At 45.4% G+C, this 62877-nt stretch overlaps 2 protein-coding genes across 3 annotated transcripts; one reads left to right on the top strand and one right to left on the bottom strand.

The window, feature by feature from the left end:
* The first annotated feature begins 4057 nt into the window (after positions 1–4057).
* Smad9 (SMAD family member 9) lies at positions 4058–45690 on the top strand. Its single transcript, XM_041659178.1, has 6 exons — positions 4058–4337; positions 29524–30141; positions 33277–33534; positions 35642–35863; positions 38649–38905; positions 41838–45690. The coding sequence occupies exons 2-6, from the start codon at positions 29730–29732 to the stop codon at positions 41979–41981; spliced, it is 1293 nt and encodes a 430-aa protein (XP_041515112.1). The 5' UTR covers positions 4058–4337; positions 29524–29729; the 3' UTR covers positions 41982–45690.
* Positions 45691–47344: 1654 nt separating this feature from the next.
* Positions 47345–52128, bottom strand: LOC121452674 (regulatory factor X associated protein). 2 transcript variants are annotated; one of them, XM_041658862.1, is made up of 3 exons: positions 51495–52128; positions 49544–49651; positions 47345–48776 (listed from the first exon to the last, which is right to left on the bottom strand). In XM_041658862.1, exons 1-3 carry the CDS (start codon positions 51972–51974, stop codon positions 48666–48668), a joined length of 699 nt encoding a protein of 232 aa, XP_041514796.1. In that variant the 5' UTR covers positions 51975–52128; the 3' UTR covers positions 47345–48665. The 2 variants fall into 2 exon arrangements, with proteins under 2 accessions (XP_041514796.1, XP_041514795.1); XM_041658861.1 differs by having other exon boundaries at positions 51465–52120.
* Between the last annotated feature and the right edge of the window lie 10749 nt (positions 52129–62877).

The raw sequence follows: 62877 nt of genomic DNA, 5'->3' as shown, positions 1-62877 counted from the left end.
TGTGTGTGTGTGTGTGTGTGTGTGTGTGTGTGTGTGTGTAGCTCCATATTTACCTCTATAAATACAGAAACATCGAAGCTAAAAATTAGAATATAATCAGAGACATTATGAGAAAAGGGCAAGTTGATACCCAGAACCTGCTAACCTAACGGGCTGGAATAACCCTGTCTCAACCAAGGTGGAAAGGTGAGGGCACCTGAGATTGTCCGTGTGAGCCTACCCTACCCTACAAAGATGAAGAACAAGAAGTTTTAGTCTGTACATAGCTTTCTCTGGCATTTCCCTGGAAGGGGTGTGTCTGACTGGTCACAGCCGCAGTTGGGTTCACACTTGGCACCCTCAGACTTCTCTCTGGCTGTTGGGTCTGGGGCTCGTTGTATATGATGTGGAGGCTTTGAGAGCTCACATCCAGCACATCCAATGGTCAGAGAAAAACTCTCCAGTGGGTTCAATGGATGAAACTCGGGCATTAATTCTGTACAGCAAGGACTTTTCCTGGCTGAGCCATCTTTCAAAAAGTTCTTAAGCCGGGCGGGCGGTGGTGGCACACGCCTTTAATCCCAGCACTCGGGAGGCAGAGGCAGGCGGATCTCTGTGAGTTCAAGACCAGCCTGGTCTACAAGAGCTAGTTCCAGGACAGGTTCCAAAATCACAGAAAAACCCTGTCTCGAAAAACCAAAAAAAAAAAAAAAAAAAAAAAGTTCTAGATGTTATCTTTTGTAAACATACCCCAGTTCTCACAGGACAGCAGCCTGAGGCTGTTCCGCTTCCTGTAGAAGGGACGCGAGTGTACACTCCCCTCACGTCGCACGTGAGCAAGTGAGGACACATGTGCCTCCCTTGCCTGATAGGGGAACATCTGGTGTCATGTTCTGTCCACACACTACAGTTCCCCGTGAACACCAGAAGGACCATGAGAGGCAGAGGCGTGTGCCTTGGCTCTCTACTCAGGCTGATGGGAGTTTGAATTGCGTGTCAGTCACTTTGTGTCCCCGGATCTTCAGCTGTAAGACAGAAATGATAATCTCACTGTGTGAGATATGAGGGGGGACATAGAGGTGCCTGCGCAGCACTCACCGAGTCCTGTGTCAGGGAACTGTCACAGTGAGCCCTCATCTACCCTTATTGCTGAATCAAGACCATCTGCCCTTTCTTCGGCTCAGTCCCTTCCTGTTTATCAGCAGTGACCTCCCATGCCGCATTCTTTTTCTTACGAATGCAGCCAGTTTAACAGTTAGGGTTTCTATGCTCAAAACCCCAGTAGGTTCTGCACACAGGAGGCATCCTGGGCTGTCTTTGTGACCTCTGTCACCACATCTGGAAGGTGACATTTGCCACCAGACCAGCCCCTATGGGGCAGCACCCAAAGAGGGTGGAGACAGTAGTCTGAGATGTAGGCGTTCATGCCCACTTCTCAAGGTGGCTGGAGTTTCCATCTCTGTCACAGGTGCCTCCCCAGGTCCTGGCCCGACTGTGACACCTATGCTTGTGTGCTGATGTTGAATGATAGGCACTTCTATCAGATGGTGCCCTCTGTGTCCACATAGTCTCGGTACCAGGTGCTCAGGGAAGTAAGGAGTAAGCCAGTAAGCAGAGCTCCCCCTGGCCCCTGCTTCAGTTCCTGCTTCCAGGTTCCTCCCCTGAGTGCCTTTCGTGATAACCTGTAACCTGTGAGATCAAATAAACCCTTTCGTCTCCAGTTTGGTTTGGGTCTGTGCTTTATCTTCACAGCAGACAAGTGCCTAGCACAGGAGACTTTGAAACTTTTGGGAAATGGGATATAGCTGTCAGATGGACCATAGAGGGCTGGGCATTCCAAACCATTCGTCTTCCTGCCAAGGCAGTGAAACCAGTCGCCTCCGGCTTCAGCCTCAACACCCCAAGCTGCTTCCAGAACAGTGCTTTTCTGCCACCACAGACTGTCTCTTCTCAGACCAGGAGGGGAAAGAAATCTTTCCTCCCTGACGGCACTGCTCTTAAGTTTTCGGTCACCATGCATAAAAGTCATGCAGAGAGGTGGGAGGGGTGGGCAGGGCGCAGTTACAGCTGTGAGCAGAACCACTCCAAAGCCGGGCCAGATGCAAGGTGTGAAGATATACAGAGCCGAGACTGGGCTGATGACCTTGCTGACTGTAAGCCAGCTTTCCGTCCCTGTGACAACTGGAGCAGCGCTAAGCCTTACTTGGGCTGGTGGTTTCTGAGGGGTTGGCCCTGCTTGTTTGGTTCTGTGGTCAGAGCATGTGACAAAAGAGGGCTGCCCACTTCACGACTGTCTGAAAAGGAGTCGGGGCACCTATATCCTCTTTGGTTTTACGTTGCCAATAACCCCTGTAACTCTGCCACTCTGCTTCCCAACAGTGCCACATGCTGGAGGCCCGGCCTTTCATATATAAACTGGGGGCTGTTTCACGTCCCAGCTAGAGCACCGCGCACGTGACAGATGCGGGCAGAGGAGCAGACAACCCAGGGAGCTCAGTCTGCCTAATAGGAATACTCTTCCAGAAAAGGGAGATTTTAGCTGTGGTTTTTAGATCCCTAACCAAAATCATAAGGGAATTGCCACCAAATCTCAACTGCTGACATTCTGGTCTCATGTATGTTTCCATACCAGAATGCTTTGGTGGAAAAGAAATATGTTTCTATTAAAATGATCCAAAAATGACAGAGGAAGACAGATCAGAGATGAGAGTTCTCATAACCAGGCAGTTAAAAGAATCAGCCAGCATGAGTGTTCTTTCCCAGGGCTGGTATTCGCTCTTTCTTGAACCTCACCGGGTTTTTCTGTTTTGTTTCCCTAGCTTTTTAGAGAGTAATGTCCAGGGGGCTGGAGAGATTAAGAGCACTGCCTGTTCTTCCAAAGGTCCTGAGTTCAATTCCCTGCAACCATCTGTAATCAGATCTGGTGCCCTCTTCTGGCCTGCAGACATACATTCAGACAGAATACTGTACACATAATAAATAAAACCTTTAAAAAAAAAAAGAGTAATGTCCAGAAAAGGCAGAGTACATATATTCAGAGGTCTGGCCCACTCCTACCACCTGAGAATTCTGTGAATTCACAGCTTCCATGGCAGAAGCATGAGCCAGCCCATCAACACTCTGTGTTCCCGTGGAAGGGGGAAACTGATTGGATCAGTTCTTTCTTTAATATCATTTCTGGGTTAGGTGGTGCTGGGCCACAAATTATCAATTCAGAGAATCAAAGTACTTGCCTCAAAGTGCGCACAAAACACGTCCCTCATCCAGCCCATGACTTTCATTGGTCCCCACCACTGGTCAGTATTACTTCTGAGGTTTCTTCTTTCCCAGAGCAATCTCAAACCTAACACCTACAACAGGGCATATGGGCCAGCTTTCAGTCTGAAGTCACAGCATTATTGAAACTTCCGCGATATATTTTAAGCAAAGCCCTCTTCGGCAACCCTTGGATGGTGTTTCAAAAGCAGCATGTTCCAGAAAGTGGTGGTTTTAGGATTAGGAAAAGAAGTTCAACTGAGAACTTTCCCTTACATTTCCAAGGTGCCTTGGCCTCTTGAAGGATGTGTGCAGGGGGTCTGACCGAGGTGGCCCTATGCCATGCTCTGTCTCTTTGAAAACCTTTACGGTTTGGTGGAGGAACCAAAAGCCTTCAGCACACCGGTACTGCTTCCCAAGTGACATTTTAGAAGCAGTCGATCTAGGGGACAGCCAGGCCACTGGACAGGAAGGCTCCTTGTGCCCATGATGTATATATCTCGAGAAGATTTGATAGTATGTATTATACACTAGGTAAGAAATCACAGCCCACACCATTACAGGACTGGTTTAAAACTCCACTCGCCACTCAGCTCAGTCAGATTTTCTTGGGCCGGTGCCAGGCAAGTCATGCCTCGGATACAGAGATAAGGAACAGCCAGCCAGTAAATGTGGCCTCTAGGGACTAGGACTCAGCGCGGCTGGCAAGCACGGTTGGTGGTCCTGTCTGCCTCTCAGAGGGACGGCCCCCTCCCTCCGCTGCCTGGCTTCCAGGTGGGGAGGACACTTCCGGGGATGACCTGGGGACCCCGCTAGCCCTGAAAGCCCTCTGCAACCGCGATGCGCTGGGCGGGCGGGTGCGCAGCTCGGCGGGGCGGGGAGCGCGGCGTGGCCAGGGCGCACGGCCCCTCCTGGCTGGGGCTGCGCGCACGGCCGCCTGGCGCCCTTCCAGCGCGGCGCACTCACGCGGGCGGCCGAGGAGGAGGCTCCAGCCTGACTGACGCCTCTGGAGCCGCTGTCTCGGTCCCGCCGCCGCCCGGCCGGGCCCTGCAGCTACCGCGTAGCCCGGGTGCGCGGGGGCACGCGTGGCACCGCACGGACAGGTAAGCGCTGCCATGCAGCGAGCGTGGGCACTCGGGAGGTCCCTAAGGTCCTCGGGCGTGGGGCTTGGCTCTCCGTGGAGCACGGGTGGCGTGTGTAGTGTGCGAGGGCTCCACGGCAGTCTGGGCACCTAGGACTCATCCCGGGGGACGCATGGCCCGGGGCGTGGGCAGGGATACGGGGTGCGCGTGGGCCGAGTGCAGAAGGATGCACACTGTCCTGCACCCAGGGACAGGAGTCCTGGAACCCAGCTCGGGAAAGTAGCCCTTTGCTGGGGGGTGGGGACAGTAGAGGGGCGAGTGTGAGTGTATGTAAGGTAGTCTGGGGGAGGTTTTAAAACTCCAGGGCGCCCTTGGTCACGAAGGCTTATTTCATACTCCTGTAATTTTTTTTTTTTTTCTTCTCTGCTTACCTTTGAGGCACACACAGTGAGAGAGAGAGAAAAAAAAGTTAGGAATGTTAAGTGTCTGTAGCTAGCGTTTGGGTTGTGTTTGTCTTCTCCCGGGCCTACCATTGGGTGCCAGCGCTGCGCAGACGGGAGGGGGCGAGGTGGGGACAGATGCAGGCGACTGACTGACGCCGGCCTTGTGATGGGGAGGAGGAGCGTGGGGAGCCTTCTTATGGGTGGCTAATCGCCACACGTCTTCTTACTCCTTCTCTTCCCTCTCTCCCTCCGACCGTGGCAATTGAAAATGATAGTTTTGAGGTCCTCCGTTGGGGTATTTCTTGGCTAGAACTGGTAATCTTGAGAAATAACCTACAAATGATGTGGCTCTCGTTTTGGAAGCAAATTGTATGTAATTCGGTTGAATGCACGGCACGGAACACTAGGAATTACTTTTAGTGGACCCAGTTTACAATGACGGTGTGGTGGCTTGCTGGTTTCCTGTAAAAATTTAGCTAGCAGGGAAAGAAGAGGATAGCGGTAAGGTCTTTGGCCCTTTAATGATGCCCCTTCCTAGGCAGTTCCTCGGGAATATTTGTGGTCGTGACATGTCCTAGCATGCCTGTCAATGAGAGGGAATGCCCTAGGAAGTTTGCATTTAGAAACTGTTCATCTATATTTAAAAGGGAAATAAAAATACAGCCCAAACACTCTACAGCAACTGACCAGGATCCAATGCTCTGCTTGTAGGAAGTCTGGGGCACACGATGTTGGCTCACTTTCAAGTCTGTGGTTGGTAATCCAAGGACATCACAGATAAGAAACCGGTGTGGTAGTTTATAAACAAGGAACATTTAAAATACGATAAGACTACCGAAGCGTCAAATATTATTTCTGCAAATAGTTTCTAGTGGTAAGGCTCCTTCATGGAAAGGCAGCTTCCTGCAAGCCGGCCTTTGCTGGATCTGCCCTGACACTGCCAGTCCCCACTTTTAAGCTTGAGCAGCTGGCTTTGTCAGGGTGCCCCCCCCCCCCCAGGTTTGAGCTGTGCTTAGGAGAATGCCTGCAAAGTCTAGACCCAGCTAGCTCACTGACCATTAGTGGGTTCTAAAAAATCAATGACAAATTAAGGTTAACCCCTTAAGCACTTGCCAGGCCTTTTAAGCAGGAGACACTTGGTGTTTTCTTTATCAAATATTTTCCTCCTATTTTACATATTTCATAGTTAATGAGCAAATCACCAGTATTAGCTACTGTGTCTCTGATAACCTAAGATGTAGGAAGAAAAGCGTTTCCATTCTGTCTTATAAAAAACTTTATAAATATCGAAGCCCTGAATGAGGGGTAAATTTGTGTATCCTTTCTGATCGTGTGGTCGAATTGGAGGGAGAGGAGCAAAACAAACAAACAAGAAAACCCCAAGAAATTATTTTTTCACATAAATAAAACAATTTGATATCAGTTTCATAGATAAATTGAATTCTGGTGAATGAAAGCACACTGTACTTTGCCCAGTTGGAGAGAGACGGCCACCGCATCATTAAGGCAGCTGATGGTATCTGACCTTCCCTCTACTACAAGAAAACAGTTTCATCATGGTCTGCTTTAATACGCTCTAAATCATACTTATCCAGGGGTATGCCCCGGCGGTGGGAAGGTCAGGGTTATAAGTGTTCTTGGTTTTTATTTTTCAAAACATATGACGTTAAGCCCTAACATTTTCAACAAAAGCTTAGAGCAGACTCCTGTTTATTTCTTGAGCACTTTTAGGGACTCAGGAGCAGGGGCATAGGCAGAGTAAACCAATGAGCTGGTTGTAGGTTGAAAGCATGAATCTCCTCAAATTGTTGTAATTCTGCACAGGTGGGTTTGTATTCCCTTTGTGACCGTTGCTAGTGAATTAGAACGCCGTCCTAAATCCAGGGTGGCACACTCATACATCCCTCATTTTGGCGGTGTGAGCAGGCAGTGTGTGCTATGTGAACCTGGCGAATGTCTGTGTAAGAATAGGGACAGAGTTAAAATGAACAAATACACTCTGGCAACGAACTAGCCCTTAAAGGCAAATGTTCCTCTAAAGCAGGTCTGTGCCAGCTGAGATCGTTAGGATGTAAAGATAATTGCCAGCATTAGATGTCATCGGGGCTGTGAAAACCGTGTTCATCTTGATGCCTCTTCGCCCTGGTAGCACCTGAGCCCCGGGACCCCTTGTCTGACTCACAGGGGGTGTCCTCTTCCAGAATTCCTGTCTCACTGCAGATTCAAGAGTGAGTTACGGCTCTGCGTGCATCCCTAGGCTTCCCTCTCATCTGCCAGTGTCTTGAGCTTCGGCTCAGGCCCGGGATGCCTTCCCTTCTGTGGACTCTGGTCTTGTGCTACCTCCAGGGGCTTTTTCTGGGCTCTCCTCTCCGCGGTGGTGGGCCTGTCTTTCTAGGAGCCCTTTGCATCTCCTGCTTTGCTTACTGTTATTTCTCCTCCTCAGGTGATCCTTACAGGAGGGGACCCTGTCTCCTGTACCCTTCTTGTTTCTCTACTGCTGACGGCAGTGCTCTGCTCAGCCTTCAGTCAATAAGTAGTAATTAAATGAAAAACTCTCTTGATTGAACCTGTGGTCCCTTCTGAAATAAAATCTATAAAAGCACTTCACCCATAAACTAGGTCGATCTTTCGAGAAGCCGGTGTTGAAGTGGTGAGCGTCAGCCCAGACGGGGAAGCATTCTGAGCTCAACCCACCCCTGATGCCCCCTCCATGTGCTTCCCCCCCCCAAGAATGCCGCCGCTGAGTGTTATAGTCAGGAAAACTCCATAATAACTTACTGCATTAACAATTTTCCGTATCATATTCAATAATTTTAAAAAAAATCCAGGTTTTAATACAATACAACCACTAATATAAAACTCTAATATGATTTTAACGAAAAATTGCCAACACAATCCACTGTTGGCCCCTCCCTCTTTGCAAAGCCACATCAAAATTGCCAGTGTCTTAGTGTGTATTTGATTGGAGCTTTGGCCTTGTTAGAACTGGATGCTAAAGGGCCTTTAATATCCACCAAGTTCTGATCAGCAAACCCAAACTGCACGGCGGTAGGAGAACTAGAATCTGCTTAAATGTCGGAACTAAAAGACACATTTAATTGTACGTTTTTAATTGGAAAGCCCCAATTAACTCCCAGTCAATTTCACAAGAATCCAAGAGAGTGTGCTTTTTTTTTTTTTTATTTTTGGTTTTTCGAGACAGGGTTTCTCTGTGGTTTTGGAGCCTGTCCTGGAACTAGCTCTTGTAAACCAGGCTGGCCTCGAACTCACAGAGATCCGCCTGCCTCTGCCTCCCAAGTGCTGGGATTAAAGGCGTGCGCCACCACCGCCCGGCTTGAGAGTGTGCATTTTAAAATTTAAATCCAGTTTGCTGTAAATCAGAGGTCCTGGATATTGAGAGAGGGATTGTGAATGTGCCCAGGACGAGAGCTGCAGCCCTTCAGAGGTCGCGACAGGGAAAGCCGTGTGCTTCTCTGCCCTTGTTCTGAAGCCCATATTTAGTTTAAAGAGAAGGAGTGTAACCCATGAGATAAATGCCAAGGTGATTTACATAGCTCTGTTGTTTTTCTAATCAGTTTGAGTTGCTAATAAAAATGTTAAATATGAAATTTTCTCTCTTTCTTCTCTCTCTCTCTCTCCTCTCTGTTTGCCTCTCCTCCCCTCTCCATCAAATTCACTGTGTTTTTTTTTCTTTTCGTCTGTTTCCCTCTCTGCCTCACTCTCTCTGCCTTGCTTTCTTCTCTTCTCTGTCTCTCATCTGTTTTTGTCTCTCTTCCCCCTCTGCCTCCTCCCTCTCCCATATCCCCCTCTCTCAGTTATTTGAGAATCTCATACATGTGATTCGATCATATTCATCCCTCCCCAGCCCTGCTCAGAACCCCCCTCCTCTCTACCCACCCAACTTTGTGTCCTCTTTATCTTTTTAGCCCATCATCTCCAGTTTGTGCTGGACGCGTGGCCTCCACTAGAGTGGATGGACCTATGGAGGGCCACACCTTTAAAGAAAACTCACTGGTCCTCTCCTGAATCTGTGTATCAGCTGCCAATCAAGATCTCCTCAGCTAGGGATGGGACTTCACGCCCCCTTCTCCTTTCCATACAGGGATTTTTTTTTAAATAGTGTTTTGCCATGTGTCCCAGGCTGGCCTCACATTTACAGCGATCCTCCTGCCTCAGCCTTTCAAGTGTGTGCCACCAGATAAGGCTGAAGTGTAGTTAGCATCCTGATCACTTACAAGACCGTAAGTTCCGGTGACTGTTCACAGGGGGTTTGGAGATGGTGGTCTTAGGAACACTAACGGAACAAGGGCTTAAATACTGATTCAGAAAGGGCTTTCTAGACAGAGGGGGTCTTTTGCCTCCAGACCCAGCCTTCATCCGTAGACTATCTCCCTTTACACCGCCTAGTGCTTTTGCCTTGAATCCCCCCGAAGCCTGTTCTGGGCTGAGTTGCATATGTGTTTCGTGTGCTGTGGAGAGCGCAGAGCAGATGTGCAGAACTTTCTTACGGCATGCTTATGTGTGACGCATGTTCCACTGAAGCCTTGTTTCTTACACTGCGGGAGCTAATGTTGTCTGCCTGCTGCAGCACCATCCTTCAGAAAACAGTGACGACCCAGGCGAGGATTCGGAGTCTACCTATTTTCTGCTTTGTGCTAGGATATTTGGCCTCTCTCATTCATACTTCATTATAAATTAATGAGTTCATCTTTTTGTTTGCTGAGACTTAGTGAGGAATGAGTTGGCATTTAGGGGGAGCAGGGAAAGGGCAGGTAATTTTAAAGCTAGGACGCTCATACAGTCGGGGCAGTGTGAGGCTTAAAAGGGTAGGGAGGCGAGCCTCTAGAAGTAGATTGTTAGGTGTTTGGCTTGGCATTAGCAGAGTACAAGGTCCCTGGGTCACAGCAGGGTCTTAGACTGGCCGAGGAAATAACCTCAATAACTATCTGGCCTGTTGGATGTCACAGAACGTATTTGTAAGGGGGATCACCAGGAGTGATGAGTGGCAATGGCCGGGAAGGCAGTGCGGAGCCCAAACCAGCAGCCGTGAAAAAGGACCACGAGAGAATGTGCCACGTACGCAAGATTTTTTGGTCTCACGAGCCTGTCTCTTGACTTGTTTTTGTCACCCTTCTCTGTTGTCTAGTGGCAGCTGAGCTTCATTCTCAGGAGTGTGAATTGGCTCAGGCGTTGCCATATGGATACAAAGCTCTGAGGACGTGAATGCTTCCCTATGGCCTATTGACTAATCGTGTGTTTGCTCAAACTGGCCACCAGGTGCTGGCTGTGTTTGTGAACAGCTGGCGCCTGAGTGTTCAAGAGATGTGGCCGCCTCATTGCTTTTTATTGTGATTATATCTAAGCCACTGGTAAAATATTCTGTATAAAGGGTCTGGTTTTTGAAAAAAAAAACAGATTTTTTTTGTGTTGATTTTTAAATGTGAGGATTTTGTAAATGCAGCTTCCGCATGCCTGCCTGTGGGGTGGGGAGGTAGTGTGCTTCTGCATGCCAGTGTGTGGGGTGGGGAGTAGTGTTGATACTTTTCAACTTCATTTACCCTATAACTACTGAATCCAAATTGCTTATGAGACACCGCCCCGCCCCCAACCAGGCAGGGGATGGGGACATTCCACAAAATAAGAAACAACATAATAAATAAAATGCTGGACTCTACAGACAAGTTCACAAGGAGTGAAGGAGAGCAGAAAGGCAGATGCCAGGATGGTACTCCAGGGACCCAGAGTGGAGACCAGGCCTGAGCTAGGACCTGGTCAGAGAGGCCTTATTTCTGTCAATCAGTCAATCAATCAATCAATCAATCAATCATCTGTCTGTCTGTCTGTCTATCAGTCAAATCATCTATCTATCTATCTACCAATTATCTATGTATCTATGTATCTATCTATCTATCTATCTACGCAGTGGGCAGCAGTCAATGTCAAGATGTAGGAATTATCAAAGTGCTGAGAATAAGGGACTGAGGGCTCAGCTTTGAGCAGTACATCCATATTTAACCCCCTACCTTACCGCACCAAGACTCAGGGACCATCATGGAGAGAATCTAAGATCATAGGATGGGGCAGAGTGCTGTAAAAATCTGGTTTTCTAGAAATGGTGTGACTGTTGGACTCAGGAGCTCACGGTGTCTGCGGTGCACAAGAAGGTCAATCCCACTGAAATCCCAGCAAGGATAGAGTAGATGATCTCAGAGCCCCAGCTCTTACTAAAGAGCTACAGGCAGTGGATAGTTCCTAAGGGAAAGAGAATCTTTCATTTTAGGGAATGTGGCCACTCCTGGGATTCCAATGCTCCAGTGAATGACCCCATACTCATGAACTTGTGGGCAGCACTAGCAGCGTTTAGTGGGTTATGTTAAAAAGATCCAGAGTTGAAAAGCAGATATGTTATAAAGCATGTTGGATTACAAGAATAAAGAAAAATGTTAAGGATAGTAACAGGGCTGAAGAGAAGGCTCAGTGGTTAAGAGCTCTGGCTGCTCTTAACCAAGGACCTGGCTTCAATTCCCAGCGTCCACTTGGCAGCTCAAAACTCATCAGTAACTCCAGTTTCAGGGGATCTGATGCCCTCTTCTGGATTCTGTGGGCACTGCAGGCATGTGGTGCACAGATACACAAGCAGGCCAACATTTGTACATGTAAGTAGAAATAAACGAAAATTGTTATAATCCTAGACAGTGAGATTCATTAATGCCCTGTCCAGTTGCGGTCTGTTTGGATTTCTTTCTATTGTTCTCGGGTAGAACTTCATCGCTGTGTATATGAGTTCTCAGTTCCTCCAGGTTCGAGAATATAAATACGAGTAAACTAGAAGGTCTGAAAAAAAGAGAGATTTTTGTAGAAACCCCTGTGAGAATGTCATGACTCTGAGGCAGGGGGATGGTGTGGTTCACTGCTTCTTTCTGGAGGTCACTATGGTTTGTTGCCGTGACCTCTACTTTCTCAAGTGTAAGTTTGAATATCCTTCAGGGAGGTTTGAAACAAACCACTCCAGGCGTCTGGCCAGGCGTCTCTGCCGACAGCTGGATAAAGTCTTTTCGTCTGTGCCCATGGATGCCTCCTACTCGGCCTCCTTGGGATGACTAAAAGATTGCAGAGTTTAGGAACTACATCTCATCTTGAGCCCCTCAGCCCTAGCAGAGGCGCAGGTCGTCCTTGATCGCCCAAGTTTAGGTTCTGCCTTCATCTCCCTTCCTTATCTTTTCTAGTGGCTTAGGGGTGTGGGCTGTAGTGGGGAGAAGGGTATAGGGATTCAGGGCTAATCCTCAGACAAGGAAGAACTATTTAAATTTAACCTGTGGGCAAAACCAGAACATTCAAGGGGTTGGACTAGGAAGGCTACCTAGGGGGACAGGGAAGACCGTTTGAGGTGATGTCACGTTTCTGATGGCCATACGGACACTAGCGGGTCAGGTGTTCTGACAGTGGAGCGCCACCACTTCTGGGCTTCCCAGGATAGCGTCTATCACATGGTTTATTAGTGAATCGTTTGTTTGAGTCAACACGTCACGCTGATGCCAGGCTGGTCTTGAAATCGCTGTCTTCCTGTTTCAGACTCCCAAGTGCTAGGATTCAGGCACATACTATCTCATGTGAGTTATTAATGATTCCATCACCCTTCAGGCGGCCAGGAAACTCAACACACACACATACGCATCTGTTTAAAGACATTAAAAATCCTATTTATAGCCATTTAAGCCTTTACAAGGATTCACTTTCAAGTTAGTATTCTGTATAATACCTCTTGAAACAGATAAAGTATTAAATGCAAATGCCCAAAAGTAACTGTATGTGTTATGTAAGTTTGCCTTTTAAAGAAATTTATTGTATGAAACTAGCAAAGCCACAAGTTTTAGGGTGGACCCTGTACTGATTACATGAGATTTAATGAAGCAACAGTTCATGTCATTGATAAAACTGGACTTGGATTTTCACACCCCGCATGGTGATGACTTTGAGGAGACTCCCAGCCTTTAACAAAGACAGGGGTGAAGATGCTGTGGGAACCCAGTGGGTAGGAGGGAAGCTCGCTGCTGCTGCTGCTGCTGCTGCTGCTGCCGCCGCCTCCGCCTCCGCTGCCACCACCTGAAGGCCACTGGGGAGGGTTTCCAGGAAGTCAGCTTCCCGAAGGAGGAGCAGAGGAGGGTGCCAGGAGGCCAGAAGAGCTTTCGAAGCTAAAAAACATCAGTGCACGCTCAGCTTCACTGTGTTTGTTAGAAAATACGTAAAGTAGATAGTTCAGAGTAAAAATCGGGGGCGGGGGGGGGGGGGGGGTCAATCAGTGCAAACGTAGCCCTTTCAATCCCAACCTAAAGAAACAATGGTGATCCTGTTGTGCTGTCAAGGCGCAGCCAAGGGTCACGTGGTCTGCAGGCAGCGCTGCTGTGGATGAGAATGGAATCCAAACATTAGGAGGATGCAGGAACAGTTGCACGGGACATCGGGATTTGGTGCCCTCCTGAATGTGGGGTCGGGGAAAGGAAGACAGTGTGGTTTGCACATGAGTGACCGGGACTTACTGGCTCCGCACGTGTTCCAGCTCAACACCTGGCAAAGGGTGGCCAATTTCCAGCAGCGGCACACTTCGTACCCAGCCCCTGCAAGGGAATCTCCGGTTCCTCTCTCAGTCTACTGCTCAGCAGGGTTAGAGGTCACCAGACAACTTCATTAAACTGAGCATTAAAATAATCACAGTACCTATATAAGTAAAAACAAATAAAAATAAATTTATTTATTTATTTATTTAGGTTTTTCAGGACAGGGTTTCTCTGTAGCTTTGGAGCTTGTCCTGGAACTAGCTCTTGTAGACCGGGCTGGTCTTGAACTCACAAAGTTCCCGATGCCTCTGCCTCCCGAGTGCTGAATTAAAGGCATGAGCCACCACCTCCCGGCTAAAGTGTGTTTTTAGATGAGCTTCAAATATTCTTGTACTTAATATTGTAGTGTAATGTAAATTGGGTTGAACCCATAATTATATTCCGGTGGTCAGCTCTGTTGTCCTATTTCAGGAGAGATATAGAGTCAGTTTTAAGAAAGAATGAAGTTCAGACTGTGTGGATCTTCCCATGATGTTTTAGAGGTTCTGGAATATTATTGGCAACCGTAACCACCAAACTATTACTCTAAGAAGAAATGTGTATTTCTGCCCCCCTCCCCGCCGCCCGAATACATAGAGTTGTCTTAGAGATGTTTTTAGTATATTATTTTAACTGGAAAACATTTTTAAAAGATTTATTTTTTATGTGTATGACTGTTTGCTTACATGTATCTCTGTGCACCACATGCATGCAGTTCCTATGGAGACAAGAAGAGGGCACTGGCGCCCCCGGAACAGGAGTTATGGACAGTTTGAGCTGGCAGGTGGATGCTGGGAACAGAGCCTAAGTCCTCCACCAGAGCCATCTTTCCAACCCTGGTTGAAATCCTAGAGTTTGCATCATAAGGCAAACTGATATGGAGAAGAAAAGGCTGAGCATTATTGACTGAGGCTGTATAAAGTTGCTGCCAGTCGGTTCTGAGATAGAAAGCAGGTCTCATTAAAAAAAAAAAAAGACTCTCTCTGGGGTTCAGTGCGCAATTCCTCCTTCCCTCGGTGTTGAAGCAAATGTTATTTTTAAAACGGTACTTTGCTCTAAACCCCAAACCACCGCCCTCAGAGGAAATTGATATGTTTACATGAATCTGCATTTAGTGGAGGAAAGGCTCTGAAGGGCAGGCAGAGAGCCAGGGCTCCTGAGCTGGGCTGTCCTTCAGAGAGCAGCTTTGAGAGAGATTAGCCCACAGGGCCGGTTATCTAGAAGATTCCTCAGCATTTTACGTCACCGGCTATTCAGATTTCTACGAAACCATGACACGTTATTTTACAATAATTAATATTGATTAAAAACCATTTCTAATTCTGGCAGAGAAAGGGAGAGAAAAGATCTTGAAGGGTAACAGAGCATATCGTTTGACACTTGGAATGGACTCTTTCTTTTTCATGATAAAAAAAAATATATACGTTTACTATTTAACCATTTTTGAGTTTAAACTTGGTGGCCTTACGCATACTCATACAGTGAACCCGTCGCCACTGCCTATCTTCAGAACGTTTCTTCTCAAACTAAACTTCGATGCCCGTTGAGCAGTGGCTCCCATTCCCCTTCCGTCCCCCTCGGGTCATCTCCCTTCTGTGTACCGTCTTGATGACTCTGTAGATATTCCACTCGGGTTGATTCCTTAGCATCCTTTGTGTCTGCTTCACGTTGCTAAGCAGTGTCTCCAAGGCTCAGCTACATTGCACAGTTTGCCTCTTCCCTGCTTGTGACCGCAAAATGGATACCTCCGGGGTGTGCGCCACCTCTGTTTACCCGTTCGTCTCTTGATGGACATTCACTGGTTTCCACCTCTCAGCCATTGTGAATCTAACTGCCATGAACTCCAAGTGCTTGCTTTTGACTTAGGGTGCACACCTAGGATCGGTTGTCATATGGTAACTTTGTGAACAAGGCTAAGCTTGTCTGTGATAGCCAAGTTGTTTTCCATTCCCACCCACAGGGCTGAAGCCTCAGAGCCCCAGCTCACTTGGGCACTTTCCGTTTTGTTGGTAGTGGCAGTTCTGACAGGGGGAAGCCACCCCTTTCTGTGTTTTAATTGTGTCTTCCCAGTGATGCTCATGCATCTTGGGCTCATTTGTCATCTTGTATCCTCCTTGAACAAATGTGTATTTAGAGCTAGGGGTGATGGGCGGAGGGACCTGCCAAGTTCCAGTTACCTGAGAGGCTGAAGGGTCATTTAAATCTATGAGTTCAAGGCCAGCCTAGTCAACAAAAGACTCTGATTCAAAAGAAAACAAGGAAGGAAGGGGGAGGGGAAGAAGGGAAGGGAAATAAATGTTTAAGTGCTTTCTCCACTTTTGCTTTGTTTTGTTTTTTGTTTTTTTTTGTTTTTTTCTAGACAAGGTCTCACCATGTAGCCCTGACTGTCCTGGAAGCTCTTTGTAGACCAGTCTGGCCTTGAATTCACAGACTACCTCTCTTCCCGGCAGCAGCAAGAATTTTTAAAACCTGGTTTCATTTCTTCTTGTGAAGTATTGATATATTGGGTAGTTTTTCTGAAAGTCCAATTGAAAACACCCCCAAACCCAAAGACAGCAAATAATAAATATCAGACATAATTAAGTAGGACCATTAGCAGTGATAGATTTTGGAAAGAACAGGTTAAGGGGGGGGCAGTAATAAGAGTAAGGTTGAGGGGCTGGAGAGATGGCTCAGTGGTTAAGAGCATTGCCTACTCTTCCAAAGGTCCTGAGTTCAATTCCCAGCAACCACATGGTGGCTCACAACCATCTGCAATGAGGTCTGGTGCCCTCTTCTGGCCTGCAGACATACACATAGACAGAATATTGTATGCATAATAAATAAATAAATTAAAAAAAAGTAAGGTTGAACCAATTGCCATTGAAGAATAAGTCTCTATGAGGGCTTCCTCAGCTCGACTCTGTTGACTGTTAGATCCAGATCATTCCTGTTTAGGGGCTGTCCTCTGCATCATAGAGCATTTAATAGGATCCTTGGCTTCTAGCCAGTAGATAGATCCCAGGGACATCTTCCTTCCCTAGTTGTGACAACTAAGATGTCTTCAGCTTCCAGCTTTCCCCTTAGAAGCAAAACAAAACCCAAAACAACAATAACAACAACAACAACAACAACAACAAACTGTTGTCTTCCCTCCTTAGGAACGGAGACACGTGTGGTGAGAGGAGCTGGGTTATCATAGCAGCTGGCAACAAAGGTGTCCAAACAAGGGGCTCCAGTGTAAAGAATATGCCAGAACCAGCCGTTAATATTTTTGAGCATCCGTTGTGTCTTGACACCAACAGTTGGTGTTGTCATTATGTCAGTGATTATGTACATGGGTTGAATGCTACCGATGGGTAAGATAATCACTACCCATAGAAAGCTTGACACCGGAATGTGTGCAGGATACACAGCATCTGGGAATGCCACAAAGGCTTGTGATATCTGAGCTGGCTTGGAAGGGTGTCCATTGTGTAGGGTTAAGTCAGCCCCTTTAGGGGGCGGGGTTTGCCTCGGGCGAATGCATACTGATAAATGGGCGCGCAGGAGGCGGCTCCTCCGGTTTTTCCTTTTTTTCCTGCCTCCTGTGAAACGGCTAAGCGGAAACCTCGGTTCTGTAAGTTTGTTTAAACATTAAAACTGGCCGGGCGGTGGTGGCACACGCCTTTAATCCCAGCACTCGGGAGGCAGAGGCAGGCGGATCTCTGTGAGTTCGAGACCAGCCTGGTCTACAAAAGCTAGTTCCAGGACAGGCTCCAAAACCACAGAGAAACCCTGTCTCGAAAAAAAACCAAAAAAAAAAACATTAAAACTGTATATATATTCTTTAATATCTGCCTTTGCATTTATTTACTGCCGATACACCATTGCAGTGGGTTTCGCAGACACTCACTGACGTTTAGTTGTTGAGAGGAAGATCAAACCTGAAGCAAAGTTCTATGCACAAGGGACTCAGAGTCTCTGGCTGAGGTGATTGCATGGGACGATTATACATTTCCCTGAGGATTAAGTAGAGTGGTTAGTGCCGATAATCCCGGAATAACGCAATTTAGAGAATGTGTGTACACTTCATACATTGTTTGAAATCGTCATCAGGGCCATGAGGTTCAGAGAGGATTCCCGTCACTGTCTGAGCCCTGCCTGGTTATGTAGACGACGCATTGATGATTTGCAAAGTTGTGCAGTAAAGAGACACGTTTGCATCCTCTGGTCAGCAATTTCTTTATTGCCCTGAAGTAGCTGTGTTGGAATGGAACCTAGAAACAGATGGGACCATATGGCTCCATTTGTGGGGTGACAATAGATTGCTTAATGTCACAGCAGCAATGTTTGCTGTTATGAAAAAAAACTACAGTTGTTCAGTGGCAGTTTTCATAAAAGATGTAAATTATTAATGACACGTGTCAGACTGCCAAAATTATTTACATTTGAAATTCTCTGCGCCGAGAAACACATGCATAAAGACTGCAGATGAATGCATTGCAGCTCACCACGGGGCAGCCGCGGCCCTTTCCTAACTGGAGTCTGTTCTTTTTTTTTTTTAAATTCATTTATTTATTAAGGATTTCTGCCTCATCCCCGCAACCGCTTCCCATTTCCCTCCCCCTCCCCCGATCAAGTCCCCCTCCCTCATCTGCTCGAAGAGCAATCAGGGTTCCCTGACCTGTGGGAAGCCCAAGGACTGCCCACCTCTATCCAGGTCTCGTAAGGTGAGCATCCAAACTGCCTAGGCTCCCACAAAGCCAGTATGTGCAGTAGGATCAAAAACCCACTGCAATTGCTCTTGAATTCTTGAATTCTCAGTATTCCTCATTGTCCGCTATGTTCAGCTAGTCCGGATTTATCCCATGCTTTTTCAGTCCTAGGCCAGCTGGCCTTGGTGGAGTCTGTTCTTTTGAGCAACAGCAGGGTTCAGTCACTGACTTGCTGTTGAGTTCAACTGAAACTGACGAAAGTGTTTACTGAAAATTCCGTTCAGAATTTTTTTTTTTTTCAAAAGGTCATGCTAGTACTTGTATGTTTTCTGATAGGGCTGTTCTTTGGACTCCTTAATGTGCAAAGCTCAAGGCTTCATTTGGTGACAGATCAACGTAAGGAAAACTTTTCTTCCCGCATGCTGACTAACTTTCTAGATGTCCTAGATTCGTGGATGTTTTCCTGGTAAGGGGTCGTGGGTCAGGCATGACTTATCTTGGAAAGTAGTGGCCCTTTTTTGCCCTGGATGTCTCCGGCAAGAATGAAACCCTTCAAGCCTAATCTTTCAAGTCAGTGGTACAATCAAGCCTCATTATTTAGTACACACACACACACACACACACACACACACACACACTACTGCTATCACCATCCTCAACCAAACCTCTTTACACCCCGCCCTCCTCGCTGTGCTAAACTAGCTTGAGGAGGTACAGAGCACACTCTCATTGCTTCATTTTTGTTTTGTTTTGCTTTTTAATTTCTTGAATTCTTTACGGAAGGCGAGAGTGTCAAGAACAGGTTGTCTGCGTGGCAGGAATGCGGTGGGTGCAGGGAAGAGCAGGCAAGGATGAACTTAACAGGTAGAAGCCTTAGGGTGGCAGTTGGTGCCCTTTTAGCTACACTGTTACCTCTGTTTCCAAAGAGATCCACTTGAGAAAACTGGCAGCCTGGAGGTGTCCGTCCCAGCTCTGGTCTGGGGAGTCAGGAAAGCTGTCCTTTGGGTGCCAGTTAATAGACTGTGGGTACTCACAGGCTGAGAACAGTAAGGAAAAACCATTATTACTGAGCTGGCACAGAAGTCTAGATCTGGAGTTAGTCACATTCTCTTCAATGTGATATAACACCTGACAGAACCATAGAGAAGGACTGGCTAGTAGCTGCTGACGGCTGAGGTTCCGGTCCATGGAGGCAGAAAGAGCTGGTTCATCACAGCTGCTCACATCATGGCTCTCAGGAAGCAGAGAGACAGAGCCTCAGCTAAAGAGCTCCTCTTTTTACTTCTTTAATCCCATCTATGTCCCAACATGGAATGGTGCCACCACTCCGTGTGAGCATCCCTTGCTTTGCCAGTTCTCTCTGGATCCACCTTACAGACATGCCCAGACACGTGCTTTATTGATAGCCCGAGCACTTCTCTGTCCATTCAAGTTGAGAATCAAGATTACTCATCTCAGATTCTCTTCACTGCCATCTATATTTCAAATAACCAATAAAAGTTAAGCCTAACAACATGACTCCCCCTCCCCACATGGAACCACTTAATAGGGCCATAAGTGGACCTGATGTCTGGATTATATTTTAATGTAATATTAAAAGCTTTGGAGTTTTATTGTATAGAAAATGCAGACATGATTCCTAGTTCTCAGTGGGGTTAATGAATGAAGTGCTATGAATTACTTGAAAAGGCTTCAGAGATAATTTTATGGGATTTTAATAAATAATAGTATATATTTGCTTCCCAAGAAATGTGTATTAGTGTGTACCTACATGCATGTATATGTAACATATACATGTAATGCCCATAGAAACCAGAAGAGGGCATCAGATCCTAGGGAACTGGAGTTACAGATGGTTGTGAGCATGTGGGTGCTGGGAAATAAAGCTGCCCTCTGCAAGATAAGCAAGTGCTCTGAATGGCTGAACCATCCTTTCAGCTCCAGCAACACCTTTGATGGTACCATGCCAGGCAAAACAGCCGCTCATTCTTTGAGGTACTTATTTTTCTCAGAAGACCAAAGTGGGAAAGAAATGAAGTTAAGTAAAATTTTAGTATGTTTATGTGACTTCTGTTTTGACCGAAAAAAAAAGTCCTGAATTTTAAAAAATTGTTTATTTTATTTTGTTAAATCTCTGTCCTCTGTATTGTGGAACCATCCTCCATGTTTGGGCTGAACCACAGAGAGAAGGGAAGTGGGGTAGTAGGAAGAGAAAGCAAAGTGTACATGTTTGCATTAGAGGGAAGCTCAGCTGCTCATAAACATTCAAGACTGTAAAACAGAACGCAGTCTGTCTGGGCCCACCTACAGTGAGGAAAAAGTTGAGTTGCTCATGAAACCAGCCTTAGTATCTACTGAAAGAATGACAGAGATCTGCTTTCACATTTGAACTAAGATACTCTGCACGGGCATCATCTGATATTTAGAGTAATACAGCTTGTCTTGTTTCTGGAAGCCATGCTGGCAACAATTTTTACAAGGGGCTCATTGACTCCAGCAGTAAAATAATACTGCCTGCTTACACAAAAGCTAGAACAGTTGTAAAGTTCTCGGAGTTGTAAGGGTGGTGGTGTTTTGATGGGCAAAGCGGTTATAATATAAAGTGTCTTCAGCACTAATTTGATTTGTTCTGCAGTCTGCTGACAATGGTCCTTCAGGACCCAAGGACAATATCCAGGCGGTAAGATGGACGCTATGTATTTTCAAGGTTAAAATTATATTTTGAAAGTAAAACGAGATCTCCTAATTCTTCTAACGGGCTTGCATTGATACGAACCAAAAAATTAAATACCACTTTGACAGTTAAAGTATTAAGTCTATTGTCAGCTCAAAGGGCAGTAAAGACCTAGGAAGTCTATTGTCAACTCAAAGGGCAGTATGGAAAGAAAGACCTAGGTAAGCATTTGTTGGATGGAAGGATATTTTATCTCTCAAAAAGCTGAATGGGAAACTGGTTTGGGGAGATGGACTCATACTTTTACACTCATTATGACTCACTTTGTAAGAGAAATAATCTTTCCCGAGTTTATATTTGTGGTAAACCCAGATTTTCATGGGTTAGATTTGCTTGGAGTCAAGACACCTTCTGTTGCCTAAGATCTGGTTTATTCTTCTTGGGGTTGCTAAGGTCCAGAATTTTTTCTAGGGCAATAGTTATTCACGAGTTTATAAACAATGAAGTAAAAATAGATTTCTAAGGGCCTCGAATTTGCAATTCATCGATCATTCATGTAGAAATACTTGGCCTGACTGCTTGCTGCCCTTGAGAATGTGGGATGTTTCCTAAACATGCTAAGAGTTATGGATATACCAGGGGGAGACAAAGACCTGCATTGTCAGGAATGTGAAGCCTATAAATTCGCTTGCATGTGAAATTTTCATCAACACACTCCATAATAAATCAAGTAGTACTTTTGAATCAGGTTTGAGTTAAGAGCTCCTGTCTGGGTTCTGCTATGAGTTAAAGGCATTGTGTTATTCTTCTGTTGAGTTTGGGCTATTTCGCAAAAATTTCTCGTGTGTGTGTGTGTGTATGCATGTGGACACCGTGTCCACTTTATTTTATATGTATGAATGTTCTGCCTTAATGTATGTAAGTGCCCTTGTGAGTGGCCAGTTTCCATGGAGGCCAAAAGAGGGCATCAGATACCCTGGAACTGGAGTAACAGATGGCTGTGAGCCTCTATGCAGGTGTTGGGAACTGAACCTAGAGCCTCTATAAGAGCAACAAGTGCTTTTAGCTGCTGACCCACCTCTCCAGCTCCCTTATCTTCTCACTGAATCTGGCTCACTAATTTAGCTGGGCTGACTAGTACGCCAGCGTGCTGACATTTTATGTGCTGCCTGGGGATCAGATCCTTCAAGGCAAGCACTTTACCACTGAGCCTCCGCCTGGGCCATGTTTCATTAGGTTATGGATAGGTGAGCATCCTTTTTTTTTTTTTTTTGGTTTTTCGAGACAGGGTTTCTCTGTTAGCTTTGGTGCCTGTCCTGGCACTAGCTCTTGTAGACCAGGCTGGCCTCGAACTCCCAGAGATCCGCCTGTCTCTGTCTCCTGAGTGCTGGGATTAAAGGCATGCGCCACCACCGCCCGGCATAGGTGAGCATTCTTGAGACATGCTCTGTCTCTGTGTAAGATGCTTGCTACCCACGATAGCCTCCTTCACACGTCTTACCTTGGGAAGGAAGTAAACGTGAAGCCACACTTTTGAGAAAATAGAATATATTTTTAAGGATTTGAGAGACCTAGTCTTACAGGTTTTCTTTTGGGTGTGTGCCTATGTATCCGTGTGTATGTGTGTCTGTGTGGGGAAGTGTGCATGTATATGTGTGTATATGTTTGTGGAAGCTCAGGTGGACATCGGGTATCTTCCTTGATTGCTCTTTGAGACAAGGTATCTCCTGGGCGGTGATGGCACATGCCTTTAATCTCAGCACTTGTGTGGCAGAGACAGGTAGATTTCTGTGAGTTCGAAATTAGCCTGGCCCACAAAGCAAGTGCAAGAACAGCTAGGACTATTATACAGAGAAATCCTATCTCAAAAAACAAGAACAAATAAACAAAAACAAACAAACAAAAAAAGAGACAAGGTTTCTCAGTTAACCTGAACATCACAGAACGGCTAGTCTGTGCAGTGGGCTCCAAGGATCTTCCTGTTTCTGCTCCCCCAGCATTGGGATCACAGGTTTATGCCGCTCTTCCAGCTTTTGTACAGGTGCTGGGGATTGGTCTGAGGTAGGATCTCTGGCTTGCTAGGCAAGCACTTTGCTAACTAAACTCTCTCTCCGCTCCCCACTCCTCTTAACCAAGCTGGAGCTCAAATCCAGGGCCATACCCAAACTAAGTCGGCATCCTATCTGTTCTGCCGAATTGTGCCCTCTTCTCTCTGGTCTTAACAAGAGCTGGATTAAGATCTGTGGGCTCCCAGTGCAACTAATCAGACGCCCCTTCAGGAAGTGCATGGGCGGGGCCGGATGAGAATCAACATTGATTAATAAAAAGTCTATTCAGGAAGAGGTCCAAGGATGGATTTTCTTCAGGAGCTCAATTGGTGCTTTGAGAAACCAAGGGCAAAGCACTCCCTGGCTTTCTGCACACCTTAGTCTCTACTGGGCCTTTTTCCAAGCAGGGAGAGATTTTCCAGCTAATAGAAAATGTGGATGTAAGGTCTTCCACCCTTCCTCCCCAGCCTCCTTTTCTTTCTCAAGACTAGGAACGCAGTTGGATTCTCTTGTATGTCCTAGCCCCTCTCTCAAGCTGTTCTGTGAACACGGTGCCCTGTTGCCCTTCCTGATTTCTTAGGGTGCTTCATGAGCAGATGCCCAGTGGCAGGCTCATCACAAAAATATATTTAAGAGTGTTGTGTTTTTCTTTTCCACCTGAGAGCCCTGCGTGTTTTAGGAGAAAGAGTGGCTGGTTTATATTTGACAGTCAGTGGCAGGGATGTGAGACTCTTAAGTGTTGAGTGTCAGCCTGAATGTGGTGTTTCTTTATATGCCAAGCCCCCACCAGCCTTCCCAGTTCTCCAATCCCCCCAACCCCCAAGTTCTCCAATTCTCCCAGCCCTCAGTTCTCCCCTACCCCCAGTCCTCCCAGCCCCCAACTTCCCCAGCCTTCCCAGACCCCTCAATTCCCTAGCTCCCCCCAGCCTTCCCCTACCTTGTGCCATAAAGAGGAGGGAGCCACTCATGCAGGGCCCAGACTTGGGACCAGGCAGAGAACTTGTTTTTTTGTTTTTTTTTTTTGTTTGTTTGTTTTTTGTCATTCCTCCATGTCTGTGTGAGGTCCTATGAAAGCCTCTCTCTTGAAGAAAGACAAGGCACAGTGCATGGATCCTGCCTGCCTGCTGTTGCTGCCCTGTGAGGCCCTCAAGACTTCCTCTGCAACTCTGTTGGTCACTCTCTGCTTCTGTCACATCCCCTCCACCTGCACATCGGTATCCAGTGGGACCACTCAAACTTAAGTTTATTTATCTCCTTTGCTTTTTAAGGCCATCAGGCAGCTTTTCCTGCCTAGAGTATGCCTGTTTTCTGCAGTTGCTTTCACTCTCCAGCCTGGGATGTCTCCAGCAGTCCCCATACCCACTCTCAGGCTTTCTGAGAAAGTCCCCCACCCCACTGTGACACATCCTTGACACTCTTGCCTTCAGTGCTCACGCCTTTGGCTTGTTGGCTGTCAGTGTGTCGTCAGCAGGTCCACACAGGTCCCTGGCTCCTTTGTCAACACCACTGTGTTTTCTGCGCCGTATTTCATGGTTTGATAATATCATTCGATAGTCAAACAAATGTCTGAGCTCCAGAAGGCCGAGGGCCGTATCTTCTGGGCATTCAGCAGGCTTTCAGAATAGAGGATACATTGAGACAAATGGGGGACTGAGTGGGAGCTGACAGCAGCCTCTCTGTCCCTGGCTTGTTACTTCTTCCTTTACTTATTTATTTATTTGTCTGTCTGTCTGTCTGTTTGTTTACTATTCTCTCATGCATTCCATCCCAACCTCCACGCCCCCTCCCTCCACTGCTTCCAGTCCCCTGTTGTGTTGCGTGTCCCCTTAGAATCATAGCTTATGGGGACTGACCGAGCCATTGAGCCACTGCAGGGATGGGGGGGCTTCCATTTTTCCTTCCTTCAGCCTGATCCTTTCTCCTTTGACTTCTGTTTCAGTCCAGCTCGGGCCAAGACTTGCATGCCCGTCTCCTGCGCTCTGTCTCAGCTTCTCGGGGGGGCGGGGGGGGGATATGCCCTTTGCTGCTTCATCCCCTTACCTTTGGGGTGCAAACCTGTTGCTGTAGCAAAAGCCTGGGTCCCACAGCAGGAATCCACGTGTGATGAAGAGTCCCCCACAACAATGCTCCCCGCGCACGCTGTCTGATGCCTTTCTCACACCCGCTTTGTTCTTGTCCTGTCCGCCCCAGTGTGTCGGCCGCAGCCAGCCTAAAAGCACTGCTGACTGCTCTGTTAACTTGTGTGAGATGCTCTGTGAAAACGATTTGATCAGGGGGCTGGAGAGATGGCTCAGTGGTTAAGAGCATTGCCTGCTCTTCCAAAGGTCCTGAGTTCAATTCCCGGCAACCACATGGTGGCTCACAGCCATCTGGAATGAGGTCTGGTGCCCTCTTCTGGCCTGCAGACGTACACACAGACAGAATATTGTATGCATAATAAATAAATAAATATTTAAAAAAAAAAAGAAAACGATTTGATCAGCCGATGTGATCAGAGATCTGCATGTGCGCAGTGAACTGTTTCTGAGAGCAGCTCCTAGCGCATCCTCAGCTCTGGCCATGAGTAGGCATTTGCGGCAATGTTTGAAGATGGGAGTTCAACCTAGGTTGAGCATGGCGTGTTTAAACGTCTTTTGAAAAGAAACAGTGACGTCCTGGAATGACAGTCTCTGCACTGTGTCCTTGAGGAAGGGTTTCTCAAGGGTTCCACTTACATGGTCCTTTGGGATGATCTGGGGTTTGGGATCATGGTCTGGCAGATCCGTCTCAGGATTTTGAGACCTCATCTTTTCAGAGTTAAAAGACAGACTCTTGCAAGGTGGCCAGGTTAGTGCAAATAGAAGTCAGTAACCCGCCAGGTGTGGTAGTGCACACCTTTAACCCCAGCACTCGGGAAGCAGAGGTAGGCAGATCTCTTTGAGGTCGATGCCAGCCTTGTCTACATAGCAAGTTCCAGGGCAGCCAGAACCACAGTGAGAGCGGGAACTGAGGCCTTTCCGGAGCTGTCCTGGCTTTGGTTTAGCAGTGGCATCGCCTCTCTTCCTTCTCATCGATGTCAGAATGCTTATTCCAGCAACAAGTCTAAAAAGTACTTCATTTGTTTGCTGTGTTCTTTGGACTCGGTAAAGATACTGTAATGACAAGCAATACTACTTAGCTTCCATTTGCTGTTATAGTCTGTACAAATGACCGTTGCAGTTTCTTCACGACCCAGGGGAGTGCTCTGTTCAGTTGTATGGCAGGCTGGATATTGGTGCCATCAGACGGTCATGTGGGTTGGAGGCCACGATCAGTGATATTTAGCTTCTCCAACAGAGGAAATCTGTAGGGAGTCGGTTTGGGGCTGTTAAACTCACACAGGCAGAGGGAACTGCACGGGGGATGCTCCTGAGATGGCCAGCTCCTGATAAACAAGGGTCCCTTAGTTCTTCCTATGCTCTAGGAAAGGGAATGGAGTCACTTCACAGACTCCACACTGCTCCTCCTGGACAAACACAAACTATCAGATAGATAAGAACTTCAGTGTCCAAGAGATTCTAAACTTGATTAATTTTAACACGTTTCCTAGTAGCAAGACATCGGACATACAGACAAGCAGAGAGGAGAGGACAGTGTTTGAACTTCTGTGTATCCTATGATTTAAATTTCAACACTCAGATAATTTCTGTTTTTCCCTTTTCCCTATCAGGCGGTCACAGTCGTGAATTTGGTGTCTATCAGTGTGAGATTCTTTATTTACTACTTCATGGCTTCTCATAATGCAAGGGTCTCTGCTTACTGGGATAGAAGTTGCCTCCCAGCCTTAAAATCTTTCTGGGGGGCCCTGTGAGACCTCTGTGATTATTGAAGTGCACTGAGGTCAGACTTCAAGCATCAAGGTGATGCTTCAGACCCGTAGTTCATCAATGAAGGATGACAGTCACCAAGAGTCACTCCAGGGAGACTTCAGACAGTCTGGGGGAAACATAGGGTCTTTTCTAGCTTTTTGATTGTAAAGCGTAATAAAAAAATATGAAGTTTATACTGTCGATGTGTGCAGCTCCTAGACACATACCTAAGAATGAGAGGCTTTGATCATCTTACCCTTCACACCACAGGGCTGGCCTTCTCTGGGTTTGTCGCCTTACAATAGTTTATTTCCTTCTTTTGGTTTCACACAAGTTACTTTGCTCCAATAAATTGATTTCATTAGGTAGGAATCCACAGTTCAAAAACAAAAAGGCAAACCATCTCTGCTGAAGAGAACTGTTATTTGTCCTTGAAGTAGAGGATTTTTCTTTTCTTTTCTTTGTTTTTTTTTTTAGTGTGTTTAGTTGAATTCTGCTGAACACATTTATGAAAGGCTTTTCTTTACCACCGAACTTAAAGATTTATGCCACAACTTACTAATAACAAATCCCACATAAAACTAAGCAGAATCTTCAGCTCTTCTCTGTCATGCTCCATCTCCCCCTTAAAGCCCCTGACCACTCGGACCGCTGCTGCAAGGCAGTCTGTCTAGATGGAGTAAACATAACTCCTACGTGGTGGCTTAGCCCCACTTTATAAATTAAGCCACAAAGTCAACCTTTCAAAAGAAAATGGAGAGTAAGCCAAACCACCAAGTGAAAGAGAACAGCTTTGGAGACTTTCCTATCCCTTCAGCACAGTTTGCGCGGGACCATCCTAAAAGGGTCCTCATGAGGAGTGGCGCGAGTCAGCACCGCGTTCCTTGCACTGGGCGTCATCAGCTTCGCCTAACCAGGCTGTCTTAGTGCTCTTTGGAGGTGCTAGTCCTGGCCACAGGAGCAGGGGATCAAAGAGAACCTTTGTTCCAAAGGGTTTTAGGGTTTAGGGTGCAACGCAGCAGGAGTGTACTAGCCTAGCACGCAGTGGTCTTGCATTGCAAAATAAGATCATTTATGTAAGGAGACCCAGAAAGCTCCATCACCTTCTCCCAGGGATGCAAAGGAGAAAATGGCACTTAAAATGAGTTAAACGGGCAGGAGATTTTCGAGCTATGCTGATTCTAGGAGACTCAAATGAGTCAGTTTGTTCCAAAGTGGTGTGTGTGATCAGTGGCCTTACTGCACATGACTGAGGTAATGGGTTTCTAAAATAGGGAAGGAGAAGGTTTTGGTTAGTGTGCCTCTCCCCCGGCTATTTCTAAGAAGAGCAAATGCAGTTGTAGCTCAGGCAATTTGAATGAAGGAATGTATCTTTTGGTGGGAGCATCAGGAGAGTCGATTTAAGACAGAGAAACAAAAGTGATGCCAGTGTCATTTGGTGTTCAGTTACTTGTATGAGGCTGTGACGGTCAGACAATTCTCAAACTTCTTGGTCCATGGTGCCTTTCCACTTAAAAATTATGGATAAACTTTAGATTTTTTTTTTTTTGGTGTGTGTGTGTGTGTTGGGGGCAGGTTACATCTGTTACATTTTCTTCCATTTTGGAAAGTAAAACAATTTTTGCAAAGTTACTGATTTGCAGGCCAGCAAAGGGGTGCAGCGGGAAAAGGCATTTGCCGCAATGTTTGAAGATGGGAGTTCAACCTAGGTCGAGCATCCCACATGGTGATAGAAGAGACATGACTCAAAAATGGTTCTCTGATCTCTGTAGGCGTATCATCTCTCTCTCTCTCTCTCTCTCTCTCTCTCTCTCTCTCTCTCACACACACACACACACACACACACACACACAGAGAGAGAGAGAGAGAGAGAACAAACAAATAAATTTGATTTTAAAGTTATTGATTTGTTATAAATACATCTTTTATGAAGACAATCTATTTTTTCATTTTATGTTTGTGTGTATGTGGGTGTTTTGCATGTGTGTATGCCAGTGTGCACGTATATGTAGTGCCCAAGGAAGCCAGAAGAGGGCAGCAGATCTTTGGACTTGGAGTTAAAAGTTGCTTGTGAGCAGCTGGGAATCAAACTCATGCAAGAGCAAGTGCTCTTAACTGCTGAGCCACCTCTCCAGTCTCAAGGCAGGCATTTTAAAATTAAATGCCATGTCTGAAAGATTGGCAAGAGGGCATTGTATAGCTATACAAATCTCTTGAATGCTGGTTTAATGGATGGTACCTGTGTTCTCATTTCCACCTCCCCATACCACCTGTCATGACAGATCTGTTGTTTCGGCCGATGTGTGTAAAAAGAATTTAGTTTCCAGAGCTGTGCATTTGTAAAGGAGACCTGGAAGGGGTCTCAGGAAGCTGCAGTGCTTCCTGGGAACGCACTCTGAGAACTGCTGTCTCAAAATACTATACAGTGAGATCTGCGCAATAGGGTTATTGGAGACCTCTGTGTCTTCCTTTTCACTTGCATTTGCCTGTGTGAATTTCCTGCAATGCAGGTGGACAACTTATGCAACTTGGAAATAAAGAAAGAGCACACATGCAGAGGGAGGGGCGGGGAGTCCTGGAAACCCAGGCACAGCCTACATTTAGTAGCTGAAGGAGCCACGCCATTTCTTACCCAGGAAAGTAATTTGATGGGGATTGTATTTAGGAAAGAAAGAAATTGGTGTGGGAGAGAGCGTGAAGGAGAGAAGTCATATTGGGGCAACAGCCATGCTGGGGTAGACTATTAATGGAGAGAAAGAAACGGCAGTAGAGATTTGGAAGGCTGTAACCAAGATCTGGCTGGGAGAAGGAAGAGGAGGGCAGGGTCAGCAAAGACTCGAAGGAGTTTCCAGGTTAAAACATTGGGAGGGTGCTTTGTCCCTTCTATCCTTCCTCACCTCTGAAAATCACTCACATAGCTCAAGAATGCTTGTCCTGTCTTTCAGAATTGGACCATCCACCCACCCAAGGGTTTTGGAGGAAGTCAGCCCACTTTCCAACTTTAATCTGTCCCCACCGCTTCCAGAAGAAAAGGCAAACTTGTTCCTATGCCATCCATGGACAAGTGCTTGATGCTGATCCTCCCGGGGCCCTGCGAGCCTTGAAAGGCCTCAACCTCTTTCCGTGTGCAGCAGCCTGAGGTCGGCCTCCTATGCACCCCAGCACCCCCATCAGCTCCCTCTTCTCCTTCACCAGCCCGGCAGTCAAGAGGCTGCTGGGCTGGAAGCAGGGGGATGAAGAGGAGAAGTGGGCCGAGAAGGCCGTGGATTCTTTGGTGAAGAAGCTAAAGAAGAAGAAAGGAGCCATGGACGAGCTGGAGAGGGCGCTGAGCTGCCCGGGCCAGCCGAGCAAGTGTGTCACCATCCCCAGGTCTCTGGATGGGCGACTACAGGTGTCCCACCGCAAGGGGCTGCCCCACGTCATCTATTGCCGCGTGTGGCGCTGGCCAGACCTGCAGTCCCACCATGAGCTGAAGCCCCTGGAATGTTGTGAGTTCCCCTTCGGCTCCAAGCAGAAGGAGGTCTGCATCAACCCATACCATTACCGCCGAGTCGAGACGCCAGGTGGGTGCTTCCACCAGTCCCTGCTTGCTTGGAGGTCGAGATCATCACAGGTTCCCCCGGTATTGGAGCATCCACACAAAATGACCTCTGTATGGGGTGGGGTGGGGCACTGAAGAAATGTTCCAAAATCATGCAATCAGAAAATTATGATAGTCTTATACTAAGAGGCTTGGCAGCTTGCTAGGATTTTGAAAAATGCAGTTTTATTTGGACAGATTTAGGAGATCTAAGCCCTTCCTAGTTTGTCCTTCCTTCCTCCCTCCCTCCCTCCTTTCCTCCCTTCCTTCCTTTCTCCTTCTCCTCCTTATTCTTCCTCAAACTTGAACTCACACTCATAGAGATTAGACTGCCTCTGCCTCCTAAGTGCTGGACTTAAAGGTGTGGGCTATCTGGCTATCTGTCTTAGTTCTTAAGTAGTGCCTTAATAATGATTAACTGTAAAAGCAAGCAAACAAACAACAACAACAACAAAAAGACATCTTAAACATCCTCCCTCCTCCCACCCCTAGCAGACTGAAACCAATAACTATTAGAGCTGATGTAGGGTGTGGGTGTGGGCTCCCTTTGCTAATCTCTGGTACGTGGAGGAAGGCATCCCACATCAGTCTGAAACAGCCAAGGGGGATTGTGGAAGGATTCCAGTACTGAAATAAGGGCTTGAGGAAGGTGGGCCATTGTCGTTCGGTGGCTTTGTTGGGATAGCACCCAGGGCTTCATATATGCTAGATCGTGCTCTTTCACTCAGCAACCCCTTAGCGGCCCTGTCCACCTCCCCCCGCCCCACAAAAAAGAAATTCTTTCTGGGACTGGAGAGATGCTCAGCTATTAAGAGCATATACTGCTCTTGCAAAGGACCCCAGTCTGGTTCCTAGCACCCATGTTGGGTGTGACTCCAGATCTAGGGGATCTAACTTCCTCTGTGATCATCTGCACAAACCCTCCCCAGCACGCGCATAATTAGAAAATAAATCTTTCAAAAGAGCTTTCTGAGTCACGGTTCTAAAATGTAACCATTAGAAGGAAAACCAGCCTACAGGCCACAACCCCAGAGAAACTAGACAACAAAGAGGACACTAAGAGAGACATACATGAATCTACACAGGACGGTGAAAAAGACAAGATCTCCTGGGTCAGTTGGGAGCATGAGGGTCACGGAAGAGGGTAGAAGTGGAGAGGGGAGGTAAAAAGGGGAGTGGAGAAAAATGTATAGCTCAATAAAAACAATAAAAATATAGATAAAGAAAAAAAGAAGTGTCGTGTGAAAAAAGTACCTGCTTTTCCTTTTAGATACTCAAAAGCCTAATTTTAAAGAATATTTTTTGAGTCTCCATTTCTCATTTCAGTTTAGATTTCTCTTAAGATGACAGTCTGAATATTTCATGTATGTAGATAGCTTTTTACGTCCTTGGTTTTAGGTTTAAATTTCTAAGAAGATGGGCCAAGATTATATTAATTTAAAAATCACCTATAATATTAATTTTAAATAATATTTGTTACAGGGTTCTTTTACCCATTCCTAACACCTTTTTAATAGAACGAGGTGATTTTCCTTATAGGCACCGAGCTGGAACTGACCTGAAAGCTTCTTCCCTGAGGGCTGCTTCTCAGTATCTGAAGGCGCTGTGCAAGCTTCTCAGGGAGAAAAGTGGTCCTACCCAGCCGCAAACCTATGGACCCCAACAATGAGCAGCCTGGCATGATACCCCCAAGAGTACAACAGTGGCACTTGTATCTTAGGGTAACCAACAACTGTCTATAATTTGACAGCCCGCTAGAACCTCATGTGGTTGCTATGGTCTCTGCCCTCAGCATTTTCAGGATCCTATCTGGTCCTCACATGTGACTGGGAAAACTGGAGTTCCTTCTTTTGGGTTCTTAGTCTCATTAATAAAATAATTTAGGAGCGGACTTGGAAGAAATCTCAAGGCCAGGTAATCTGTCTGCTGGTCTTGACAGCTGTCCAGAGGAGGGAGGTGGAAAGCAAGAAGAGAGAGCCACGCTCATTAAGTGGGGAAAGGAAACAGGAAAGTTACTCTTTGCTGAGGGCCGGCTCCATAAGCAGCTGTCACTCATGTTTATTGTGATGATTGGAACCCAGGCTCCCACAGGCCCATCTACTCTGAGGCGGAGGCAAGAGGATGCAAGCGCAGTGCCTGCCTAGTTTACTCACTATGTTGAAGGCCAACCTGGGTAATTTATGAAGATCCTGTCTTAAAGTTAAAAGGGGGGCTGGATGTGGCTGAGTGGTAGAGCACTTATTTAGCCGTGTGAGGCCTGTGGGTTCCATCTCAGTACTTGGGGGGAGGTGGAGGGAGGCCAGAAGGGACCCACTAACCTGAACAAATTTAACTGGCAGATTTTTCATGTTGCCTCTGATTGTTTCTTCGCTTATCCCTTGTATTTAACTTGATAGCTTTTGATCACTTGCTTTTAGATCATTGTGGTAAGGACATAGAATATTTCATCAACAGCAACAAGTCTGAAATTGAAGCTGATCGTCTGAATAATTCAGTGTGGTCTCTAATAGCAAATATTCTGGACTTCACCTAAAGTTTGGTTGAAAGCATTTGGAACTAACTTTGCCTCTTTTTTTTTTTAAATTTATTTATTTTTATTATATATTCCTTCCATGTATGCTTGCATGCCAGAAGAGGGCACCAGATCTCATTATAGATGGCTGTGAGCCACCATATGGTTGCTGGGAATTGAACTCAGGACCTCTGGAAGAGCAGTCAGTGCTCTTAACCTCTGAGCCATCTCTCCAGCCCCTAACTTTGCCTCTTTTAAAGAGGATTTTATTGACAGAGTTGAAGAAAGACGCAGGTACATGGATCTCCATAAAGTCACTATGAGGCCGTTATCAAGGTGGGCGTGCACGGGAGCATCCAGATCTTGGTCCCCGATTGTGACTGTCTGCTCAAGACGCAGGTGGCAAGGAGGGGCTGGTGACTGAGCGTAGCCCATAGGCTCCTGGGTAGCGATGGGACCTCCGTGCAGCATTGCCCATGAGCCAATCTGTAGAGAGGGGTCTGGCCGAGGAAACCATCACAAATGGCCAAGGAAAACTATTCACTATCCCACTTCATCCTGATGGGCCAAGTTCGGGGTGCCCACTTTCCTTCTCTTTGTTCCTAGTTCTGCCTCCGGTCCTGGTACCAAGACACAGCGAGTACAACCCCCAGCTCAGCCTCCTGGCCAAGTTCCGAAGCGCCTCCCTGCACAGCGAGCCCCTCATGCCGCACAATGCCACTTACCCGGACTCCTTCCAGCAACCCCTCTGTCCTGCACCTCCCTCCTCGCCAGGCCACGTGTTTCCGCAGTCTCCATGCCCCGCCAGCTACCCACACTCTCCGGGAAGTCCTACCGAGTCAGACAATGCATTTCAACACTCAGGTCAGTCTGTGGGAAAGGGGATCCACGTGGATGTTCTTAAGTGTGATTGGTTGTCGCATCTAGCCTGTCTGTGGCGCCTTTAGGCTTAGAGCGCCATCTGTGGGCCTGATCCATCTAACCCACCACCCTCCAGGAAGACCAGGAACAATTTTGGAGCAGACCTGCCGATACATATTTTGGGATCCAGTCCTCTTTCCGAAACTAAATAGAGTTTAACAGCATCCCTGGAAATTTACAGAACGTGGGATTACTGTTTGTTTTGAAACGTGATCTGCTTTTAGCCTAGGCTGGGTCCCGAACCCACCATTCTCTTGCTCCAGCTTCCCGAATGCTGGAGTTACAAGCCTGTGCCACTTTGCTGACTGTAGAAGTAAGATTAACATATTGATATATGACGAATAAAAAAATTAAAAATGTAGATACTAAAAGAAAGGGCTGGCGAGATAGCTTAGCAGGTCAAGGCACTGCTACGTAAGCCTGCCAACCTGAGTTACGCCCCCAGAACTTCCGTAAAGGTAGAAGGAGAGAATGGACTCCCCAGAGTTGTCCTGTGACTTCCACACACGCATTGTGCATACACGGTAATAACTAACTTACTAAAGGCATCAGTGAGATTTGGCCCGAGAGCAGGCCGCAGGGGGACCAAAGTTAGGCTATTGTTTGCTCGCCTCTTTGAACAACCCAAAGGCAGGCATCTTTTGCTTGCAGTGCCATGCACGTGACCTCAACGGTGTGCAAAGCTAGGCCCCCCAGCACCAGCCGGTACACACTCTCTCCTCTGAAGCCAAGGCAGCTACTGAAGGTAGCGTTTTAGGAGCTTCGAGCTGTATTGGAAAAGCATATGCAAGAGGGAGAGACGCTCTAGTGTGTCTCCATGGTGTGTGTGCTGCCGCCTCTGTGAAGTTGGCGTTGAAGTTGAAGAGGAGACATAAAGGGAAGATATATAGGAGCCTCTAATGTGTGCGATTACTAATAACTGGAGTGGACAGAGGCTGCACACAAACAGCTGGCACCCATGGTTACAATCTGCCCTGCTCTTTTATTCATAAACCCTACTTAATGTATATTTATTAACTCTTGCTAAGTGAACAAGTAAATAAAGCCTTGCCCTAGGTTGCTGTGAAAGAATTAAAAGAGTAGCAAAAATTATCCTTACTCTCAAAGAACATAGAAGATGTGAGATAAGAAATGTCAGAGTGTGTTTAATGTTTTCCCTTAACAAATCCTTACATACCCAGTTCACATGTATCACCTCGTATTATGTTGTTCCTCTCCTCTGCGTCCAATGTCCAACGGAGAGCCTGAAACGCTCGGTCATTCATTACTTGTTGCATAGGGAATTTCCTGCATGTGTTTGATACTTAGTATTAGGGTCAGTGGTTAAAAGACAGGATAATTAAATTATAAGATACATAGTTGCCTAACACACACCTGTGCTCTAAAAGATCACCTGCACTGACTGCATTCTACCCGGTTACCCTTTGACCTCCTTCCATCCGTGGACAGACCCTAGCAATGCTGAGAAGTCAGCTCTCTGTGAAATATCCTTAGATCATATGTCAATAGATACCCATGTTTTTATAGAGGGGAATATGAGCCAGTCTATTTAGATTTTTTTCTTCACTAGAATTCATTCAGCGCTTTCGATTTGGTTATCATATTCAAACTATCGGTTTGTTTTTAATTGTGTTATTGTGGACTTACACCTTATGACACAGGGGTTCAGTTCAGTCCTGTAACAATAGGATGCCACCTAGCTCCTAGCAGTGTTTACTCGGGGACTGGCAGCATCTGTCTGTCCATGGCTACCTTTCCCTGGCCCTGCATTATATCACATCTCTAAACAAAAGTATTTACAGATGCCCTAGCTGCGGGAAGTTAACAAGGACCATGGCCTTAGACTCACGGGTGCAATAAACGAATGAGCTAGCTCCAAACAGCTTCCATCAAACACGCACGTTTGACGGATTGCCAAGGGAGGCGGACTTGGTCCTTCAGCCAACTTTCTGGTTTAAAGTGTTCATCCCTGTTTCCTGTTTGGAATCATGACCTTGAGAGCCGAGAGATGACAGTGATGGCGTACCTTCTCTCTTGTTTCTGTTTTCAGACTTCCGGCCAGTTTGCTATGAGGAACCCCAGCACTGGTGCTCAGTTGCCTACTATGAACTAAACAACCGGGTGGGAGAGACTTTCCAGGCGTCCTCCCGGAGCGTGCTCGTGGACGGCTTCACCGACCCTTCCAATAACAGGAATAGGTTCTGTCTTGGGCTTCTTTCAAATGTGAACAGAAACTCAACAATAGAAAACACCAGGAGGCACATTGGAAAGGGTGAGAGCCAACACAGCGTCTCCATCGCTGCTTCTAAACGCTGGGTTAGACATCAGCAAAGGCCCTGTAGCCCGTGGGAAGATCTCCAGGCATGGGGAGGGACCTGTTCTCTTGGGGTCTCTGCCTCTGAATTCAGTAGACCATCTTCAAGGGTGGCATGGGGTCAGTGCTGCGAGGCCAAGACACAGCAAAGGGCCAAAAGCTGACACAGCCTGTGATCCCAGCCCTGTCTCCCCAGGAGGAAGCGTAGGGCAGTATCAATGTGTACTGAAATGTACATTGCTCCCTCACTAGGCCGTGGCTCAGTGCACAGCATGTTTGAATGCCCCTCAATCCCACCAAGTGATTTCTATGCTAGCTCAACCCTGAGAACAGATCTGCCCTGAGGTGATCTTGACACTCAAGGGCTAAATGAAACCGTGTGGCTAGCGCTCCTTCTGGAGATGCTGCCCTCACTAGCCAGAGTCCAGCCTGCTTCCGGATTCTGCCTTCACGTGATACTCAGAGCAGGCTCTCATGTTCCACCTTGGGCTCTGCTTCTTCCCCTAGGTGCCCACCTTTCCATTCTCTCCTCTGCTAACGTGTGCAGGATTTGCAGATAAGGCTTTAACATGGTCTAAAAGCACCCTCTAAATACACACAGACCAGGCTCAGGGGACAACAATCTTCTCGTTAGTATGCGGTAGATTCCGGGAGGATTATACGCTTGAAGGTCATTTGGTTAAAATACCCTCTAAGCCTGTATGTAATACCCCACCCCCAGGCTGTTCCCAGCAACTTTCAGGTCTGTAGGGTCAAGGAGCAAGTGTGTCTCTGTAGTCCTCTTCTGCTGTGGCGGAGAGATAGCACGGCCACACTGAAGAGGAGCTGTCAAAAGGCAGAGGTGGGTAGCATGCCCCTGTGCTCTCAAGTGCAGGGAATACACAGGGAGGGGCCACCACAAAAGGGAGAGTTCAAGACGACAGCGACAGCGAAGCTCAGAGAATCCTGCTGCCTCGCTGTCTGCAGCCAGGTGGAATGATCTCCACCCATTAATACAGCACCCGCCCCCACCCCCGCCCCCCAAGCTTGCAGTTGGCTTTCCCCTGGCCTCCATCGCCTTCCCTTCTGCAGAGCGTTTAAAAGCTGGCTTATTATCAAGATGCCTGGAGCTCTGGACAGCGCGGAACAGACCGCTTTGAGCTCAGCTGAACAAAACTGAACGCCCATCACTGTCAGTCAGGGTCTGTCACACCGACCCCCTTCGTGCACGGGCGTGGCTAAGGGAGGCGGCACTGCAGCTTTGCTGAGGGTTCAGCCAATCAGAGCCATCCATCCACTTCCTCATGGTCGCTAGTGCCTGCCTTGTCGGGGTCAGGCCTGATGCTCATCATGAAAAAAAATAGAGAGGAAATCTGAGGGCAAGTAAGAGGAGAAAAGAGAAGAGGAGACTGACTGGGTGGGGTTGGGGGTGAAGGTGGATGATGGTGATGTGACTGGTGGCGGCGGTGGGTTTTGTTTAAATTTGGCCTATTTCTGATCATCTCCAGTTCCATCATTTTATAATCTCATGCTTTCTTTACAGCTGAATAAAATTCCATTGTGCGTCTGCGCCGCACTCTGTTTATCCAGGATGTCGCTTTGAAATGTAATTATAGGAATGTTATATAAACTGAGACAAGCTGCATGTTGCTGTGTTTTCACATGGCTGTGTGCGGAAGTATGGTAGGAGCGTCCCTGTTCTCAGGGGCACATGGTGTTCTTTATGGCTGAGTGACGTGCATCTGAGAGGAATCCCGACTCTGAAGCCTCTACTCACAGGAATATTTTAGTGCTGAGTCAGGGTCTCGCTGGGCAGCCCTGGCTGGCCTGAACACTACGTGGGCCAGGATGGTCTCAAACTCACCTGCCTCTGCCTCCTGAGGGCTGGGGCTGAAGCTGTGTGCCTCCACACTGGGCTTCAAAGAAATAGATTTATAACTGTTAGTAAGACTCAAGTTCTGGAGTAGGTTCAATGTGTGGGTTTCAGTAGCATTTACATGATATTAGCTGGGCTTCTGTTTAGCTGTGGGTGTGATGACTTTGTGAGATTTTGTTTTGCATGATGTGTTTCTCTTGTGTCTAGACTAGGCTCATGGATGCTTTTCTGAAGTGAGATCAGAAAGGGTGGGAGCCGTAATAAGTGAGAGACTACACACTCATCTTTATGAATGTCCATTTATGTGGGTTGGGCTTAAATTTCTTTTTTTCTTGGGGCTGGAGAGATGGCTCAGTGAGTAAGAGCACTTGACTGCTCTTTTGGAGGATCAGGGTTCAATTCCCAGCTCCCCCATGGAGCTCACACTTGTCTGTAACTCCAGTTCCAGGACTCTGACAGCTCCACAGAGGCATACATGAAGGCAAAACCCTCATGAACATCAAATAAAAATAAATTAAATTTGTTTTTCTATTTTGTGTGTATGGGTGTTTTGCCTGTATGTATGTATGTGTATGTACCGTGTGTATGCAGTGCCCATAGAGGCCAGAAGAGGGCATCAGATCCTCTGGAACCAGTTCATTGCAGATGGCTGTGAGCTGCAATTTGGGTGCTGAGAGCTGAGCTGTCTCTGCAGCCCTCAGGGTTGAACTCTGTAGGGGATTTTGTAGGAAAAGTCGAACAAAGTGGATATTTGGAGCAAACACCTTCTCCTCTATGACCAGCGATGGTATAAGAGCTAACCTGACTGCAGAGGCTCCCATCCCTTGAGGTGCTAGGAGTCTCTGAGAAGGGAGCAGAGTAGAAGGAGTGTGGGTTTTGTGTCCACAGGTGTGCATCTGTACTACGTTGGGGGCGAGGTGTATGCAGAGTGCGTGAGTGACAGCAGCATCTTCGTCCAGAGCCGGAACTGCAACTATCAGCACGGCTTCCACCCCGCCACTGTCTGCAAGATCCCCAGCGGCTGCAGCCTCAAGGTCTTCAACAACCAGCTCTTCGCCCAGCTGCTTGCGCAGTCAGTGCACCACGGCTTTGAAGTTGTGTACGAGCTGACCAAGATGTGCACGATTCGGATGAGCTTTGTGAAGGTGAGGATGCTGGCTCTGGGGTTGTAAAGAGGAAAAGGGGCAGGAAGCGCAGAATGCTCCTGACTGGACGTGGCATTTGCTCAGCCAGCTCAGGTGGATAACAACTTTTGTTTTTTTTCTTCTAAAAATTTTGATTCTTGCCCTCTTTTTTTTTTTTTAATTATCTAGTCCAACTTCAGCTGCTCATCTATCCCTGGGTGTGGGGCCAGCCAAAGGAAATAGTATAGCTGAGGCCACCATCCAGGGGGTCACAGCCTTAAAGAAAATTACCCTCCGTAAACGCCATCAACTGTCTTCAGTTAGGGGTGGGGGATTCGTGAACATTCTTGGCCCAAAAGGGCCAGAAGAGGGCGCCAGACCCCCACAAACTGGAGTTACAGGTTGTGTGAGCTGCCATGTGGGTACTGAGAATGGAACCCAGGTCTTCAGCAAGAACAGCCAGTGCTCTTAACTGAACCACATCTCTAGGTCCCGTTTGCCTCTTTAAATAGCAGCACTGGGGGTGGAAACGAGGGCTTCCTGATTGAGTTAGGTAAGTGCCCTCTACTGAGCTATGTTCCTAGCCTTAAAGTAAGTTTCACTAGCCATTTAAATTTAAATGATAGCCAGGCAGTGGTGGTGCACGCCTTTAATCCCAGCACTTGGGAGGCAGAGGCAGGTGGATCTCTGTGAGTTTGAAGTCAGCCTGTTCTACATAAACAAGTTCCATAATACACAGAGAAACCCTGTCTTGAGGGGGAAAAAAAGTTAGTTACTATGACCAATGGTTGTCTTATTTTTCTATACCCAAATTATATTTTATCATATTGATAATTTTAGTAATTACTTTAAAAGTAAGGATCAGCACATATAGTTTTCAATTCTTTTTTTATTCATTTTTTAAATAAATGTTTTCTTTATTATTTATTATGTGTACAGTGTTCTGCATGCATGAACACCTGCAGGCCAGAAGAGGGCATCAGATCATTACAGGTGGTTGTGAGCCATGTGGTTGACTGGGAATCGAACTCAGGACCTCTGGAAGAGCAGTCAGTGCTCTTTACCTCTGAGCCATCCCTCCAGCCCAGTTTTCAATTCTTAAACTGAGTGATGGTGGCACACACCTTTAATCCCTGCACTTGGGAGGCAGAGGAAGGTGGATCTCTCTATGAGTTCGAGGACAGCTTGGCCTACAAGGCGAGTTCCAGAACAGCAAGAGCTGTTACACAGAGAGACTCTGTCTTGAAAACCAGGAAAAACGTCTTAAAGGTACCTTTTAAGAGGACAAGCCAGCTTTTTTTTTTTTAATATTTATTTATTTATTATGCATACAATATTCTGTCTGTGTGCATGTCTGCAGGCCAGAAGAGGGCAGCAGACCTCTTTACAGATGGTTGTGAGCCACCATGTGGTTGCTGGGAATTGAACTCCGGACCTTTGGAAGAGCAGGCAATGCTCTTAACCACTGAGCCATCTCTCCAGCCCCCAAGCCAGCTTTTTTCATCTTTCAAGGCAAGAAAATTTCCAGTACACTGTCTCATTGGAGCCAGCAGGGGGCAGTAGCTCACCGTTGGTGAACCATCCTTGAATGGGACAGTTATTTTTCCTGAGTCCATGATTTTTAATGAGGACGAGCTGTGGGCATCTCATAGGTAATACAAGCAAACATAGAGATGCTTTTTTCCCAACCCCCTTTCTACTCCCTCCTCCCTGCGATGAGGCAAAGAAACCTCAGGTCCTCGCACAGGCTAGGCAATCACTTTAGCACTGAGATTCACTGCTAGCCCTGCAAGGACTTAAACAAAATAAGAAGTGGCAATGATTAGTTTAAAATTTTACAGATGACTCAACACAGGTGTCAGTGAACGAGCAGAACATCTTTAAAGGTTTTTTTTTTTTTTTTTCAGCTGTGATTTTACTGGCCATAGCTCTCCGTCAGTCAGACAATCAACAACTCTTTATTGGGCAGCTGCCAGGGGCGAGCCAGGTGCTGCCCTGGCGTTGAGACGTTTCCAGGCCTGGGCGTTGGTTACTCATAGGCCTCTGCCTTGCGGGACCAGTGTACAGGCAGAAAAAGACAGGCAGCAAGCCACAAGCGAGTGGAAAGAATGAGATAAAGGGAACTAGAGAGGTTACAGGCGGGGAGGCATCGCGGGAGTAGTGTGTGCCAGCAGAGGCCAGAAGGTCCTGGCTCCTGTGTAGGAAAGCCGTAGGGGTGGAGAAAAAGCAAGCTCAGAAGCCCCTGGCCGCTACAAGCCTGAGTATGGGAGGGAAACCGGACCGTCTGACTGCAGCCTTGTGCAGGGAGGATGTGGGTGCAAATGAAATTGGAGCATTTCCTGAGAGCTTGTTGTTTTGTTTGTTTGGGCACACGGTCATTCTGTGTTGCCCAAGCTGGCCTTGAGCTCTGTCTCTTCCTGCTTCGTTCCCTCTTCTGCTGGCGTGACTGGCATGAAGCACCACACCCAGTTCCGGTCTGTCTGCTGACTGATTCTGATTCTGACTGCTGAGTGGAGAAAAGGTGGTGTGCCGGGCTGCAGTGAGAGAGGCTGCTTAGGAGCCACTGTGGGAGCTGGAGAGGTTGGCCAGGGGTTAAGAGCACTGGTTACTCTTGCAGAAGACCTGGGTTCAGTTCCCAGCACCCACATGGTGGCTCACAGCCATTTGCAACTCCAGTTCCAGGGGATCTGACACCCTCTTCTGACTGTGCAGACACTGCACACACATAGTGCATAGCTATGCAAACAAGTAAACATTTACAGGCACCGCACATACGTAGTGAATAGCTATGCAAACAAGCAAAACACTCATACACAAAAATAAAACCATAAGAGTTAAAAAATATTTTTAAGGAGCTGTTAACAGAATCCAGGTGGGAGTTGAGGGTCATTTCTAACTAGGAGACCCCTGGCAAGAAGCACAATTCATTCTGGGCTCTTTTCTTGCTTTTCAGGGCTGGGGAGCCGAGTATCATCGCCAGGATGTCACAAGCACCCCCTGCTGGATTGAGATTCATCTTCATGGACCACTGCAGTGGCTGGACAAGGTTTTAACTCAGATGGGCTCCCCACATAACCCCATTTCTTCAGTGTCTTAACAGTCACGTTGTCAGCTACATTTCCACAGAATAGATCCAGGCAGCGGTTCCTGCAGCCTGCAGCCAACAGAAGCTTTTGGATGCAGATGTAAATACATATAATGTATACTATTCACATTTTTATCACTTTTTTTTTTTTGTGCTACTAGTTAACCCAGGGCTAGTACTGTGTGGTTGAAGAAGAGTGTTTTCCAGGCCGGTGCTAGAATGAGAAGCCATGTTTCTAGTGAGAGGGGAGACAACATGTAAAGGGTATCGGCCACTTTAAGTCAGCTTGTCACGGTACAGAATGTCGGGCCCGCTAGTGAAAACACAAAGCTGCTTACATTAAGAAAAGGGGGGGGGGGGAAGAATAGTGTTTAGGAGCATTAGAGCAAAACCCAATCAAATCCACATAGTTTAAAAGCTCTCACTTTCAATGTGAATGGCAAGAAAGAAAATCAAACTCGCTCAGTGATCTGTGGGATAAACCTCAGAAACTCTATCTCTGAAGTTGGAATAGGCAAAGCCGGCTTCTGTGCCGAGGTCAGCGGTACGTTTAAACAGATTGAAACTGTGATTGGAAACGGAGAAACTGTGAAGCTTAGAGTCGTGTCGCCGCTGCTTAAAAACGAAAGAGGCTGATGAGGGGAATCAGCCTGCGATGAGGCACGGCCCTGAGTGTTAGAACAGAATTCGGTCCCAAGGAGCGCAGAGGACTCCTACTTCCAGTCAGACTCCAGCTTCCGGTTCTCCCGGCCAGGCAGCCTTGCAGATGGCTGTGTCTGCCTGTGTACACTGCGTACAAAGCCTGTGCAGAGACAAAGCTGTAGACTAGAAGGTGGGAGGAGCATCGTGTGGCCACTCGCACTGTCCAGCATGCGCAGACTGAAGCCTCCAAGGCAGGGCACCCCTTTGCCACATCTTGCATCCTGTGACAAATATCAATTAGTTACAGTGATTAAAACAACAGCAAAGCCTTGGGGGCAATCTAGAAGCGCCTCTGGGTCATGTTTCTATAGTACTTAGCCTGGCACCTGTGTTGGCTGGCTACACCTGGCAGCCTCTCCTACAGCTATGAAACACCTGGATATAACTTCCCAAGTGCAGTGGGGATGCTTCATCTGGCCTACATTTTTGAGGAGACAGCGGTAGCGAATAACAGAGCATCTTTAGAAATGTGTATATACATGCATATGGCACTGTGCATGTATTCTTAAAGTCTGCTATTTCCGTCTTTGGATGATAAAGGGAAATTTCCTTCTGATTTCATGGCATGTGCCTCTCGATGATCACCGCATTGCTTGTAAGTTTACTTCATGCCCTTTGGGAAGCACATTTCTTAAGATGGTGTTTGTGCTTGTGAAGGACAGAGCTTCTGTAATCTGAGTTTCCTTCGTTTAACCCGTTCTACCTAGCATCAGTGCACATACATTTGTTGTTCCCATCCAATTGTATTTAAGATAGATAGGATGTGACAAGTTATACTCACAATGCCTAACTGTATCTATAAAACCTATCATATATATATATATCATAAATACGTATGATATATACATATCATTTATGTCTCGCATTAAAGCCTGGGAGCCCACTTAGAGTGTAGAAAGACCCAAGCTCATTGATTCATTCAGTCTGCCTCGTGCATTTGTGTGTACCAGGTACAATGTCAGGTGCTGCAGAATCAAATGTACATCAGAGGCAGGCCCCGCCTCCAGGGAGCCACAAATCTAACAGTGAGTCATTTGCCCAGGCAATGGGTCTCAGAACTTTTAAAATCCACACATGCAAATTTTCTTGAGCTTGGAAAAAAAAAATGTAATCAAGTTCTTAATGATTACTCTATTGGAATTTTATGTCTTTTCAGAACAATTATGTCATTTATCTTTGCGGAAGTGCCACTCTTCGTCCTCGCCACCCCACCTCCTGGCCTTCCTATATTTCTGATAGTTCTCCCAGCTTCTTTTTTGGAAAAATCATTGCTATGGCAGATCTTCTCTGAGTAGCCACGCAAGGCCACAAAGTGTTTGTCCCAGATTTCCAGCAGTCCTTCTGCTCTCTTCCGCAGAGGTTAAACATCCTCTGGCGATAATGTAGCTTTACTGCACTGTTCAGAGGTAGAAGCTTCCAGATGTGGTGGAGGCACACTGGGGAGGCAGAGGCAGGTGGATCTCTGTGAATTCAATGCAGCCTGGACCACACAATGAGTTTCGGGACAGTCTGTCTCAAAAGTAGAAGCTTAAAAACAAAATTTAAAAGATGAAACAAACCACTTGTTTCCCTTGCAGTATTAAGAAAGCAGACAAAATATCTAAGTGTGCCTGATTTCTTTGAGAAAGGAATCGTGACATAGGTGCATATGTACCATCAGAGAATTTAGCATTAAAGAGATGTTAGCCCTCTGCTTATGTAACATGGTCACATTTTAATAGGTCCCCCCCTCCTTTGGCTGCTAAGGGATCTAAAATATCATAATGTAAAATACTTGACTTTAGACTCCTTTGACCATTTGACACACAGTCAAGCAAAAATATGCTGCGCAGTGTTGTCTTACAGGATAAAGAGGACAGTGGGCAGGCCAGGTCTCTACCCACTGCAAACCTGGGTCCAGTTGTCCTGGGCAGGGTCATGCAATGGAGAACTGCATCAGTCTGGTCTGCCCACAAGAGGCTGGATGCTTATCACCCTGTTCGAGTCAGTATTTGTGTGAGCCTTAACAAAAATAAGACATGGTTAGTTTGTTTCAGCCAGGTGATAATGTTAACAGCTGCCTTTTTAGCAACAATTTGGGTATTCTGTTGCATAGCCAGCAAAGGTGGCAACCTCACTAGCATTTAGAATCCTCTTTTCATTGTCTTCTAAGGATCGAGTTATCCCCATGACAACAGAAGGAACAGTAGCAAAAGCATTTTATAAACATTGCCTACTGGATGTCAAGCTCCTGCTTAATTCTGAATGTGTTCCAGATATTTCATGTATATATTTAGTAAAGCAAAATATTCCATGCATTCCACATCTTCTTAGCTGCTCGGGTTCAGCAGCTGAACTGTACAAGGGTGGGTAACCCTCACATATGTTAAACGTAAGTTCAAATGAGTATAGAACAGACCACCAAGAGATGCCTTTGATCCAGCAGCCTCGCTTTCTGTCCTGAAAATGCTATACACATCTGGTGGTTCATGGTAGACAATGCTGTAAATACATCTTGGGCTCATTTTTTTTTTCTTTCCGACTTTAGATAACAATTCTATGTATGTGATCCGTGGTTCCTTAAGATGCTTATTCATAAGCTATCCTACTAGGAGAATGGGATTTTAAGACTTCATGCTGTAAAAACATTGGCGGCACTTTTTTTTTAAATCTTGAAGTAATCAGCATTTTATGTGTAATTTTAAGGATACTTTGCAGAAATTAGGGGTGGTTGACAGCCTCTCCCCAGCTTAGCGCCAGGCCACAACTAAATAAACCTTTGCATGATGAAGTATTGGAAGTAAAACGTGAACCTAATACACATCTTCAGTTGAGCGTCCTACCTTAGCGACTCAGCATCGTGCATGTTAGTCAAGGAACGTGTATATAGTAAGAGCATTAGCAGGTGATGCGTCAAACACCTGGATGTGTAAGGAAAACTGTCACTCAGAATCATTTATTTTTCATATGCCGTGAAATATGTCTAATTGATTAAAATGTTTTCTAAGAGAAGCTTGTACAATTGTGGATGACTTGAAGCGTTTGTGAGCTGCTTTTGTTTCCCCCGCCCAAATTGTCCTATTGGTTCTAAGTTTTACCACTGTAAGCTGGTTGGGGTTCAGAAAGCCTTGGTAAGGGGCAGAGGCTGCACTATGTACAATCAGTACTGTCTTAGAACACTGGGGTGCCTTTTAAACTCGGTAATCCACACTGTTCCAGCTAAAAGTATCTTCACTTGTGGGTTTAGTGGCTTGGTATGCAAGCTAATATCCTCTCAGAAACAAAAAACCCAAACCTAGCATTTCCAGGTAAGCTGTTCATGGAGTCTAATGAGTTAAGCCCTCCCTTCTTGCTGCTGATAAAAAAAAAAAATAAAGTACCACAAGACAGTATTATTTTAGAATTCTGAAAACCACAAGTCTGAAATCAGTCCCTGTGCGCCAATGCCAAGGTGTTGGCAGGGCTGATTCTGGAGATGCTGGAGGAAATTGCATTGTTTTTAAATCATGGGGGCTGGGCACATTTCCCTTTTCTTGAAACCTCCAGTGTCTTCCATCCATCCACCATCACATCTACTTCCTGCAGGGTAAGAGCTGACTATGTAGTCTTCACTGTCTTCTCAGATGAAGTTCACCAATTTTAAAATTTGTTATCCGGTGAAAAATAACCCTAACAGCTAAGTGTATCAGTTACTCACTAGCATAGATATTGACTTGACCACCCCAAACTCTGGCCTTCAATCCCAACCCCTCAGTAACTGTTCAGCACTGACAGGCCTACAGGGTGGTTTTGTACACCTTAGGCTTAGGCTGGCATCAGATTTACCTCACAAGGGATGGATAGCTTATGTCACATAGCCTCAGTGGTGACATGTGCCAGGTTATCAGACGGTATAACAGAGATTAGACCATAGACTCATTGTTCAGGCTAGGGCTTGTTACTATGGTAACTAGGTGGGAGTCTAAATATATAAGTGTGAATGTTCAAAATGCTCAGAGGTTATCTTAAGGCTGGCACGCCATTATTTCCTGAACTAAGGGACAGGTAAAGAAAAGCCTGTTGGTGAAGAAGTTCTTTTTCTTCTACAGAAGAACTCATGAGTATATAGAATGGGGGAGTGTGGATAAACTGCAGAGCATCTACTCTAAAGCAAGATCCTTATGGATTTTTTAAGGGATAAAAATTTCCAATATGACAGGTAATAATTAAGCTGTATTGGAAATTATCCTAATTCCTACCTAAATCCACGAATGGGTATCTATTTTATTCTTAACACCCTAGAGAAAGACTCTGAAGCCCTTGATGATCTCTACTCTAGGGCTTAACAAGTATTTAAGCCACTTCCAGATTTTTAAAACATGGATCTATTTGTTTTCTCTATTGATGTCACATTTTTATAACTGAAGTATAAGCTGGGCTATTTTGCTACAAAAGTTAACAAGTTCTGTCAGGGATATCCACCCTTTCGACACTGCGACATGACACAGTCACTACAATGTGCCGGGCAGAGTCACAGCTGCCCTAGGACGTGTGGCCCATGGGCTTGCTAAGTGCAAGGCCTGCAAGTCCTCTCACAGAGCCTGTCTGAACTGAACAATAACGCTCCATTTACTTAAGAACAGTACCAGACAGTCAACGAGTTCCTCTATAGCCAGTGTGAAGCTAAAGAAATAAGTACAAGAGACAAGTCAAAGGTCAACAACAGGACTTTAATGAATTTGGCAAAATGGTCTTTTTCAGGTACACAAGTGTACAGCACAAAATGGGGAAAAAAATACTTTTCCCTCTATTTGTTTGTTGTGGTGGTGATGCAGGGAATTGAATCGAGGGCCTTTGCACAGGCTAGGCAAGTGTTCTAAGGCTAAGCTCATCCCCAGCCCTTGAGTACTTACTATAATAGCTGTAAGCTTAGCATCATGTACATTTCAGAGCTTAGGAACCAACCACACACTTCTGCAGAGTTCAGCCTGTGACACATTTATTAACCTACTCCTGGATATACTCTTGACATTTGAGTCTTCATCTCATGGTATTTTTGCCTTTTTAAAGTTTTCTTAGGAACAAGTAAAAGAAAAAAATAATTCATGAATCTTTTAATAAATAGTACTTAGGAATAAGAGTTAAAGTAGTTCTGAAAACCACTGACAAAATGTGGAGTGTTCCTCTATTTTCAGGATCTCCTTTATGAAGAATGTAAGAATGAATGAATATAAGAAAACCAACTCTGCCCTGGCCTTGGTGGGCTGAGATGTCTAAACTGTTGACAAATTCAAGAGATGGTCTGCCTTGGAGGAGAGAGACACAACAGTCAAGGTGCCAGCTTTGTGCGCTCTGTAGTTTACACTCTCTTCACAGGTGTGAGCACGCTCCGCTCTCACAGAGCCTGTCTGAACTGTAAAGAACGGTTATTACGAGAACCTGACCTTGGCACTCTGACCTCAGGTTATCGCTGCAGCTGAGGTGCAATAATGGCAAGGGAACATCACAGACCCTGAAAACATTCAGTATTCCTGGCCCCTCACCCCAGCCTAGCTATATTTAATGTCTCTACGACAACCCAAAACACTCCGTTCCATGCCTCCGGAGAGAATCATGGTGCCGGATGAATTGATATTACTCTGAACTATAACTTCCACAGAAAGTAACTGCCTCATTAGCTCCAGTACCCACAACTGAAGAAAAACATTAAAAACTGGAAAGGTGATTTTTTTCAAACCCATAGCAGTCTGGAAGGATTAGATGCAAAAATGCAATACTTATCTATCCCCAAATGCACACGCACATTTACAGGAAAATATTTTTGCTAACAGCCTCTCTACCTCTTTTTTTTTTCTTTTTGAGAAAGAAGCTTGCTATGTAGCTCAGGCTGGCTCAAACTTGGGATCCTCTTGGCTCAGTCTCCAAAGTACAGGGATTGCAGGTGTGCACCACCAATGCCTGACTATCAGGATATCACCTTTAGAATAAAAGTCCATCCATCCATTATAGTAAGAGAAATCAGAGTTTGTGAGCCACTCACACTGGTGCTCCTGGAAACTGCTGCTGTCTTTGCTCCAAAACTTGTTGATTTAATAGCTGCTGCTGTTTCTGTAAAAACTGGACAACTTCTGGACTTCTTAGTAATGACTTAAAGAGAAAAGAAGGAAAAGAGATTATTAATAGAATTAGCATATTTTTGTTGGTTGAGATCAGGTATCACACCATAGCCAGGCTGGCTTTGAACTCAAGGCAACACCCCTAGCCTGAGTCTTTCAAGTGCTGCTGGGATGTTATAATAATATCAAACATACCGACCAGCCTTTTATATCTATTGCCTCTATTTTTCCTATGTCACTTTGCAGTTTTAATTTTCAGCACTGCCTTTGTCTACATTTTTATATTGTCAAGTTCAAATCTTTGCTTCACGATTCTTCAATATTATAACACCTCATTGTGGAATTTTGAGATGAAATCCGAATTCAATTTTTAAAAAAATTTCTAATAGTCTACCAAAAAATTTATGTAGTATGAGTTAAATTCTTTCCTTCAAAATTACTATCCAAATATTCCAGTATTTATCAAACAATCGCTTCTTTCCTGAATGACTTCTGATCATTCCTATCAGTTTTACATCAGAGACCCTTATTAAATACCAGTAATTATATCTCAATTTCATTACAGTACGATTCCATATATTTAGAGTGTTTTAGAATTTCATCTCACTCAAACATTAGTCAGTGAAGAAACAGGGCTCAGGGTGTTCCTTCCGCTACAGTCCTGGGGAAGGGGCATGGCCAGCGTGTCCAGAGGCACAGCACTATGCCTTCTGATGGCAGTGAACCACTTCCGTCTTAGAAAGGGAAAACAGCTCCACTGAGAACAGATCTGCATCTGCTTTACAAGAAAACACTTACCAGTCTTTTCTGATTTAACACTTGTTCTAACAGAGTAGGCCTTGCAGGGCGATCCCCGAAAGATCCTGTTCTTTGCTTGACAATGGAGAGTATGTTGTCTGCACTTTCCTGGGGTTAATGAAGAACATTTAACATGGTATTATAATCTACAACAGCAGGCCTTGCAGTGATAATGAACACATCCTTGATTTTCTTCCTTTTGTTCAGTTTCTGTGAAACTTTAGGAAAGCCTCTTGGTAAGTCACAGGCAGGGTGCTGGCCATTAATTCAGAGAAAAACCCCTCCCTGAAGGCTTTCCAGACAGGGTTCTGTAGTCTCCTGTGAAGTCTCAAATTGAAGATTTTGGGCAGAGGGTCTTACCTGTCAGCTGTTTTCAATATAACAGAAGAATGCCAAGTGAAACCAAATTCTCTCTACAGAACAATCTAAGTCAAAACAGTCTGCCTGTTTTTGGATAAAATAAATGAGTTAGGCAATCGACTGCTAAGGAGATGCTGGAGTCACACCTGATTCACACCCCTCAGGTGTGAAGCAGACAATACAGCTTTCTGAGTAAAGCTAGAAAGAGCTGGTAATCACAGGTGTGAAGCCACCAGTGCGGAGTAAACAGGCAAGCTGCAACAGCAACCTTACCTGAGCCCTCAAATCCCAGAAAAAACAAGCAGTGTTTACTCCCAATATGAAAGAATCTAAATACTTAGCTTTTCCTTGCGTAAGAGAATGTTGCTGAAGTTACGTGAACCGCTCTGCCCCTGATAAAAACCACACTATGACAATGAAGAGTGGGGGACATGGGCTAGGAGTTGGATCTAGGGCCTTGCACATGCGAAGAACTTGCTGTACTTAAACAAAATGCTTTCCACGAGACCAGACATAACATGAATTTAGCAGTGTTATCTTTATTTGGGATTTTGTTTTTGTTTTGGTCTTGCCCTTTTATCTACTGGCTCCCTATTAAAATATCCCCTTCCCCCTTCATTATGAGATATTTAGCAAACTTCGGTTATAAAAATCTTCCATACATACATACATACATGCTTTACATCTCAAAACTATAAAAGAGGATTCTAATATCACAGAGAGCAAAGACAACTTCTTCCTCTAACTCTCTCCAGTTACCCTTATTTACAGGACTGTTTGGCTTATGTGCACAGTACATGCTAGAACGAACTGACTGACTTGACCCCAGTCAAGTGCACGCTGTAGGTAGGTTTAGGATGTTAATACCACAAAATCAAAGACACTTGTAGTAGAAATACTTTTTGATTAATCTAGGCCCAGCTTCCACAAGTGGTAGAATTCCCCTTTCAAAAGGGATGTTTGTGATAAGGGGTGTTCCTACCTTTTAGGGATTCTTTTGTTTGTCTGTTTTAAACAGCTCAAACATTTAGGTGGAATTTGCCGAGTATGAGCTGAAATGCACGCCAATTAGAATTTTCACCTACCCCAAATAAAATCTGAAGAAACACTGATTGGGCATTGTTTTAAGGCCAACAAACAAAATAGCCAAAACTTGAGCGAGGTGAATAACGGGCCCAAATCCATACCGCTAGCAGCAGAACCCCAATTGAGTGTATACTTGCTTTTACTCTCCCAAGCGAGTCAGATCAAGCAACCCCAAAGTGTTTCGTGACCTACCGCCCCACTAACAATCCAACTTTTCGGGGGTGGGGCGGGGTTAAGAAAAGGATAGGGGCACTGAAGTTACTGACAACCAAAGACGGGGTAAGGCAGGATGCCACACGGTAGAGAGTAGGAATGGGTTAATGACAAGAGGGGCAGATCACCTCCAAAGTGCCATCATCAGCTGGGGTTCTCGCTGTCTGCTCCCTTACCTCCCGGGAGTGGAAGATGAGCCTAGCCCCCTTGGGAGCAGGTGGGGGAGTCCCTGCATTTGTGAAGAGAGTGGAGTTGCACCCACCTGCCCTGGCCCGGGACCCGAGGCGCATACCTCCAGCTTGACATTGCCTGCGCTGGCCGCCGAGGCGCCGCCGGAGCCCTGGGCCTCTTCGCTCTTCTTCTTCTTGTACTTGTCCTTGTACATCTTGTTGCGGTGCTTCTTGCACATCCAGGGCTTGCGCTGCTTGGCTACCTGGCTGGTGGTCTCGCGGCAGCCCTCGTAGGTGCAGGTCTTGGAGCCCCGCCTGCGCGCCCCGCCGCCGCCGCCCTCGGCACCCTCATCCTCCAGCTCCTCAGGACTGGCCGCACTCTCGCCGCCGCCAGCCGGGTCCGAAGTGTCCAGCAGGTCGGCGTCGTCGTCCCCCGCTTCGTCCTCGGCATCCACCGCCGCCTCGCTCCCCGCCGGGCCCGGCCTTAGCGCGCCATCCGCCGCGGCCTCGTCCTGCCGCATCACTAGTACCGTCACCGGAGGGGCCGTCCCGGGACAGGGGGCGCCCGGCCCCGAACCCTCGGACAAAGCCTGCGCCTCCATGATGCCGCCAGAGCCCCGGGTCCGCCGCCGCGGCCCGTCAGCACTTGAAGAACACAACCGTGTCTCCCCAGCCACCGGCAAGACGTCCGGAACCGGGAACCTCCGGCAACCCACTGCGCCTGCGCGGGGAGAGTCAGCGAGCGGGAGCTTCTGGGCTCCGTGGGCGGGGCTGAGCAGCTGCCAGACAGCACCGATCGCGCCTGCGAAGGGCGTCCTCTCGAGACCCGTAGTACTCGGGTGGCTGGGTTAAGTGGCCCGGTGGGCACCGACTGCGCCTGCGCGTGGTCGTCCGCTAGAAGGCGCTAGGCTGCCAGGCAGGGCTAAGCGGACGCCAGAAGCACCGACGGCGCCTGCGCAGTTGCCGACAGCTGGCCTCAGGGGCTACCTCTAGCTTGCGGGGCGGGAGATTAAGGCCGCGCTGCCCCCGGTACCCGGGCGGCGCCGGGAGACTCTCCCTGCCAAGCCACCATCGCTAAGGGGCTCAAAGATCTTCTCTAGTGGAACGCCCCCGGGTAAATCAAGAAGATTCCCGAGGGACCCCAAGAGGAGTTGGGGGACAACTGGAGGAGAAAGCGGTTTGGTTCACGCATCCAAGTCAAGCCCCATCCTGAAAACAAATTCGGAACGTGGAGGAAAGTTTGCTCCCAGGCTCACGTTCAGCCAGCTTTCCTATCCAGTCCTGACCCCTCTGTCTTTGCTGGCACATTTCCAGTGGTGGGCTCGCAGGATCACGTGACAGTTCTAGTTTTCCCCACAAGCTCCATGCTGACTTCTATGGTGGGTGCCCAGATTGGGGTGCACACCGGCCGTGTGCGAGGGGTCCCTTCTCTCCACATCCTCACTTCTGCTGCTGATCTTGTCTCTAATAATAACCACGCTTCCCACTGGGATGAGTTACACATATATTTTTACACACACCTATTGACTCTTAGTATCTTCCTTAATGAATTGTTATATCGCCCATTGCAATTGGATTGTTAGGTATTTTTCTTGTTTTTTTACTTGTATCTTCATTATATTTATGTGAATTCCCTAAATATCCTGGGTGTTAATTACCGTCAGCTATTGTTTGCAAATACTTTCTCCGATTCTGGAGATTGCCTGTTCTCAGCCGCAGTTTTGTAGTTGGATACCCATCCATTTTTTTTTTTTTCACTTCTTGTGTTTCTGTTTTTTTTTTTTTTTTTTTTTTTTTTTTTATCGAATTAGATCTTTGCCCATTCCAATATCTGGGAACATTTGCCCTATTATTTCTAGTCCCATTTCACATATTTCACAGTTTTAGGTCTTATATTTCAACCTTCAATCCCTTTTGGGCTGATTTTTGTAAATAATGTGGGAGGTGCATTTAAGTATTTTCTTTCTTTTTAATATCAACAATCCAACAATGAACTTTATTTAAGAATGAACATAATATAAAAATATATTTATATATAAAAATATGTGCATTTGGCTTAAGCCTTTTGCATGCAGCTATCCACTTTTCCTGGAGCTACTTAATGAAGTGTGTGTTCTTAGCACCTTTGTTGAAGATTATTTCTGTCAATTTATAGGTACTTGTAGGTTCCCTATTCTCTTCCATTGGTCTATGTGCCTGTTTTTATGCCAATATCGTATATACATTAATTCCTCCTACCCCCAGGGTATCTCTATGTTGCCCTGTATGAGTCTGAAACTCTCTATGTAGATCAGGCTGGCTTTGAACTTACAGACATCTGCTTGCCTCTGCCTCCCTAGTGATGGGATTAGAAGCATGAGCCATCACCTCTGGTGATATAACTTGCTCATTTGATTACTACAGTTTTGTAGTGTATTTTGCTTTCTGCTTTGTTCCTTTTGGTCATGATGGCTTTGGTAATTTATATTTTTTGTGGTATTATTTAATTTTAGGATTTTCTTTTTCATTCATCAAATATTGTTTCTAGCATTTTGATAAAGACTGTATTGAATCTGCAATTACTTTGGGCAGTGTAAATATTTAAATAATACTGATTTTTGCAATCCATAAATATAGGATGACTTCCCATTTGTGTGTGTGTGTGTGTGTCCTCTCCTAAATTTATTTCAGGTGTATTTAAAGTTTTCATTGAGGAAATTTCTCGTGGCTTTGCATAAATTTTCTTTTATAGCTACTATAAATTGTTTTCTTTATTTTTCAGATATTTCATTATTGGTATATAGCAACCCTACTGAGTTGGAATGTTGAAGCTTTGCTGAATTTGTGTATTATTGTTAATAGTTTGGGGCTACTTTCTACATATGAGATCATACCAGATCATACAGTCTGTACATAGTGACTGTTCAACTTCCTTCTTTACAAATTTATACACTTTTTTTTCTCTTTCTTGATTACCCTGTTTAGGATTTTCAGTACTGCACTGAATACAAGTGGTCAAAGTGGGCATCTTTATCTTGTGTAAATCTTAGCAAACTTTTGGCTTTCTCCCTACTAAATATGTTAGCTTCTATTTTGCCATGATCTTTATTATGTTGAGGTTTGTTCACACTATATGTTGACTTAGAATTTTTATCATGAAGGGATATTGAATTTTATAAAATACCCTTTCTACATCTATTGATATAGTTTGTACTTATCAGTTTGTTAATGTTTTATTATTTGTGTGTGTGTGTGTGTGTGTGTGTGTGTGTGTGTGTGGTGGCCAGGGGTCAGCCTACTGTCTTTCATTATTGCTTTAACTTTATCTTTTTGAGAGACTGTCTTTCACTGAACTCAGGGCTCATTGATTAGGTAGGTAAACTATTTGGCCAACTGTGGAAATTCAACCATCAAACCTACCCTATTCTTAGGATTTCAGGCATGGGTTACATTTTTGCAAGGCAGCAATTACCCAGTAAGTTATCGCCCAAGTTCTCAGCTTTTTTTATTTTATTTTATTTTTTTTTTGTGAGGTCTGGTGGATCAAATTCAGGTCATCATGCTTAAAGGGTAAGTTTTTGACCAACTAGGCCACCTCTTCATCCTTTTGCCAAAGATTTTTGCTTTTGTCAAAGATCAAACTTTGTTTTATCCATCATATTGGTCTTTATCTACCTAGTTTACATTCTGAATAATAGACTCATTCTAGTATTATTACTACAAAAACGTTTCCTTATTTGGTGCCATTTTTGTACTAGGCCTTCCCTCCAGAACCTAGTACCAATGATTCTGATGGAAGTGCCATTCAGGCTGTAAAACTCAGCAGGGAGACAGCACCACCTGCCAAAACTAAAACAAAGACCTCAGTCATCAAAGTCCATAGTTCTGGGAAACTCTCAAAATGTACCAACCTTGCTCTTTAGCTTCTGTAGTTCTGCTTCTGGCTAACTATTCTTGTTAATGGAACTCTGTGGACCCAGAATATGGCTTCTGTGCTTCAAAAGTCCACCCTGAGAAAGGCTCAGTGCTGCACTGGGATTCCAAACACCTAGCATATTTGCCAGCTGGCTAATAAAGACTTTTTATTGGCTTAAACCCATGTCCGAATGTGGTGAATACATCACAATACATCACATTTTCATTTGGATTTGATATCTGAGTAATTCTAGTCTTAAGTCATTCAATTTTTAAGAATAATCAGTATTCACTATTTTTTTGTTTGTTTTTCGAGACGGGGTTTCTCTGTAGCTTTGGAGTCTGTCCTGGAACTAGCTCTTGTAGACCAGGTTGGCCTCGAACTCACAGAGATCCACCCACCTCCGCCTCCCAAGTGCTGGGATTAAAGGCGTGCGCCACCACTGCCCGGCTATGGTATTCACTATTATTCAATTATTTTGTTGTTGCTGGCCAATCCAGAAGATGTACATGCCTAGAAATTGGTCCATTTGTTATCTCCTAGGTTATCAGTTCATTGGCAGTTGTTCATAATATTCTATAATAATCCCGTGTAGTTCTGAGATGCCATTTCTAATGCTTCTTCTCTCATCTCCTATTTTAAATCTTATTTTTTCCAACTCAGTCTTAGTTGTCATTTTTGTTTCAACCTGTTTTTTTTTTTTTTTTTTTTTGGTTTTTCGAGACAGGGTTTCTCTGTGGTTTTGGAGCCTGTCCTGGAACTAGCTCTTGTAGATCAGGCTGGTCTCGAACTCACAGAGATCCGCCTGCCTCTGCCTCCGGAGTGCTGGGATTAAAGGCGTGCGCCACCACTGCCCGGCTCAACCTGTTGTTTTTAAAGTTTCATTTCCACGGCCATAAAGTTCATTCATTGTAAATTTGCATTATAAAGAAAAAATATGTTGATAAAGTTGGCTTAAATTGCCTCTAAGCTAAGGTTTATATATAAATAGAATATCCCAAACTCACAATGGTTTGCCTTAAGGGTTTTTAAATTTGTGATGATACAAAAGTGAAAAACACTGTTCAAGAAAATGTTATTCCCTGGATCGTTGAAACTTTATTTCTGAAGTTCCCAATGTCAAGCATAGCTTACATTCTTTAAATTTGTTAATCTTTGCTTTGTTATAGAGGTGCCAGTCATGAACTTTGCAACAGAGAAAAAACAATGTAAAGAATGATAACATTTTTGGTTAATTATGACATTATTATGTTCTGATAAGAGGACCTTGGACCTGGGTCGGATGGTATGTGGGAGTGGAACAAGAAATAGTAAGTTCAAGGCCATCCTGAGCCCCTTGCCTCAAAACAAATAATAGGAAAATATACCCCTCAAAGAACAACAGAAAAGAATATCTCAAGTTACATATCCTCCTAAAAATCTCACAATTTATTGATTCATACCTATTTCTATAACTTAAATGCACATGAAGACTACTTCTGGATAAGTGGCAGTGAAGGAATAGTTTGGGGAGATACATAGGTAAGAGGCTATGGGGAGATTTAGCTAGACCTCTGCAAACTGAGAATAGCTTAATTAAATACGACAAGAATATGTCACCGAAAACAAACACACAGTTGTAAAACAGAAATTTTATAATGCATGTTCTCTATAACACATAAATTGAAATACAAGCTCCTTGAAGTTCAGTAAGATGTCTGTTTCTTAGTGTTGGTGATTTAATATTCAGCTACCAAGACTTTTAAAATTAGTTTAAAAGTCATTTTTGTCACTGGAGTGCTCCATGGCATTGGCAGTAACACACAGAGTCCGTCCTTGTCTGTTTGTGTCAAGAGATGCTGGTGGCATGGAACTCTTTGTCAAAGAAGTGCGTGGGACAAGCTTAGCTGGGTCTCAGATCTTCTTAATTAAACTGATTAATTTTTCTTTCCCCTCAGTATTCTTTCCAGGATTAATTAAGTTTTTAGACTTAATTAGCTTCTGTTGAGAATGCTGGCCAGCCTGTCTCACGTTTGTTCAACACCAGTTAGTGTCGACTGTTCACCGTAGCATCCAGACGGGGGCAGTATACTTCTGCGGCAGTTTGCTCAGTCTAGCCTTCTATTAGATGCTAGCTAGATTATGCTACGAAACTGAAAAATCTGAAGGTACTTGGGGAACAAGCACTTTCCCCTACAGTTCATAGCATTCTTAATGTCCTCCTCTTCAAGCTGACAGTATTAAGAGTTAGACCTATAGGTGATGATCAGGAAATAAGGGCGGAGTTTTCATGGCCACGGCTAATGTCCTAAGAAAAGATATTCCAGGGCCTGAGGAAATGGCTCAGTTGGTGAAGGGCTTGCAATACTTGCATGTGTGACTGAGCTCATACCCTCAGCACTCCTGTTAAAAGCTGCGTTTGACGTGTGTCTGTCACCTCAGTGCTTGGGCTACAGAGACAGATGGATTCCTAGAGTTTAATTGGTCAGCTTCCCTCGCTGAATTGATGAATTCCAGGTTCAGTGAGAGACCCCTGGCCACATGCATGCACGTACACCACACATACATACGCCACCCACACATATAACATGCACAGACACAGATTCTAGAAACATTCCTTGCTCCTTCTGTCTTGTGGATCTAATAGGAAGGCAGCCCTTTATGTGCTAGGGAAGAGGCTTCTAGTAGATAATCTACTTGGAGCTTAATCTGAGACTTGCCAGCCTCTAGAACTGTGAGGAACACATGGTTATTACCTATTTATACCATCTCTATAAGGTGGTATTCTCTCATGGCAGCCTAAACAGGGTAACAAAGTTACTTTTAAAACATTACACTTGTAAAGCTATGAAATTTTCTTTTACTGTAGTATGATTGACCCCCGTCTCCTTAAATGCAAACAGAGTAAGCGTGCTTTTCCAAAGGAGAGGGAGGGCTGTCACCTCCTCCCTCGTTATAGCCTTAACAGGAGAAGAGAACGCAGACTCCAAATGAGAAATGTGAAATTTTACAAAGTGGGGCATTATACATGATGATGTGTGCCAAAAACGGTAGCATGAATTCCATTAATTCTATAGAACTCATTTCCTGTTTACAGAGACACCGGGAGTAAAATATTAAAACCACAGGATGTGGGAACAATTAGAAAAAATCCCATATGTGGAAATAATAAATGACAGATGGTATTAGATCATTATCCTGAATTTTCAAAGGTGTATTAATCATATTTGGTTAGGGAAGAAATTGTTCTTAAATTTATAAGACTCATGATTGACAACTTGAGGATGTGTTTATGTAATAACTACATTTGACTGAGATGCTTCAGCTCACATGCACACACACACATGAACACACACACAAGAATGCATACACACACATACAAGCAGTTACGATACAGAATTTACAAATGTTGAATCAAGGCATATGGGTACTCATTGCCATGTTTTTAAAAACATTTGTATGCATTTGAAAATATGTGTATTAATAAAGGCATATATTAAAATAATTACAACTATGTAAAGAGGAGGACTTAGTCAATTATTCTTGAAAGATATATTTTTATTGTCTTTAAATATTTAAAATTTGATTCTTTTTCATTGATTACATTTTTAAAAAACAAGTTCATAGTGTAAATCAAATTCTTTTTTATTTATTTAAATCTTAACGATTTATTTTTTAATTTTATGTGCATGAGTGTTTGCCTGAATGTATGTCTGTGCACCTTGTACATGCCTGGTATTCATAGAGGTCAGAAGAGGGCGCCAGAGTCCCTGAGACTGGAATAACACGATTGTGAGCCACTATGTAGATGGTGGGGAACCAGATTTGGGTCCTCTGAAGGGTAACCAGTGCTCCTAACTGCCGAGCCATCTCTCTAGCCCCTGCAACATTTTTGAATAATAAAATTTAAAATAAATTTTAAAAGAAATAAATGTTTGTGCTCAGGCTACTTTTCATACAGTCCAGGATACTGGCCTAGGGAATGGTGCCACTCTCAGTGAGTGGGGGGGGGGGGCTTCCCGCCCCAGTTAACATATAACATAATCAAGGTGATCTCTGATAGGCCATCTCCCAGCTGACTCGAGATATCACTGAGTTGACACTTCAGATTAACCATCACAACTCTGTCCATTGTCAACCTGACATCCTAATACATCCGTTTAAGCCACAATGTTCTGTCTCTTCTCCCCAAGGTGTCGCATTCTTACAATGTAGAACACAATCCAGTTTCAAAAGTCCTCGTAGTCGTTACCAATTCCAACAGTTTCAAAGTCCTTGCGACTAATCTGAGATACAAGGCTGGATCTTAGCTGCGGACACCTGTAAAATAAAAATCAAGTTATATACTTCCAACATGAAATAGTTAGAGAACCAACACCTTCTGTTTCAAAATGGAAGGACTGGGTGCAGCGAGAAATTTTTGGACCTAAGACTAAACCCAGCCAGCGAAACACCAGATCCCGCAGTTCCGAGTCCAGCATCTGAAGCTTGTGATGAAGGGATTGGCCTCCAAGGCAGAGCATCCTTCGCTTCCCCGGTCTGCCACCTGAAGTCCGTGTAGCCTTTATTTCAGTTCCACTCCGGCCTGCAACTTTCCTCTGTAGCTGACCCGTAAGTCTATCATCTCTAATAGGCTGAGGTCTCCACCGCAGCTTGAGGTTCACTTTTACATCTCCTTGCGGGAACTTCAGTGCCGACACACACACTCCATGGCCGTAGCTGCTTTCTTCATCAGTTTTGCAGCTTTCATGCATATAAAACCAGTCCCTTTTGGATGGTACTGGGAAGCTCAGCTGTCCTCTTGAGAGATGGCTCACAGTGGTGTCCATTTCCGTGTGTTGAGCTTGGGAACACATTCTCCTAGGCAGTTGCCTTTGAGGAGCTGGGGAACCCTCTACTGAGGCTTTTGTCCTTCAAATGAGTTTGGATCCTCACAAGATGGAGCCTCTGATAGGTGGTGTTGCCTTCAGGATACCTCTCAGATTAAAAACTCTACACAGGAAAACTGGGTTTGGAAAATTGGGTGTGAGTGTGTGTACGTGTGTATATGCACGTGTATGTATACACATGTGTTTCTCTATGTGTACATATATGATGTATGTGTGTGTTTCTGAATAAGGAACCACCACATCAAGATTTGAGTTGTAGAAATGAATGAATTAAGGACTGGAGATGTAGCTTAAATGCTTAATATTGGGTCCGTGGGGGTTGCACAAAGATGGGGACAGACCCCCAAAGTTTAGTAAACCAGAAGCAAACTTTATTCCAGGAAAAAATTTTTAAAACTGTAAAAAATAAATTTCCATGGGGCACAAAAAGCTTATCAGCTAGCTGAGACCACAGCCAGAGATGGGCTTGTAAGGCTGTGGCAAAGGCCAGTTTCTGAATTCCTTTTTATAGCAAAAAGAAACAAGCATTAGCCGGGCGGTGGTGGTGCACGCCTTTAATCCCAGCACTCAGGAGGCAGAGGCGGGCGGATCTCTTGTGAGTTTGAACCTTGAGGCCATCCTGGTCTACGTGAGCTAGTTCCAGGACAGGAACCAAAAGCTATGGAGAAACCCTGTCTCGAAAATCCAAAAAAAAAAAAAAAAAAAGAAACAAGCATTAGCCCATATTAAAGAATTTTTACAATCTCAAGGTAAAACTCAGATACAAATTGCCCTTCTTTGCAATTTTCATTAACAGAGTTTTTAATTAGGCCGATGTTTGTATTTTAGGTCTTTGTTTTTCCCTGGAACTCCCTGATGGTGTTTACCTAAGCTCTGCCCTCCCCTGTTGCTATCAGTGTCACCTAGCAAGGACAATGCATAACAGAAAAGTCAGGTACATCCCACCCTCTAAAGGTTAACTCAGCTCTTGTCCATTGTTGATCATGGGGCTGCGGTAGTATCTTGGGGCTAATTCTCAGTTTGCAGGGCTGACCCTCAGTTTTCAGAGGTCTTATAGACAGATAGATGGGTTGTAGAGCAAAGTAACCCACTGTTAATAGTTAATCCTTAAGCTTCTGAGAAAGCTGCCGACAGCCTGCTCTCATTCTTCTAGGCTTATAATTTTGTCCTTATTTATACATTCTTATTTCTGGAATCTACATTTCTGTATTCTTATTCTTGGACTCTTCACCTAGCACAAGCAATCCCTATACCACAGCAGTTTTGACAAAAGGAATGGATTATAGGGGCTCAGGATGGGAGGCTAGACAATGCCCTGAATAATGCGCTATTTAATGGTTTCCTGGACCTGAGCCCTTCTAGAGCACTGTTTTAATGTACTGCTCTTTTTCCTGTCCAAATCTAGAATAATTATGAAATTTCTTGATTCTCCACTTCTGTTCTTGTAACATCTAAACGCAAAACATCCAAACCCCCTACTAATGAGTTAGATTTTAAAAACATTCTCTTGTGCCTGTTATGTCTAAGGGCTTTGCATTCTTAATTTCATTTAATTTGAGTATGTTTCCCAAGATTTAGCCTCAGTCCTATGAAAATCAACAGTTATCTAGCTTAATTCTGCCTCTTTATTATCAATATGCTTCTGCTTGTGTTCTGACATTAACATTGATATGTTTTTCAAAAAACACTCCAGGGTTTCCGTGGTATTTCGAAAAGGCATGTTCCCTAGAAATGGTATTTTAAAATTATCACCTTTAAGGATTTTTTAAATTACATTTGTGCACTGTGTGTTGAGGAGGGCATCCTGGGAACCAAATCCAGGTCCTCCGCAAGAAGTAAGTGCTCTTAACTTCTGAGCCAGTGCTCCAGCCACTGACCTCTCTCCTGTCTTCAAAGGGCTCCATACCCTAGGGTCCTCTTTAGGTGACTCACCCTGCCATCATCACCGCTGTAATTGTGAATTGCTACCAAAAGGTGTGGCCCAGTCTGTATCACTCCAAGGGCTTAAAGAGCTCCACACAGTCCACCCACTTGGTAAATCTGAGATGAGGATGGTGGTGTTGATGTTGGGAGATCCAGTGCTTTCCTTACTGCTGAGATAGCTCTGCCTTTCGAAGGAGACAGAGAGAAGAGGCAGCTATGAGAACAGACTTGCTCTAAGCCTCCCAGAACCCTGTGTAACTGAGACAACACTGTAGGATTTGAGTTGCGTGAATGATTTGAGTGTTATGGCAACGACCCTCCATTTGTTCCTGTCTCCTTTTATCTCCCTCCTACAGTCTCCTCTGGTGTGGGCTTTGGCACTGGGCGTGCCACTCTGTCTAGTAGCAGATGTGGTACAATTGTAGACTCCAGCAGTGCTGGTGACATTAGCTTTTCACGCTGCCGGGAACATACTGCCAGGCCAGAATGTGAGGGAAACAGGAGTCAGTAAACAAGTGGAAGATGAGAGTGTGTTGTGTACAGCTAACTGGGAAGAAGGGTGACAAATCTTGTCTTAGTTCAAATATACACGAGCATGCTGGAAGAGATAGAAAGTGAATTAAAGCTTCAAATGTTTACCACTCTGTTAGCTCTGTTCACATCTCTTTTTGAAGGATTCCCTTGAGAATTGCCTTTTTCCTTTGTTAATTCTCTGAAAAGCATCTTTGTTTCATTTTGTGCCTAACAAATGTCATCCACAGATGTTGGCACTTTGTTGGGAGCAAAGGTGTCTATCTTAGATCACCAGTTAGTGTCTTT

The sequence above is a fragment of the Microtus oregoni genome, unplaced genomic scaffold (genome assembly GCF_018167655.1).
Source record: "Microtus oregoni isolate MIOR12 unplaced genomic scaffold, Mior012 000010F_ref0000083, whole genome shotgun sequence".
NCBI classification, from domain to species: domain Eukaryota; kingdom Metazoa; phylum Chordata; class Mammalia; order Rodentia; family Cricetidae; genus Microtus; species Microtus oregoni.
Note: the sequence above shows the minus strand (reverse complement) of the source record. Positions and strands in the feature narration are given on the sequence as shown.

Bases quoted from the DNA above. Each gene is read 5' to 3' on its own strand.
- Smad9 (XM_041659178.1), top strand. From the start codon at position 29,730: ATGCACCCCAGCACCCCCATCAGCTCCCTCTTCTCCTTCACCAGCCCG. The intron at 33,535-35,641 runs GTCAGTCTGTGG...TTCTGTTTTCAG, and splicing joins CAATGCATTTCAACACTCAG to ACTTCCGGCCAGTTTGCTAT. The intron at 35,864-38,648 runs GTGAGAGCCAAC...TTGTGTCCACAG, and splicing joins CAGGAGGCACATTGGAAAGG to GTGTGCATCTGTACTACGTT.
- LOC121452674 (XM_041658861.1), bottom strand. From the start codon at position 51,974: ATGGAGGCGCAGGCTTTGTCCGAGGGTTCGGGGCCGGGCGCCCCCTGT. The intron at 49,652-51,464 runs GTGGGTGCAACT...CATTAACCCCAG, and splicing joins CGGGTCCCGGGCCAGGGCAG to GAAAGTGCAGACAACATACT. The intron at 48,777-49,543 runs GTAAGTGTTTTC...TTTCTCTTTAAG, and splicing joins TGTTAAATCAGAAAAGACTG to TCATTACTAAGAAGTCCAGA.